This window comes from Falco cherrug, chromosome Z, assembly GCF_023634085.1.
Source record: "Falco cherrug isolate bFalChe1 chromosome Z, bFalChe1.pri, whole genome shotgun sequence".
Taxonomy (NCBI): Eukaryota; Metazoa; Chordata; class Aves; order Falconiformes; family Falconidae; genus Falco; species Falco cherrug.
This window is the reverse complement of record NC_073720.1, coordinates 77,809,962-77,879,437: the sequence shown is the minus strand read 5'-3', so window position 1 is coordinate 77,879,437 and position 69,476 is coordinate 77,809,962. Positions and strand designations below refer to the sequence as shown.

The 69,476-nt window shown below is 43.3% G+C and overlaps 1 protein-coding gene across 1 annotated transcript; it reads right to left on the bottom strand.

Moving 5' to 3' along the window:
- Window positions 1–17,887: 17,887 nt before the first annotated feature.
- ELL2 (elongation factor for RNA polymerase II 2) lies at window positions 17,888–54,594 on the bottom strand. The gene is made up of 12 exons (XM_055698314.1): window positions 54,466–54,594; window positions 46,735–46,782; window positions 34,808–34,929; window positions 32,625–32,788; window positions 30,629–30,888; window positions 27,756–27,880; window positions 27,518–27,617; window positions 25,124–25,685; window positions 22,756–22,825; window positions 19,223–19,394; window positions 18,167–18,211; window positions 17,888–18,028 (listed from the first exon to the last, which is right to left on the bottom strand). The coding sequence occupies exons 1-12, from the start codon at window positions 54,592–54,594 to the stop codon at window positions 17,888–17,890; spliced, it is 1,938 nt and encodes a 645-aa protein (XP_055554289.1).
- Window positions 54,595–69,476: the final 14,882 nt, after the last annotated feature.

The window sequence follows — 69,476 nt, the reverse complement described above, 5'->3', positions numbered from 1 at the left end:
GCTATTTTTTTCACACAGTAGTTTCAAAATTTGTGTGAAGCCAGCTCCATGTTTGCTCAACAGAACAAATGATCCTCACATTTGTTTTACACATGTAAAAAACCCTTCACCTTTCTTGTGTTTGCTCACTGGGAAAACGCCAGTGTTTTTATGTGGCCGCGCTGGGCACACCCGTTAAAAAATTAACCTTTTGTGTCTCTACATGGATTTTGGTGCAGGGGTGCGGGGAACCACTTCGGTCGGGCATCTCCCCCTTGGCCTGGCTTCTTTGGTTAGTGATTTCCTGTCCTCTGTTCCCGGTCTGTGTTTGCTTGTGGAGTAGGTTTCCTGTCTTTCTGTTTCCCTAAGTGTAATAATGTTCACTGGGTGATGGAGTATTTGTTTAATTGAAAAATATTGCAGCTGAGAGGTGCTTGGAGTCATTTATCGCACTGGACTGCTGGAGGGCTGGAATTCTGTATATTTCCTCTTGCTTTGGTAATTCTATAGAAATGTCAAAGCAATTTCCGCGTGACAATGCTGCTGCTAAGCAGTGTGTTGGGAGCGTGTGTGAGCCTCTGTTGCTACATTATCTTGCAGGCTTTTTGCATCCACAGTTTTTCCTTTCACTCCTGTGATACACATCAGACATGAATTCAGACAGGCTGTTACAGTGTAAAAGAAGAACTGGGACCACAAGAGTTATAATAGGTAAACTAAACCGAGCACAGTGAGAGGAAGGAAATTGTTGTGAGAAAAATAAACAACACATATACCAAACTAGTATTTCTTTTGACTTCTGTGCAAATAAATCTTTGTATTTATGTGTATTTCTGAGGGCAGCAATAATTGTACATAATACTGTTACAAAGTGTACATTTCTGAGAATTATTGTAAAACTTTTTTTTTTTTTTTTTTTCTGTTATGAGAAGCTGTGTTGCCCTGGTGTTAACACAGACATCATTCTGCAGAGAAACAAGGTGTCACAGGCCTCTGAACCTTTGCTTTGGAGCATAGAAGAGTTATTTGCAAATCAGTATACAGAGCTGGGAGATAGAAGTTAAATATAATCCTTACTTTCAAATGCACTCTCACTTACGTTACCCAAGTAGAGAAGACTTGAAAATCCTCACAGAGCAGACCTGAAACGTTTACAAGATCACCTTCAGTGTTTGTAAATTGATCTGGTGTTGGGGCATCCTATTGATGTACCCCCAAATCTGTGCTTATCTTTTCAACTGGAAAAAAAGTGGATACAAATTAGTAGGAAAAAGGTTTGCATGTGTCAGATCTGACTGTCTGGGCTTTGAATAATGCTTGCTTCCAAACTTCATCCCACTGGTGCTAGCCTGTTAAAAGCAGACCCAGTTTTACCAAGGACTTGCTTTCCGGCTAATACTAGGCATCGCACCACCAGCTGCATGCATCTCAGCAAGTGCTGGCTTGCTCAAATGTTTCCAAAGGACCTCCTTTCTGCAGTCGGGTCCCTTTGCGGCGTGAGGAAAGGCCAAATCCAGACCCGAGGTAGTGCAGTGTGGTGCCTGCTGCAGAAGAGGGTGCAGGCAGACAGCAGAAGCAGCCCTGCCCAGGGCAGGTAAGGAGCAGCAGCCCAGCAGCTGCTGTGAAGTACCTCCCATTGGATGATAGAGCTGGATGTTTGCTCTGCATGGTGGCTGTGGGATGTGCATTTCCCAGGCAGGTGTCCAGGTAATACTGCTGTCACTGGTGCTGGGGCAGGGACATCAATGAGTAGGTGCTTACAGAATATGCAAGGAATTTGCAAACTGCTTTAAAAGCTTTTGAAACAAGAAAGCAGTTGGGGATTTTTTTCCTCCCCCCTATTGAATTTTTAGGCAGGCTCCACTCTTGTCAGGTACATCCATGAATCCCAGGCAGTGCCAAGGATGTGTTAGAAAGCCTCCCAGCCTCAGGCTCTGCTGGCAGTGTAATGCCACCATGCTTTTGTTGCCAGCCTGACCAAATTTCTAAAAAAGAGGTGGAAGTAAAACCCAGCATCAAATAACTGGATATGAAATACCATTTCCCTTACTGCATTTATTGGGTCGGGGGGAGTTGTTGGTCCTTAATTACTGAATGACCTGCAGAATGATTTAAGAGAGTCCACCTCCTGGATGCTAAAGCATCCAAGCAGAAGGCGGTGATGCAGAGGGGCACTTGCAGCTGTTTCAGGTGCCTTGTTGGGATGTAAAACAGGACATTTGCCTGTGAAGTGACTACTCCCTCTTTCTGAAAGGGAATGGGGAGGCTGAGTAACATCCTTGAAAACTCAGTGGGTATAGATGCCAATTTCCTCATAACATACTCATGTCCTCAGACAGTTTGAGCTTTTGCAGGATTTTAATGTACTGCCCTGTCTACAGTGAGAAAACTGTAGCCATGTCCTGAGGTTACTGCTCCCAGACCATTCTGATGGGTGGCCAGGCAAAGAAGAGCCCAGTGTCTTGTGGTTCAGCACCCCTCAGGTATCATTGGCTCCCAGCTATGCTGAATCTGTGCTTGCCCCTTGCTTTGGTCATTCCCTCTGTTTTCCACTGCTGTGTATCTTGAAGGAAGCGCAGAGCTCAGTGGGGCATCAGGAAAATAGCTGAGACTAGCAAAATCTGCCTGATGTGTCAGAGAAATCCCATTGCATTGCTGCTGTGTGGCTCACAACAGGCTGTCTGTATGCATAAGAGGTGGGTTTTTTTGTTTGGTGTTTTGTTTTTGTTTTTGTTTTTTTAAATTTAGTCTGGGTAATGACCTGTGCCTGAGACTTTATTAGTGGTAAGAGAAGGAAGCAAACCAGGGTTTTGGGGAAGGTGCCCACGGAGAGGCAACCTGCCATTGCGCAACAGGGACTTGCACCCACTCCTGCTGCAAAGCCTTCATTAGTCAGAGCCCAGCTCAGCCCTTCCTGCCTCCATCGGCTTGTTTTGGCCCTTGGAAGCAAAAATTCCCCAAACTGGCTTCAGAGGTGGAGTTTCCTAAAAGTAAGCAAAACTGAAGACTTCAGGTTGCTTTCATTCTCCTGTTGATGTTAGCGTGTGATGTTTGTGCAAGGCACTCCAGCATCCTCACAAATGCATCCTGCTCCCCTTGGTCCCTGCCAGGTTCCTTTGCCCCAGCACACGATGGGTGTGCAGTCCTCCGGAATGCCTGAAGAGAGTTGCAGAGCCTGCAGAGAAGCAGTTGGTCCACCTGTGGTCACACCTAGGAAACATTTTCTGCTGTGGTCAGATGCAGTTCTGCTTTTTGACCTTCGAGCAACACAGAGGCTTTTGGTTGTCTCTGCTTTCAGGCACAATAATCCTTCCCAGAGCTGAGGCAAAGGGTGGCCTTGAAAGCTGTTTTAAAGTGATAAAGCATAGTCAAAAGGAAATAAGAAGCCATGCTATATCTGTTCTAGAGAGACGATGTTCACACTGAGGATTTAATTCAGCTCCTTTTTTTTAGTATTATAGATATTTTTTTAATTACAGCTGATTTAGTGTTACTGAGAAAATTACTTATTTTTAAGTATTTCTGAATGAAAAGGGAAGTTGTGCCTTGCCAAGGTCATAAGCACTTTGTACGTACAGAAATTAGAAGCAATTCAGAGTGTGCTGTTGCTTAAAGCCTGGAATTTCTGTAGAAAGAGATGGTGTGTCACTCAACACCGCAGTGATAAACATCTTTAACGTGGAGAAAATTAAGGGGTACAAGCAGTGGCTGTGTCTACCTTTCACTTTTAGCTGGAATCAGCAGGAAGAAATATGCTTGGCACAGTATGTGGCCAAGGTTGGAAGGGTTTAATTACATTTCTCTTTGCTTCTTTATCATGACGTGTCTCCATGACCTGTCACGATAGAGGATATCCCTCCAGCAGCCCATGTGCAGCACTTCAGGTTGGCCTCAACTTTGTATAGCAGATGTTTATGTAAATAGTGAGATCTAGATGTCAAACTCGATCTGCAATTACTCTTGAACAACAGGGTACCTGCCGATGCACAAGAGATAGTGCAAGCAGTAACCCAGCAATTAATTACCGATGGGCTTTCCAAACTCCCATGCTCTCTCCCATGATGTTTCCCGGTTTGCAGGCGTCCTGGGGCCGGGCACTGCTGGCAGTTGTCACAGCTTGCATTGACATTTACTTCCTCAATTCCTGCTGGGAATCCTCAATCATGAAGAAAGCAAGCTGCAGTGCAAGACAATTTCAATGATTTCAGACTTCCTTTTGGCTGGGAAGCTGAGCCACTGCTCCTGCTAGAGCTGTGACACTGACATCCCACCAGCATCCTTGCTTTTCCCAGTCCTCTGTGCTTCTGTATCTCGCTGCCTTGGGGTCATGCCCCCATGCTGTATGCAACCGGCCAGGCACAGTCTCAGCACAGCTAGCAGTGGCATGGCATCGCTGCCTGAAGCCTTCGGTGCCAGCAGCTACTACGGACCTGGCAGGTGCAGTGACTCAGCAGGCAACACAGTTCCCTCTGAGTCAGTCCCCAAACTGTGATTTAGTTCTGGAGTATTAGGAAGCTGGAAGAATGAGGCACAGCTCAGAGATCCTGCCTTGCTCTTTGTGAGAGGCAAAAGCAGTAAATTCCTGGTTTATTTCTGATTCTCAGAATAAACTTCTGCCTAAAATTGCCATGGAAATTCTGCAGGAATCTTTAAAGTTACTTTTCCTACAAGTTTATACTCTGCTACATGTGCCCAATATGATTTTTTCTGGACACACAAAATCAGGGCTGAGGTCTGAGGCAAAGAGAAGCTAAGGGTTGAGCACTATGTATTTTGTAAAAGCTGAAGGAAAAGAACACCAAGCTGCAGCATTAATTTAAGGTACAGCATGGCAGACGGCTCAGAAAGGAGAGCACACTGCCTCTGAAGTTCCACTTTTATGCTACATAATCCAGTGGCTACTCTGAGGTTTATACCCTGGGTGCCATGAGAGGGGATATACTCCTTATCAAAGTTTGCTTCCTATTTCAAGCCATGCCAAGCCGCCGAGAAGCAAAAGTTGTTTTGATTTTAACCATGCAGTATTTCTGCAAGGCTCATTATCTATAAAGAAAAAAGGCAAAGCTGTTGCTCTTGGGAGTGTACAGAGTACCTTGGTCATTTGATATTTTTTCTCAGGCAGTGTGCATGCTGTAAGTATACAAAGAGCACAACATGAGGGCAAAAGTGCTTGTGTGAATTCTATTAGCACTGCATCATTAGGGCTGAAGTACCCCAGGTGAGGGTGGCATGTGATGCTGCAGCAATCTGAAGTGTTTCTGTTACCAACAGCATAGCTGTCTGATGTGTCCATGCATAAACAAGAAAGGTTTTTGATCAGAAGAACCAAGCACAATTAATAAATTAGGTGGTTCAGATCTTCCCTGCTGTCCACGATAGAGCTACACCATGTCATAAAGTGCTGTAGGTCATGATGCAGCTAAGGCAGGGCAAGGCATGACAGCCCAGGAATGGTCCTTTTTCTGCCCACCCCTCTCCAGCCATCCCCATGTGGTGGGCTGACCTCCTTCCATGTTGTGCACCACAATATGTGGATTTTTTTCCCCCAAGATTTTCTAAGGCCCAAGATTTACATGCAAGAAAGCTGTAGTTGCTATTCCTGAGGAGACAGCAATTTAATTCTCTATACACACAGTTGCCTTGTCAGTTCCAGCATTTACAACAGGACCTTTGATGTAAAGGGCTTTTATGTAGCCCAGCTGCCGTTAAACTGGATGTCAATGGGCAACTGCAGATCTGTGTGTTATGGGTGCAAGCAGCCATTCAGTTTTGAAACCTGAGCACAGGGAGTTCAGGGAGATACAGTGAGATGCAGCCTGACCTCTACTCAACAAACCATGCTGTGCTTCTCCAGAAGAGTCTGACCTATTTTCTTTTTATATTACGGCTTTTTGATAAGCTCTGGCAGACCTTTTTTGCAGGCACTGGGTCAGTGATTCAAACATTGTTGGTCTTAGAGGAAAGTTTCTATGGGTAAGATGTTAGGCATCTTTTACAGAAACATTGAGATCCTGATGCTCTGGATCCAACACTGTTTTGAACTGGAGATATTTTGCCCCAGCTATGGAAAAAGGCAGGCCCAGCCTCACTAAATAGCTGCAGACTCCTGCTCTCTCTGCCCAAAGCAATCAGGGGCTGTGCAAAAGTAACTGCCCCCTAAGAAATAACAGAGTATTGTCCAGAAAAAAGGTGCAGGCTGATAAGCATCACTCCCAGTACACGTGCATGCTATTACTGTGCCAGACACAACAGGAGTAAGGGTGAGGGCACTGACTTGGCTATGCAATGTAATGAGGTGTTTTTCTAAGACTTGGAAAACATGCCAAATTTTGCAGTGCAGATGTTCTCACACACATTGGTGCTTTGGGGGTCCGGCAGAGATCAAAGCTGATTTTGTAACACTCCTGGCTCAGCTGCAGACTGAACCTCCTGCAAGGTCTTTCCACAAAACTGATCTCGCCAGAAGATCTTCGGGTAGGAACAGGCTGAACTTTGGGACACCTGGGGAAAATTGAGCCTTCTGATAATCAACGCTCAACTAATTCCTGATGAAGAGCAATGATAAATGCTGTTACAGCAGCTTGCCACCCTGCCCTGGAAAAACATGCAAGCCTGCACATGGCTACCCTGAAAAACTCACAAAAAGGCTGGATTCTAGCGGGGAGTGTGTCAGTTCTTTGTGGAGACATTCAGGCAAACAAGCTACACTAGTGTCACTCATGGAAAGCAGGGGGATTACTGCTGTGCATCTTTCTTGAACTCTTCTTGTGACTATCTTAATTTCATTGCTCCAGTTTCCTTTTTCCTCTGGTATTTTTGCTTCTTGCTATGCACTTCTCAAAGCAAAGTGAATTGGACATCTAGTTGAATGGTACAATGAGCGGGGGGGGTGGGTGTTACAGGAGAGAAGGGACCCTTGCAGTGGCATAAGCCCCTTGATAGAGCTTGTCTCCTCTGCACCCTCCTGCATGCTGTACGTGGATGCCTAGGTGTTCAGTGGTGTGCCACCAAAAGTGCCTCCTGGTAATATTTTTTTAAATTGTTCTTATTAGCCTTCCATAGCTGAAGCAGGAAAGGAATGCTGTCAGCCACTTCTGACATAGGAAGTAATCTGAGTTGAAGAAAGTGAGGTTTGTGAGTATCAGAATTAATGAAATCTGACTTCCCACTGATTTGTCTCGTTGTGGCTGGTTATCATTGGAGCACCTAAGGCGTATGAAAGCTCCAGTTAAATTTTTCCTGTGGCTAAGGGAAATTATATGGATTTTTCCTCCCAGGTTTTCCCTCTCAAAAGTAGTGGGGAAGTCAGCCCACAGGTGACAGAGGCTCTGTGATTGTCTCTGGTGATCTGTAGGAAGAAAATAATTTCTGAAATGGTTGCCTACAACAGGGGAGGGTGTCCCCATATAAGCAATCACTCTTGTAGGGAAAGCATCGGCCTGAAAACAAGGGGAAGAAAAGAGATCTGGAAGAGTCTTCCTGCATAAAGGTGCTTGGAAGGTCTATGGATTATTGCCCCTTCTCCCCCTCTCAAAAAACAGCAGAAGAAAGGGAGATACCACTGTAAATGTTGTTAAAATATGTTAACTTTTTACAAAAATTAAAGCATTAAAACCACTCAAAAGGCACAGTTACAGTGCAGGATCAGCTCTGGGCGGGGGGACACAGAAGGTGCTGCAGGCACGTATTCAGGGAGGTGGGCATCAGTTTGCATGAAAGAGGGGCCCCTTGCATGCAGCAGTGTTGGAGCCATTCTGGGACAGCCTGGAATGAAGAGATGACAAAGCTGGTCTTTGGAAAGGGTTTTTACTGCTCATCAGCTTGCACACCACTCTTGCAGGGGCAAAGATACTGGGGAGAGGTGAGATTATTACTCTGCTTCTAGTCGAGGCATTGGCCTCTGCTGTGTTGGTGTTTGTTTTGCATCAATGAACCTCCATGGTGGTCGATATTCGCTTATCAAACGCTTCCACTTTCTGTTATTTCAGAGTGATCCCTTCCTTCCCTTGGTTATGCACTCACACAAGGTCCCTGCTCTAATACAGCTAAAACTTCATTGATAACTCTTTGCTCTTCACACTGTGGCAGGGATTGACAGAACTAATCAAGAAGTCCTATCAGAAAAAAGCCTGAAAGATATGGAGAGGTTCTTTTTAGGAAGCAAACCCATTTTGGATTTTCCATAACTAGTTGGGGGTTGAGGGGAATTAAATTTAAATAAAATCACTTCCCTACTGAGTTCTGACTCTTTACCCCATTTGCTTTCCATGGAATGTAAACATTTGTGACTCTTGCAGTTGTTCATGAGGCTATTTCTCATAGCAATGTCCTGTATACGACCAGGAGGGAATTACAGCAGTGGCCACTATTGGAAAAGGTGTGAATATAACCTGCTCAAGTACTTCACTGAACTGCCAAATTCATGAGGATGGCAGAAAAAACTAATGTCTGCATTTGCTTAGAAAAACTTAACACCAAGACAGATGCTGGGTGTCAGGTGCAACCTGAAGCCCCTCTGAGAGTATAATAACAATGTAGATTATAATAATAATAATAAATAATAATAATAATAATAATAGAAAACCCAAATAGACTTTCTTCAGCCTACAGGCACAAAGATCCGTGTCTGGAGAAGGGGACCACTACAGTGCAAAGTCACCACTTCTAGCTGGTATTTGCAGCTCAGCCAGGTAGGGTCAGGTCTTAGCATCCTCCATGACAGGCCCCGTGTGACGATAGGCTTTTAGCTTTTATTAGCTAATTTAGTTAACATGTATTTTTATGTTGGGACATGATTGTTCCAGCTATCCCTTAATTCTAACCATGTGCATTTCCACAAGGCAAACAGCCTTGAGAAATTTCAGAAGGCTGATCAAAAAGGGCAGGCAGTTTTGGTTTGCTTTTCCTTCCTGAGCGTTTTATCTCAAAATTCCACAATAGCAGAAACACTCAGAAACTGAGGTCTGCTGTCTTGTCAGTCAAACACGGTGGGTGAGAACATGGCTCTGTGTGCTTCATCGTCACCATAGCTTTTAACTCAAGCCCTCAGCTAAATCTCTTAATTAGTGTGGTCACAAAGAAATCACAAGTTGCTGGTGGCAGCAAAGGACAATCAACATAGGCCCTCTCTGAATTATATAATTATATAAAATTTTAGTATTTTTTATGGGAATCATTATCCTGCTATTTTAACATTTCTCTTAGCAACATCTGGACTAAAACAAAAGGCAAGGACATGGTATTTCTTTTTTTTTTTTTTTTTTTTAATGTTGCTAGCATAATTTGTGGATTTGCAATGGGACTAGGATGGAAGGAAAAAAGAGGGGGAAATACCACTAACCAGCAAAAAAGCTAGTAACAAAAATATGGACTGTAAATGTACCTTGGGTGACAGGTCGCTGTTGTAGGAAGGGGTTGAGCAGAGCATCAGAACAGAGGTACAGTGTAGATTCTGTTATTCATAGCAAAAGTTGGTTATTTAAAATGTGAACTGGTACAATGAGATGTGAGTGAAAACTGCTTTTCAGGAACAGTAATTGGCAGAAACTGGAGATAAAATGAAAGGCACTGCCAATATCCCGCTCATAGGTAGCTAGTGCATGGAAATCTCCAGCCCTGGGTAATGTCTGTGCCGACAGGCTGGGCGAGGGGACCGAGCGCCCCCCGGTCGGTGTGCGGGTGGCACCGGGCTGGGGGCAGTGCTGCCCTGCGGGGGGCAGGGGGCTCTGCAGGGGGGGCTGGGCAGGCCGGGCCCAGGGGCCGAGGCCCCCGGTAGGAGGCCCGAGGAGGCCGAGTGCCGGGCCCTGCCCCTGGGTCACAGCAGCCCCAGGCAGCGCTGCAGGCCTGGGCCAGGGGGCTGGGAAGGGCCGGGGGAAAAGGGCCTGGGGGGGCTGGGCAGCAGCCGGCTGGGCGTGAGCCCCCGGCGTGCCCAGGTGGCCAAGGCGGCCAGCAGCGCCCCGGCCGGTGTCAGCAGCAGCGTGGCCAGCAGGGCCAGGCAGTGCCCGTCCCCCTGCGCGGGGCACTGGTGCGGCCGCCCCTCGGGCCCTGGGCTCAGGGCTGGGCCCCTCGCTGCAGGAGGGACGCGGAGGGGCTGGAGCGTGTCCAGGGACGGGCAGGGGGCTGGGGCAGGGGCTGGGGCACCAGGCCTGGGGGGGCGGCTGGGGGGCTGGGGGGGGCAGCCTGGGCAGGAGGGGGCTCAGGGGGGGCCTGGTCGCTCCCTACAGCTGCCTGGCAGGGGCTGCGGGCAGCGGGGGTCGGGCGCTGCTCCCAGATAGCTAGAAGAAGGGGATAACCCATCCTCCGTCCTCCAGCAGCCCACAGCTGGAATCATCTGTGGTGCAAAACAGAACTGAGCATCACAGCTCACAGTGCTGGTGGTGATGCTGTTCCTGTGAGCAGGAGGGTCCCTACCTGCTGCTGTGGGTGACCAGCAGCCTCACAGCCGACCACTGCTGTAACAGCTCTTGCTCCCCTTGCCAGGGAGGTGGGACTGAGCACAGCTGCTGAAGAAGGTCAGCAAAGAGAAGCACTCTGGAGTTCCTCGAATAACATGCTGGCCTCTTCTCTGGAGTTCCTCGAATAACATGCTGGCCTCTTACTTGTTCCAGGTTGGTTTTGGAGCCACAGGCAGGTTGCAGGACCCTCCTCAGCTTTACCATGGGGTTGCTGTCTGGTCGTGTGTGTTGCACACACAGCTGGCAGTAAAACAGTGGGGTTTTGGGCAGGTTGATAAAACACAGCCTCTGCCAGCTCTAGTTCTGCTCTGACTGCCTCAGCTTACTGCTCAAAAAATAATTACCATGTCATGGAAACAGCTAGATGTCAAGACACTGACAAGAAGTTTTATATAGGAAAAAGAAGATAGCAGCACATTTGCCAATAAAAAGATAACATGTTCTTTAGAAATTTCTCGTGTGTGAACTGGAACTTCTCTGTCTTTCACAGATGATGGTGCTGTTGTGGTCCAGGCTTGTCCAGCTATTTGTTGATGTTAACAGAGCAAGGCCAGACCTTTAAAAGAATTTCCGTAGCTGTTGATTGTGCACTTACTGCCCATAGCAACCCCCCAAGACTTTATTCTGAGCAAAGAACAGTGAGAACTTCATGCGTTCATCTTCATCTTGGAGCTCCCAGGTAAATTTCCAGATCACATGAAAAATCTTTTTAGGTTACGGAACATTCAGCTTTCTCCCTGCCAGCCACAGAAGTCAGAATCAGGGCTGCCTTTCCTCCAGCCTCATCTACCTCCACAGGGACTCAGCCAGCAGCCTGCAGAAGATGGATGGAGGGATGCCTGTGTTAGGTTCAGCCATCATTTTTAGCTCTGCTGGTCGGGTGTCTTGCAGACCACAGCTCCACTGCTCCCCCTCCCTGTTGAAGGCTCTGTCCATCTCCAAGCATCCTTGTGAGTACACAGCTTCAGCTTTGAGTAGAGAAGAAAAGCATCAAAACTCACTTGCACGTAACGCACTTCCTCAGCCTGTGCAGAGATAGAGACGTGCAATCCTGCAAGCTATCTGCTGTGCTGGTCTGACAAAGATGATTGAAAATGCTCCACCTCAGACAAGCAGTTACTCTCTGTAGAAAGCTGCATGCCATGCTTGGTCCCAGCCCTGGCTGATGCTCTGGGTGCACCCAGCTCTCAGCGTTCCAGGTGCTCAGCAGGGATGGGGTGAGATAAATAGACCCTCTCCACTCTCCTTGGGTAGCTGTGCTTAGACAAGCAGCTGGGAGCAGAGCAGAACTGGGGAAAGCGAAGGGTCTCAGTACTGGAGGATGGTTTTTTTTCCCTCTCCATCACTAAGCCTGAACCTCCTCCTTCTTTCTGAATATGACAGCCATATGGACACACTGTGAACAGCTTTGAGACCCAACAAAATCCATGCTTTCAAAATAGCCATTTTTCTAGTAATAACATGGAATACTAAACACACACAGTAAAAAACTCTACAAGGACATTTCTTCACTGGAAAGCCAAAAATACTGACCTGGAGAGGAGGAATAACTGCAAGCCTTTTAAAAAGAAAGCCTGAACCAGAACTCAGCCCGTCACCCCAGACAACCCACTGTACTTGGGTCAAATGTCACTGCCTTGGGGGTTTGTCTTCCCTGTCTTGCAGTCAGAGGCTTATGGAACAGATCAGGACTGGTTGATCTGTCTGCCTTCGTGCTGACACCACTTTCTGCAGCATTTTCTAAAAGAGACTGCAGTCTTCTAGATAAGACTGCTAAGGACAACAACTACTCTTTTACTTGCTGGCCACTAGTGGAGCTTTGCTTGCTGCTGCTGCTGTAGTGAAATGGGCACAAACTACCACCAGGTAACCCTTGATGGCTGAATACCATGTCACAACAACAGAAACAAGGTGCCAGCTGTTGTCACTGTGATCTGCAGCAAACCTAATGCCAATCCACTGCGCTTTCTAACCATCCATCCACCCATCCATCCATCCATCCACCCATCCATCCACCCATCCATCCATCCACCCACCCATCCATCCATCCATCCACCCATCCATCCACCCATCCATCCACCCATCCATCCACCCATCCATCCATCCACCCATCCATCCATCCATCCATCCATCCATCCATCCATCCATCCATCCATCCATCCCTTCCCACAGTAAATTGCATGCAGTTGCTCTCATTGTACATGACCTGCTCATTTGCTCATAGTAGTAACTTAGCTGTGGCCATAGCCACACTCCTGTTGGAGTTACAAAATTCTTTAAAGTTTGCAAAAACAGAAGGATGAGGCCACGTATCATGCAGTCACAGGTCACCCAAAAGGATGTTCAGCATCCATTCCAGAGGCCAGACCTGAAGGACTGTGGGAATTTTAATGGTACAAAAATAAAGGAGACACGTGAGTTATTGATAAGAGAAACATAAAATTGTAGAAGCCTTCTGGTGATGCCAGCGGGGCTGCCAGCCTGCCATCACCGCCAGGGACACCATGCCCTGCCCCAGTCCCAAGGATCTCCAGCAGCCTCCTGGCCTTCAGGGATGTTCCTGGTTTGTTCCCCTGCTACTACCATGCATCAGCAGAGTCTGAGAGTTTGAAAAGTTAAGTCATTATAAAGATCCCACTAAACTCTTGATCACAGTTGTATCTTGCAGCATGATTCCCAGAGAATAATTTCACATTTACTTAACATCATATTTTCAACCAGGCTTTAGAGGAAGTACTCATGGAAATGCCTTTGGCACTGTAGGAGCTGATGCAAGCCCACCCATGCATCTCATTGGAAGCGCCCAGCTGGCCATCAAGTCAGTGAAAAACCAGAGGCAGGGATCTCTGCTCCAGAATATATGACCAGCACGGAGCTGGGCGGCCAGACACGGCCAAGGTACAACACTCATAGTGCTCCCAGCCCTCTGTTTTCTGCTGGGATGCTAATCTTTCTGCATACAGTTTGTCTAAATGAAAACAGGAATATTTCTGTATCAGTTCAATATCAAACTTTTGCATATAGCTTTCAGGAAAATGTAAACTTGCTCCAGGATTAGGGCTCAAATAGAAAACTGTATACAGGAGTACCTGGAGTTCAGAATCTGGAAGAGTTAGGTACAAGCCATTCTGAGCCTACTGAGATTATAGAATTATTTTTAACAGGGATGCACAGCAGCTTTCCACCCTTCAGGTGACTCTGAACGTGCTGGATTCATGACTTCTTCACTGAAAAATTTGGAAGAGTTTTCTGGTTTAGGGTTTGAAAGAGTGGTGATTTTTGTTTTCCCTGTTTGGGGGGTGGGTGGGTGGGTGGGTGTTGTTTTCTTTCTGGTTTGTGTTTTGGGGATCTGGATTGAAACGACAGCCAGAAATCACACAGGCATATTAAGTGTGTGGGAACCACATATCCTAAGGGCAGTTTACAGGCATGGTGAAACATGAAGCAGAGTAAGGATATCTGCTTGTTAAACCTTCATCCATCCACCAGTTTCATATTTATAACTAACAATTAACTGCTGAGAGTGATGCAACCATCTCAAACCAACACTCAGTGAGCAACAGATCAGTGATTTCTGTTGAAGAGAAAGCCCTGAAGATTCAGACAACAGCCTGACCCGAGGTCGCACTGCTTGCTTCCTTCCCTGCATGGTGCCGTTCGTGTTGGCAGAGGAAAAAAAAACCCTGGCCTGCAAATTTCCCAGATGCTTGAATTTGATGGATATAGAAGTGTTTTGCCAGGTCTATGTCCTGTGCTTTGTGGTGCAAGAAGCACAGACAGGAGCCTGAAAGTTGGAAAAGAGAGGAAAAATAAGAAATGCCATTTTAGCATGTGAACATTTTTCTTTTAGGTTAGAAATTGGTCCCAGCATCAGACAATAAGGAACAGGGCTCATCTGCCAGCGTAGGAAAGGGAAGTGGAAGAGACAGGATATTAAACTTGAGGCCCAAAGAAAGAAAGCAGTAAGAAACAGAGGACAAACCTGCAGGAAAACACCTACACACATTTGCTCTCGGCTCTAACCGAAGCCACACACTCACTCAAACGGGCCAGAGCCCATCATCTCCTGTTCACCAGCAGTATTGCAATGCACATCTTTTTCATTTCTCTATATATACTTGGCAGCAGCACCCCCGCAGGCTTCATAAGCTAGTGGCAGGATGCACGGCCCCTCACCGCATCAGCAGGATTTTCCCTGCAGCCCCACGGTAAAGGCAGCATTTATGTCACTGCTTGGTTGCGGAGATGCAGAAGGACACCCTCAGCCCCAGACAAGGAAAGACCAAAGTCTCAGGATTGCAAACTTAACATTTTATTGATCTTAAATTTATGTAGAACAGAAAGGCAACAATGGCCTAAGTGTTCATTAAGAAAATGCCTTAGGACGTTTCACATACAGTCTTAATACAGTTTGAAAAGAAACAATTTTAAAAAGATGTAAAATACTCTCAAAGTCAGAAAGGGGGATCCACAGCCCCATTTTAATCTTTCATGTTCACAAATATTGTCTTTTCTCAATCTGTTCCATATCCTTCCCCAAAAGGAGGTTATGGAACTGCTGGCCATGTCCGTCCCCCATCAGCTACAGAAACAAATGATAGTCAATTTATGAAAAGAACTATACTTCAAAGGAGCCATAGGTCTTCGCATGAATCAACATTTATGCATCTAGAAAGACTGGTTGTCACATTACTATTTAAAAAAAGGCTAACAAGTGAGCAGAGTTACAATTATCAACACTGTAAGCCAATTTCTGTTTAAAATCTGTTGAAGAAAAGCTACATCAAAACTTCTCTACATGTTCTACAAAACACTTCCAAAAGATTTGAAGATTACTGTTGGTTTTTTTGTTGTGTTTTGTTTTTGTTTTTGTTTTTAATATAACTGACAAGGTGAACTGAAAACTTAAAAGCAGGCAAGTCAGCTGTTTCAAGCGACAGTTTAGAGAATATCTACAATTACAAAAAAATAATTTACTTAGGCTGCAGTTTTTCTCCCTCAAATATCCCCAAGTTTTTCCAGCCAACTGGGAAGGGCTATCACCTCCCTTTCAATCAAGTGCTTTTATTTTTATAAACTGTAGTGACATTCACAATTTCCACGAAGGAGACATGCAGTTGCCCCTTCTCTACATCAATCATTTGCTTCAGATCTGTAGTAGTATAACCCCAGCCCAAATGCCACCACAGGCAATGTTTGTTTCTCTGAGTGAGCAGGCCAGTTCTACAGGAAAGGCAAACACACTGTCAGAGGCCTTACTCCAGCTTCAGCATTTGCTGAACAGGAATGTCAATGCCAAGGAAACAAGAGAAGTGTAGATTTACTGCACAATTTTGCAATACACAGGCTTTCAGGTATACTTGCAAGGCTTCAGAAATGCTCAAGGCAAATGGGCAAAACTTTCAATTAAGGCCTTTACAGTAGCTTGCCAGGTCTGATGATGATATGCAGTTCTGGACCTCTAAACTAACATCCAGCTGCAACACATACACAGCCTGTAAGCCAGATGATGCATGCAAATACAGGCCAATGGTAAAAGGTGTAAAGGTAAAAAAGAAAAGTCAATTAACTGCACTGAGTCTCAGTTATTGCAACACATTGAGACAGCTGTAGCAGCACTGTGTGTCCCATGATGGCAGTTGATGTCAGATCCAGGCACAGAGTTCAGATAAAGAGCACAGAACTGCCAAAATGGGTCCCAATAATGGGGAACTTCACACCGTTTTAATCTGAACAGCCACTTTATTTCTGGGTTGAAGGCTAACAACCCAGCGCAGCTGCATCCAGACCTGCAACGATTTGAATGCCCCCATGCTGACACCTGGGCACTACTGTGGGTGTACGCTCAGCACTGAATTCCAGCATTCAACCCAGATGAATGCAGAACGGGAAGCAAGAAACCTTCTCTTCATATTGCTGTTTGAAATGTGGAGTTGAAAACTACTGTGCTAATTTGAGAGACCCAAAGCCAACCTGGTCTCAAGGAGGTAACACAAGTATTGGACATGTAACAGAAAGGGAGGCACCTTGCTTGTCGTTCCATCATCATGAATGTGATGTCTTTGAACCAAGAAATTTAAGGCAAATACTCCATTGCTCCCGTTTACCTGAATGCATGTTTTCTGGCAATTGCACATTTTCTGGTTTACAGTGATACACAACATTTTTTGGATGCTGGATATAAAATGTATTAGCAATGCTACCAAAATTTTGGCAAAACCTCCAGATTTGTAAACATAATGCTTCCCTTTTCAATTGGCAGCATTTTGAAAAGAGAAACACATTAAGACACACAAAGGTTTTCCTCAGTTTTGACCAAATAACCTGTGTTTTCACATGATAAAGTAAGCAGTGGTTTACATCAAAATAAACCTAAAAACTGCATGAAATGGAAGTTTGTGCTGTTTGATGATCACAGTATTTTAAAGTTAAATACATCTGTTCTTTGTTATATTCCTGGTATCCAGGACAAAAATCTTTAAATATATATCTTTCATGTAGGCAGTAGCTTCTTTGCATATCTCTCTTCAAAAAATACTTTGTAGTAGTATATAAATAGGTAACCTACATGTTTAATTTTATAATCTTGCCCCAAAACTGTATTTTATTTTAATAATCTCCCCAATATTATTAAAGCTGACAAACTATTGAAATGAAATGCTCTCATCTTCCACAATAGAAGGAGCATTTTTATAGGAAAAACCTATAGCAACACTGATCAGTTGTTTTAACCTAAGCGCCTACGTAAAGTAGCAGCTTTTTTTGTGTGTTTCTTTTATTTTCCCCATCACACATGCTCACACCCACACATTCTTACACACACACAGTAAACGCACACACTTCCAGACACTGGTAGGCCACACAGTGCTTCCCAGGTGCAAAGTGGGAAGCAGTGTAGCTGATAATTTAATGCATTAAATACACACAAACAAACACCTTAAGGCAACCACTGCAATGGATGGTTGAAGTTGCAGTGGTGAGTTTCTGTTGTAACAAAATGGGCTGTATACAGCACATACATATACATGCCTCTTTAACCCTCCAAAAAAAATTTTTTTTTTAACTTTGTGCAAATTTCTGAAGTTTCTACCATTTAAGGCAAAGAGTTTGCATTAACAAGGAAGGGCAGAAAACAGGCTTATACCTACCCAAACACATTTCAGTTTAAGACAATATTTTCTTAAAGTGTCACAATTTCATAGTAAAGGCACTGGGTCCCCAGCATCTACTGACAGAATTACTTCAATGGACAAACGTAACTCTTGAAGAAAAGGGACCAGAAAAAGCAGCTTCAAATATGAAAAAAAAACCAACAAACAAACAAACAATAAAACACCACCAACACCACAAGTAGTTAACTTAAGTCTACTAATACTGAAATTTATGTAATGCAGAGGTTTGATACTAACTTGGAGAATCTTTGAGCAACTAAGTTTTAAATAAACAGGCTTCATTCAACTGTGCTGGCCAAATAAGGCGTAGTGCCACGTCTCTGCCTGCTGTCTGTCGAATTCCACTACCATTCTCTTGATGTGAGACAGCTTCTTGTGGAGGTACTCACATCTGTGTTTCTCTTCATAGTAGCTGGGATAAGACTGTAAAGATGAGGTAAAATGAAAATCTGGGCATGAAAACATTTCTGCAGAGTTTAGTATTTCATCTTCTTTGCTTAAAAATAGCCTTGAGCCAGTCTTGGTGACTGCTACCTTCCACAAATCTGGTGTTACACATACCTCTTTTACCTTTTGATACTCTTCTAAGACTTCCTCACAAAAGACCTTCAAGGAAAAAAAAGTACATGAAGACAATATGAGGAACATTTCACCACTGTCAGAAAATGCAAATTTATGTAAAATGCTAAAAATATACTCAGTTTTCCTCTAGATATTTCGCTATCCATGAGCCACCACTCTCCTGGCACTGCAAAAATAAACCCTCAACTCCCCATATCACGCAAAATCTGCAATTAAACCTCTAAACAGACAACAAAGGGAGCATGTGTTTGAAGATTCCCTTTGAGCAGTCACTTAAGCTGCTGTGCATTCACAGACAGCTCAAATAGGTAGAGTTTCAGGGCTGAACAACTTTTTGCAGGGTTTCCTCAAACTTCAAAAATCAGAGCTAGCCCACGCAGGGCCCGAGCATGGTCTGGGTCTGAGCAGGGTCTACAAGACTTCCCTTTGTCTGATCGAGCAGTACCAGGGATTTTAAAATACTCCCTCTGCTCACAAACACATCTGCAATCTGGCCAAAAATGCAATAAAAGCCAACCCAAAATCCTCAGCGTGCACAGAGAATTAAAGAACCCTAATACCAAATATCTGAAATTTGTATGTCCAACACAGAGAAGTCCAGGTTGGAAAACCAGAATATCAGGTGTTTAACTCTCTTTGTGAAAACTGTAGCTAGGATCAGCCACCTGGGAGATGAGTAAGTTGTGGCAGTAGGTTTAGTTAAGTGTATAAAATCATGGGAAACAGAGGAGCAGGAAAGCTTTGGTATTATGGACGCTGGTTTCCATGTGCTTCCAATCCTCTCCCTACTCTGTGTAACAGCAACCACCTTGGAAGGATGCTAAGGCAGTCAGCAAAGTCTGAGCCACTCTGGTAATTCCAGCTACGTGACCTATTACTCAGTCTCAGACATTGAACCTGACAAGTCTTTTAAAATGATATTAATCTAATTTAATAGATTAATATACTGAAGAGTCTGCCCTGCTGAAAATGTGGGCTTTTGGAAGGGCTAAGAGAGCGATGAAACACAATCTTCACAGTTTTATCCTTCTTTACCTCATATTCTTTGGACCCTGGAGAAAGACTCTTCCGCAGTTCATCAAGCTGCGTGAATCTCTTGATGACACTGTCTATTCGAGCATGCAAAGTCCTGTATTCATCAAACTCCGCATTGAAGTCATCCTCGTAACTCTGGCGTTGATTGTATGAGCCTATAGCTGTGTATTTTCTAATGGAAAAATAAGTACATGTGAAATTTTACATCACGGTCAGTGAATATCAAGTGTAGATACCCAAGCATTAAGTCAGTTAACTATGCGACTGACTGCTTCCACAGATAAGCACATGTGCTCCAAGAGAACACATTTATGTAATTACAGAAATCTACCGTACTTTTATGACAGTTGCCAATATTGTACTTTTTAGAGTTTTTATTCAGAAGCTGGCAAAGAAAAATATATGTGGCATACTTAGAAAACATTAGCAATCATACAAATATAGAAGGACCAATAAACACATCAGCTTCACTGAGGGAGAGAAACTGCTAGATTATAAACTCCATGAAAGGACAGGTCAGTTAAGTAACATTTACTTTTGAAAATTCATTTTCATTATATTTTTATAAGTGACTCCAATTATGGAGTTGGATGCAGCTAGGTTTTTGGCTACATTAGTGCCTAACAGCAAAGCCTAGTTAAGGATAAAATTAATTATTTTCATGAAAACCAGTTCCATTGCTGTCCACTCAACTAAGGCATTTGCAAAACAGCAACAGAAACAAACTGCAGACAAGTTGGGAACAAAAGAAAAAAAAAATCTCATCACCTCACCTCCTAAGGAGGGCAAATCCCATGACTGATGTGATTGAAACTTGCTTCATTCCCCTCTCCCTCAGGTCAACATGAGTGAATTTAACAAGCTCATTAGACAAATCCAGCACAAAGTGGCAATGTGAGTAACAGATACCACTTTGCACCGCCATCACACCAATACTTCTGGTTCCCCTAGCCAGAAGACCTGGTTCTCTTTGGATAACACAGGCACCTCCACACAGGGACAAATCCTTCAAACGACCCTTAGGTTGATTTTCATAAGCAATAAAAAATTAACAAGTTGAAAGTCTGTACCAATGCAGACAACGTTTTTTGTCAGTGATGTGTCCCAGGTCAGATGAACCTGATTAGAGCACTAGAGGGTTTTTAAAGGAAAACTGCAGGTGCCCTTCAACATTTTGGGAGGTACCTGTAAAGTGACAGGCGGACTACCGGCTACAGCCCACAGCAAGAGTCCTAGCATAGGGCAAGAGCCCAGCAAAGCACTTGCAATCGAAGTGTGTGGAGAGGGAAGAAATGAGTAGAAATGGAAAGAAACAGGAATCCATTTTTGTTTTCTTCTAAGCAAAGTTTAAGCAAAAAGAAAGCTTGAGTTCCTTTACTCTCATAATCTTTATATTAAGATGGAAAGTACCTTCACTCATGAATTATGCAGCATTTGAAAGACAGGAAGAGAAGCTGGAATAAACTACCAAAGTCCTTTAAACTGGATCAAATTGCAAGTCAGCTGCTCTCAGGTTTCAATCTTTCTGTAGTGATCAGGCAGATGTCTGAAACAGCTCGACCTCATTTTTTTCCAGGACACTACAGCCAGCTGATTATCTCTGAGATTGCTCCAGATGTTGCCCCTTTCACAGGGATTCTTCATTAAAGCTTTTAATCCCAATCAGAACTAAACCAACTTCATGAAAACTTGCATGAAGGCTTTTTTCTTTTCGTTTCTTTTTTTTTTTTTTTTTAAGCTTGTAGCAATGGCTATTGACATGCAACTTTAATAGTAGATTACCAAAACCCACATACCTTACTCCTCAGTGTCACCGCCCTCAGCTGATTGAGAAGCGGACAGCAAAGAGCTGAATCTGCTCATTTTCACCCAGCAGAGGCTGGGAATTAAACACAGGTTTGAGTTCTTAGCTAATGCACGAAGGACTAGACTGCTTCCCTGCAGGACCAGACTAACTCTCAGTCTTTTCACAAAGCATCACTCACAGCATTAAATATGACGCAGGGTGCTACCACCCCATCTGCTCTAATGCAGATGGAAGATGCACCCAGGCGCTATGGGGAGGTCTGACCACCCTTGCTGACCTTACTCCTTGGGCAGAAGCTGGGGAACCTGGCAATGTGTAGCATTTTAACAGATAGACACGCTTCTCCCTCCACTCCTTCACTGCAAATACAACGAGGGGACTCAACAACGCTGCTTCTGCAGCTGGTGCCACACAACTGCACTGCCCGCAAGCGTCAGGCTCATCCTGGCTTTACCTATCATGGTGCTCGTTTCAGCTCTGAGCACTGAAGGCCCATCAAAACCTTCTCAATCTCATACTTCCAGCAAAGGAAAGAGGTGAGATTGCTCCCCACTGTGCCTATCCTCCCACGAGAAGAGCATTTTACTAGAAATTCAGGTTGCACTGACCAAGTTATTCCAGTTATTCTACTGCAGCCTCTTTCAACATTCACATTTTCAAAAAAGCCCACTGATAAAACAGTGAGGGAAAAGCCCAGACACTGGGCATTTGCGGAAGCTATTTCTCTTTTTACAACAGTAATGAAAACTCTTCCTGGTAGAAAAGTTTAAATATTCTAAAAAAGGATTTAGGCAACCAAATGATTCTGTTATTAGAGCTATTTAATTTTAAAGTTCTTTAATACTTGATATAGATTAAAAACTTTTTTATATAGAAGGAAAATTTTATCTTTTGGGAATTTTAATCTAATGTGTGCCAGCTTGTTAAGGAGTTAAAATTAAACTCACCAGGAAGCCCTTCTGTAATTCCATAGGCTGCAAAATGCCAGTCATTGTAGATATGTAACATTTGATGTGCAAGTCAAATAATGCATTTTTGTCTTGCTTTGTAGTCAAAATTAAGCAGCTAAAATTTAAAATCTGAATTTGAGATTTTTCTGTTTGCTCTAGCTCTTCAGTCTGCAATTCTATGGTGTAATTGGACAATTTTCCTGTAACTTCAAGTTAGTCAGTGGCCATTCTACACCAAAGTTTTAGAAATAACTTTGATAGTTAACTCCTGTTAGCTCATATAAAGGCTTTGTAATGCTGGACTTCAGTGTCTGCCATCTTCCCTCCCCAGCTTTCCAGCTTAGAAACACTAAGCAGTGAAAACACAGGAAAGATGTTCAAATTTACATATTCAGTATTTTGCATTCAGCTTTCCTCCTGTATTGCCTGACCTCTACAAAGAAAACAGCACAGGTTCGTTGTTTTTTTTAATTGTGTTCTTATAGAAGAATGTAATCAAGCATTTCAAATCTTCTTCTACAGTATATCAAAAATTCTTTTTACACTTCTTTTCCCCTGCAATAATTAAGGGACAATCTCAGTGTTTAAAACTCACCAGTACTTGAATAAGGCAGCTGAGTGACTTAAAGAAACTTGTCATTATTCTAAAATTACATGTCATTCTTCTAAATTTACATTTTGGTAAATTTTTGATTTTGCAGCTAAATGAGAGTTTTTATATGTGATTTTTCAACTACTTCCATCAGTGGCAAGAGAGTTTTCATCATTTTACTCACAGGATGTAGTCTGGTTGTTCAGATGTTGAGGAAGGAGATTCTACAGAGGCAGTGCAAGTTTCTTTAAGTCCTACAGAAAAACAGAATTTTGATACTTGTGATAAAACAGATTTTTAATATAGCTGAACAATACTAACCTGACAGGCTTGAAAACATAATCCTTTAGAGTTTTATTCTCACAGTAAATTACTCTGAATAAGCACTGTAAGTTAATAATAGGGCTCACATGACCTTCTCCACAGTAGGCAGTCCCGGGGTTTAGAAAGAGGGCACGGCTACTTTATTCTACAGGTTCTGTGCTACCACAGTATTCATCCAAGGTCAGTTTTTCTTATTTGAAGACGTGATGTGGCATCTGCACAGCAATTCAAATTATGCAGCAACAAATGTAGCTGCACAAAAGACAACAGCTTGACACAGAGGTAGACAGATATGTATCTATTCCAACATGCGAGTTCCAGTGAGAAATAGAGTAGAAAGCTTAAGTTCTTTTCATGCCATGTTTTTTATTCCTCCTTCCTTGCCAATTACAGATATCCAAAGTTAGATTTAACTTCAGCACTCTTCGAAGTGGGAAAGTCAATACTATTGTATATGGGTTACTGGCACTCAGGCTTCAATAACCTGCAACAAAGACTTGCTCCTCATTAACATGGCAATACTGGGTTTGAAAGTTATTTGCACTTGTAAATTGCTCTTTAGCTCTTTTAAATGGCATTTAGAAAGCACAGTATGCTTAATCTCTAATCCCTGTTTTTAAAGGAATATTTCAGGAGCCTCCTATCTTTCTGATAAATAAGAACATTAGCTGCTGTAAGAAAAAGTTAGCTGGGACAAGGAGGAACACTCAAGTGTCCTGGTAATCTCTGCTTTTCATTTGGGGTTTTGCGGCGAGCTTAAAAAACACACAATCCTTTATATTCACTATTAACTTACATGGCCACTGTGTAAACACAGTATTTCTGCTAACACTCAACATTCTTGCCAATCTCTAAGCTATCTCAGCTTTAAGCCATGGGGGGAGAAAAGAGCTATCATGTGATGTTCTACTCAATTTTTCTGCTTTTAATATTACGATTATTACATGGCACAGCAGAGTATAAAGAGAAGTGCAGAAGTGGGAACAAAATTTGAGAAAAAAGCAAACAGTAATACTAATAGTCACAGTATGTAAAACCAACTTATGTGAACAGTTTTCCTGCAAGCATTTGATTTTCGAAAATTCAAGTTCATTCTGGCTTGGACCATTTGAAACCTTCAGGGTAAGCACTAACTTGAAACGCTGTACAGATTTTTTCCTTCCCTAGCTGTTCAAAATTTTGTTACCAGCTTCTGGAGAAAGACGGGTCAGATGTTTACGAATTCAAAGCAATCCCAAACCATGCAGGCACTTGAGGTATGTCCAGGCTAATGTGGAAAGACCATCTCAAAGCACACCATCAGTTCAAAGAGGCACCTTGCATACTCTAAAGATGCCTCCCAAGCTGTGACAGCAGAGAGCTAAACCTGACTTCTAATCTGCGAGTCAAACCACTGAAATTAGTTAACACGCAGATTTAACACAGGAGCTGAACTCTGCCCTATTTTGTGTGTGTGTGCATGTTAAGAAATCAAGTACTCTTTGTGCACTTCTGTTAAGCTTTTCAATGCCATTTTAAGCGTGTACCATTTCTACATCTTTTGAAGTAATAAATTCTGCAGCTAAGATGGAGAGGAGCCCACAGCCCAGTTCAAATCAGAACTCTAGTAAACCACATCAGTTTATGTAGGTTTTAGACTCTGAGAGTTTGATGAACCTTGTGTTGTGATACACAATGAAATACATTTACATCTGTGTGTTTAAGTAAACTAGTATGCTATAAATATGCATCACAGGTTTTTATTTTCAGCATACAGACTTTACAATTGGCTGATGGGAAAAAGTGGATTAAGCTTCAGTAAACTGTCAGTTTACTGGAAATCAAGCTAAACAAAAAAAAATCCATTCCTTGTGTTGTTCTAGCACCTAGCTCTTCCTCTTCACCAGTTTCTGCCCAACAGCGATCCATTTAATGTTTCTAATTATTTTTGTACTACACAGTGAGAATTCTTTAAAATGAACCTAAATTTAGATGAAGTTCCAGGAGGACAGCTTCTGGGTTTTGTTGTGGTTTTTGTTGTTTGGGGTTTTTTTTCCTTCTTTTTTTCAAACTAACATTTACAAGGTAATGCAATGGCAAAAACAAAAAAATGATTCTTCATGACCATAAAGTAGGGATAATGGCAAAGCACTTAACATACAGCAAATGAAAAAACAGACCATTTTCTTGGCGGTCCCTTTTCACCAGGATTACCCATACAGCAGTTAGGAAAAGCAGTGTGTTAATACCATCACCTGAATCCAGATCGGAGGATTTTTTCCAGTTGCTAGTTTCTTCTTCACTAGCGTTTTTCTTCTCCTCACTTGCCCTAACATCCTGCGTATTGCTTTTGTTCTTCTCATGCTCTTTCACATTACAGGACTTTTTGTGCAACACCACAGGCTTCTTGCCGGCAGACACAGGAGGCTTCACCTGCACGGCGGGAGCCACTGGGGTTCCACAAGGAGTCAGAGAGGTATGTTTTTCCTGCTGCACTTCACAGGCGATACTTCCATTTTGACTGAAGGTGGCCACCGGCAGCTTTTGTGACCCCTGCCCCTTAGGGGTGCTGGGGGATTTGTACAAGGCAACTTGAGGAGTGCTGGAAATGAGGCATGTGGAAGGTAGCAACGCAGAAGAGGGAGTCAAGATGGTTGTGGTGGTGGTGGTGGACAGCAGAGGGGCAGTGGTGGCTTTTGCACTGAGGGCTGGCAGGTGGCTGCTGAGCAAGGGGTACATTCGATTGCTCTGATGAGCTATCCTCTGCTTTTTGCCCATGTGACGGACAGAAATGGGACTCGAATGCCGTTTCTGTAATAATTAAAAAAACACCAACAAACCAACCAAAAAAACAAGATCAGAATTAAGTTTTGCTGCCGTTCTGCAAAAGGAGCATTTCTTAACAGGCAATTGTTGAAAACACACCTTCCCTAACAAGAGCTGTCAAACAAAGAAGTACTACAGCTAAATACATGGTGTATTACATCCCAGGTTTCTAATCTTATGACTTTGCAAGTTGCTCTTCAAATCTACAGCTAAAAGTCTTTGGGAGAAAGATGCTCTCTACAGCAGCTCTACTACCAAAGGCGTCACCGAAATGAGGTCAGGTGGTTATTGCTCAGGTACCAATCCCTGTTTGGAAACACCAGGTCAAGAGCCAGCCTTTGCTGTCACACAGCCACACAGCTGACTACAGCAGCCCCAAGAAGCATACGGCAGTGAGCTTACCAGGGTGTGTGAAGTGCAAAGCTGATAAGAACAGGTAAAGCCCCTGGTTCCCCTAAGCTGTCATCCCAGCTGTTCTCCAGGTGCAACGCTGGCTCACATCACCTTGCCTAGCAAACATATGCTGCTCAGGTTGATGTATAAGCGACAGCTTGGACCAGGAGTGCCAGACACAGCTCTGTGCCACCCTGCTGAAATAAATCCAGACTCCGTGTGTACAGAGGCAAGCGCACAGAGGTCGCTGGGACCTGTAGCATTTCATGCTCTGACTGGAAGAAAATCAGGGGGGAAAAAACAGAGGTGTGCCCTCCCTCCTCCATTTAAATGTGGTTATCTCGGTGATAAAGGACTTTCTGTACCTCCCAGTTTACCCCTGTACACTGTGTGCACTGAAGTGTGCAGTTTTAGTCATAGAAGGTATCAAATTTCTCCTTAAAGTGATGCCTTTTAAGCAAAATCTTCCAAACTTCTTCTAAAAGTGTTTGCATATTGATATGCTATCAATACAATCCTCTTGTATTGATAGGAAAACAGGACACGTGCATTTTAAGTCTGAAAAGGCTGTGGGGAGGCAGATGTACCTGCTGATTCAGATCTGCCTTTTCATACCTGGGCTACCCTAAATCAAAACAGGTGCTTAAATGATGCCTATATGGAAAAATAATTAAAAACATATTCCTCCAAGTGGATCACCACTGTAATTTGTCTTTATTTTAGACCTTCCTAAGCTTTAAACAGTAGCACAAGGATGTTTGTGCATATTTTGTGTATTATTAACTACCATACCACAAAAACCTTGAACACATACAGCCATGTAACAAAAACATACATGTCTTGTCTTTAGAAGACCTTCAGGCACATCAAGATAAACAAGTTATGTGGCAATACAAAACAGTTTTAAGTATTTAACCATAGTACAGGGTTGTGTAACAGTAACGGTAACCAAGAAGTTCAGCAGGTGAGTTGAAACTCTACAAGGCTTCTGCAAGGTCAACATGCGATGCATGGTCAGTTGTGATTTAGGCCAAGGTGTTGGCTGTTCAAACATGACAAGGCTCATCTTTGTCAGAGACCTAGGTGTGTTTACAAAATACTGTGTAGAGAGCAATTGTTTATTTTCCCAAATATTTTAATAAACATTCTGAAATACAGAATGATAAATATAGCGGCCCTTAAGCTACGTGACTGTAAGGGTTTTGACATTTTGTCAAATCTCTCTGACAGTGCAAACCTCCCTCTATAAAAAAATAAACCAATTAGAAATAAAAGTTTCAGTTTTTCATGTGTTAAAAAGTCTGTTAGTGCTTCACAACTTTATATAGTGTTCTATAAAGTGTGATGAATCTTTATATAAAGTGTGCTAAATCTTAATACATTGTAAATAATGTTAAACACACACACACCCCCCAAAAACATACCTGAGTAGTTGATTTATCATTGTTCTTAGAAGTTGCAGCAGAGACCGAATCGCTGCTGGTAGTGGTGGCAGTGGCGGCACTCTGAGGTGGATTTAACTTCCTGTAAGGATGACCCAACATCAGGTTACAAGCAGAAATGTCTATGTCATAGTTATTTCATTATAGGGAAGACAGACATTCATCTCCCAGAGAAAGTTTTTTAGAAGGCTATTTTCCTTCCCCTGGAAACTGAGCTTACTTTGAAAGTATTAACTCCAATGACTGTCTTTCTTCTTCAGTGTATCCAGGCCAATCTTTCTGAATGTCTTTAAATAAGTAATCCCTCAGAACGTAGCAGTTATCCTTTGGATTCAAGCTGGCTACCTACAGGCAGACATTTAAGAAAATAAACACTCATTATACCTAAATGCGAACTACAGAAATAAGACTGGTACTGCAAAGCTAAATCAAAGCTGAAAAGGCAATCATACACCAGTTTTCCAGGTTTGTCAGATGTGAAGATCAAAAGTGGCTCTCACGTAATGAGCACCAATTTAAAAAAAATGCGACCCATTTGAGAGGTAGGAATTTGGATGTAAGAAAATCCCACACTGCTGCTGTATGAAACATACTCCATGAAAACCTCTCTCCTCACCATATTGTCTTTAATACAGCCAATACTACGCCAAAACTTTACATTAAGAGGCCTAGTTGTTTATTTATGTTTCTTTTTTTAACAACTGAAGAATGCTATCCTCCACATACACATTCAGATTTGTTCAACTGCAGGAGGAAACCTGCTGTTCTTTCGTTTTACACAGCTATACTGGGATGGCAGAGCAGACTATCCATGGAACAATGCATTTTTTCCATCATCCAATTAATGACCACAGTATGTCATCATTTGGCTTGAGAAAGAAAAGCAATTCTGTTTAAAAGCCACACAAAAGCTTTCTACTGCACAGTGTTTTGCGATAACCCAACTAGCCCTGAACTACTTCAAGTACAAAGATTAATTATTTAATCTATGCCATTAGTTTTAAGCCATATCAATGTTTTGCCAATTGGGGAAAAAAAGTAACTCTACTCACATCTAGCAAGTTACTTTTTGAAAACAAGGTTTAGTGCTAAAACATTTAAGGAGTGCTAAAAATTAAGGAGAAGCACTCTTAATTTTGCAGACACAGGATTCGTTACAGCAAAGTATTGTCGCGAGAAGGCTGCGTGCATGCCTTGCTGTACACTTTTGAAAATAAAATGGGTTTATATCTTCCTCATAATCAAAAAGTTAAAATGAGTTAGTAAAACCCTGAGACTGCTGACCACTAAAGTGGTGGTTTAGACTTCATCACTTGACACCTGTTCAGAGTTTCAGAGAAAACCTCAAAGAAAAGCTCTCCATTAATACAAAATGCCGAATAACTCGCCTTTTCACAGCTTTGCCTATTTTTTCCTCCAAAACATGAAAAGTGATAAATACTAATTCATGTCTGTCTGTGTGTCTGTCTGTTCCCAGCTTAAAACTAACAAACAAACCAACCCAAAGTAACCAAGATACCCTGAAACAGTAATTCACTCATTAAAAAGAGAACGAAGGCTAGATTCTAAGAGAAGCAAATCTGTGTGTATTAGATCTTACCAAGTTCTGGCTGCTGCTTTTAGATCTGTACAAAAAAACACACACACAGCTTCCCCCCCCACCCTCCCCCCCCCCCCCCCCCCCCCCCCAAAAAAAAAAAAAGCCCCAAACCCCCTAAAACCCCTTATTACGAAGCTGGAAAAAAGAGTCAGCAAGGCTTTTCAGGGTTTAGTGCTGCTAACACAACCATTTCTGAGTGCAAACCAACAGCCTGGGGTAGTCTACTCCACATAAAGGGAACAGACTCCAAGAAAGTGTCCTTAAACATTGCCAAGAGAAACAGGACACAAAGTTTTTGCACCTTTTACCCTCTTGAGAACTGATCTTTTGGAATTTTATAATTGACTTAATAAATTGACTGCTTCAATCTGTATGTAAGAACACGGATCTCGTTCAATTGTGTATGTCTTCAGGGTAAAAAAACCACTATTGCACCGTGTAAACAAAGCAACAACACTTGACATATTCAAGGAATGAGTTTTTAAAATTCAGTGTAGGATCAAAGCTGCATAAATGTAGAATTTTACTCACTTTAATAGGTTCTAAAACACTTCTTTCCCTTGATAAATGAGAAATATTCCTTCTTTATATATTAATTCATGCACAATTCAGCCACAGTCTACTGATACAGCAAATATTTAAAAAGTAAGGGAGAAGCCACTGCCATCTTATACATCAAAAAGCCTTTTCTGAACGGTTGTTGTAGAAAATTACTAAGTGATGCTCTCAAACACACAGCTTAAAACTTTCACCTGTACCACATTATAGGCTTACCAATACCACATTATAAGCTTACCAATAATTTTGATGGATGTGATAAAGAAATACAAGTGGAACTTAACGGAGCACTGGAAAAGTCACTGAATATAAAAAAAGGTTTAAAGTAAGATAAAGACAAAATCCACATGACACCAAAGAAAGGCTATGCTCAAAATTGGACCACCACCACCTATTTCATTTATGATTTGGCTGTAACACCCTTCCCTGCATCACAATTCTAACAGTTCCCAAGAGAAGCCAAGTACCTTTACAGGTCACCAGCTACACTCAATTGAAATTCTAACCTATGCAATTACCAAACTTCTCTCCTCATAAACTTGTCACAAGAAATACTAAATACTATGACAAACTACTTCACAGAATTGAGAGTACATGTGGTCAGTTTCTCTCAATTGAGCAGCTGAACAGTCCAAGTAAGAGCGAGGAAAAACTAAGACATCAGGACAAACAGAGCTAGAAATAGTTAATTATTGCCTGCCATTCTAGCAAAACAAAACCACTCCACAAAATTTTTTTAATTTGCCCTTCCCCTCATCATGCTGACTTGCAGTCTGGGGCATCTGTGTAAAGGTTACTGAAAAACTTAAAAACAGGGACCATTACCCAAGTTGTTTATTATTTTCTAATTTAAACACTGGAGTAACACAGCTCGAAACTACAATTAAAAGAACAGCAGGAGGGAAAAACTGCTGGCACAAACTCTGTGACCTCACCTGCTTGAGGATAATTCCAAGGGAATTCCTGTCCTTTTGGTTGACACCATCTCGCTGCAAGCGAGCAAGTAGCTCTGGTTTCTTGTAATTCTTCAGTGCCAGTAAGTGAACCACCCTGTCCTTGTATGGTCTGTGGGAAACACTACTGTGTTTTTGAGACCTCCGTGATGTTTTGCCGCAGTTTGTGGATGTCACTTTATTCCGCACTAGCACAGGACTTGAACCACACCGTATTAGTTTTTTGATCGGTACTCTTCTGCCTAAAGTAAGGGTTAAGAACAAAAAAAAAAAGAAAGAAAAAAACAGGGTGACATGGGAGGTTAGGAGAAGACAAGAAAGTTGATTTAAAAGAATTTACGAAACTAGATAAACTCTAAAAACTAATTAGATAGCATTTCAAGATCTATAAGAATACAGGTAGTAAAGATACATCAAGATAGACATTAACAAATATCCAATATTAAAAAATGCTAGTAAATGAGGGATACTAGTAAGAAGACTTTATTGATTATTTATATAGATGGTGCTGTTATTATTTTTCCAGTTTATAAGCTCAAGCACTGATACCGAAAATCTGGCATTTTTTTAGAAGTGCACTCTAAAGTGTGATGCAAAAGTCTTCCATATCATTAAAAGATTCCCCACTGATGTCTAGGGAGACCAAGTCTAAACCTTTACCTGCATCACTGCTTAAAGAAACTACCAACACTTGGTGTTAATCACTTGACTTACCATAAGTTACCCCACATTTTAAGCTGAAATGTTCCCCACTTAATTAATAAGCCCAGGTTTGTCAGAAACAATACACCAAGAATTCAACAGTTCTTGGGAGCCAGGCCAGAGAAGTTTTAAAACACAGCCTGCACAGCACTTTGGATCATACTCTACAAAAAATACACAACCCATCTTTCTCAGCTGGAGGAACAATGCAAGTGTTTGCCAGTGATGCGTTCAGAATTTTACAGTAATTCCACCCAACCTGAATCTCAGTTTTCCAGTGTTTTTAAACTGGAAACTTTTGTTTTCAACTCCCTTGTTTTTAAACTCCTCTGTATTTTTAGTCAGCATTTGCTGTTGGACAGAAAAAAAAAAAAATCAGAATACTACAGAACATTATTCTAGTAAATACTGTTAGCAGTCCAACAGAGGATGTGACAGAAACCAGGCATTTTTCTGAAATCAACAGCTCATGTTTGGTACATGAGGGAGCCTTAATGAGTACTGATGACACAATCTGGAGCTTGCTCTCTTCTATCAAAAACACAGAGACTGAGCTGTGCTTACGTACTGCTTGTCCTCCGGAATAGCAAAAATTTGTTTCCATCTTGCAGTGGAGGCCAAATCTTTCCCACCTCAACTGCTCCCCCAGAGTCTGTCCTTCTGGTTTCCAAGAACAAATCCAATCATGCAAACACACACAAATTTTTTTTACAACAGTATGAACTTGCCAGTCTATTAAACACATTACAAACTTTCTGACAAGGTAAATTCAATGTAGATACACACCCCTCCTCCACAGATGATACTGTAAGCACTTAAATCAGCACTAGCAAGTGTGAAAAGCAAAGTCTTTCACATTAAGCTATGAATTTGCATATAAGACCTTCTCAATGTTAAATTTTTTAGATTACAAATTAAGGTTAATAGTTTAGCACAGTATTCAGGGACTCAAAACTGCTGTTACACAAACAAAGCATTAGCTAGTAAACCAGAGAATTTAGGTGCGTGGGGTGGTAAAACCCCTTAGCTCAATGGCCAAAATTTCAACCAGTCAAGCAATATGGAACAAGGAAGGACTGGCAGGTTTCTGGGAGTGAAAAAGAATGTCTGAACGCAGCAACAGGAGACTGCAAACCTGTCACATGAGAGGCAAGCTACGTACAACCAAGACCTTACCCAAGGTAACAACCACTTTACCCAAGAATATGCTGAAAAGACAAACTACTGCATTTAAAAATCTTACAGACATCTAGTAGAAAATGAAATACAACCATACCTAGAAATGGTCCACCAGCTTTAATGACCTTTAGATTTCTATTGCATGACTCCTCTTCTACCTGGGTCAAGCGTGCTTTAGTCGTCTGACAGGAATCACTAGTTGCACGTACGGTGATTTTATTCTGTATAACTCCCAGGCTAGTGAGTTTTGAGTCTCCAGAACTATAAAAACATTGAAAAAGGTTAAGCCCAAGCACTAGTTCAGGTTTATAAATATGGTTGTATCAGGAACTTTAAAACCTGTCTTTATAGGTGAAGAAAAACATTTTCAGGTTCTGACAGCTAGCTAGGGCACACATATATTTCAAATTGTCTCTACACGTCCAAATTGCATCAGTTTTGCCAGCAGTGCACCCCAACTAACAGCGGCTTTGTTTAAGCTGTCCTATCATCACCCTTAACAAGTACCCTGCATGGCACCCGCCATGGCAACAGCTCCACCAAAGAAAGGACACTGGCTCCAGCTAACCCGAAATGCCTTAAGTGCTCTAAAACTCCCCATCAATGCTCCAAGAAGGGTCAAGAATCCCACATTCCCAATTTATTGCATTGTTTCCGAAGTCAAAGCTGGACCAAGCCACTGACCAAATACTGCAAGATGATACAGCTACAGTTTTGCCCATAGCCTAGAGCTACATATTGATTCCTTTCCGAAATCACCACATTTACAACAGGACAAAAAGGTCCTTACTGCCATCTAAAGCACAGCTTTTACCCATTGCCCATTTTCTTGAACATCACTGCCTTTATGTGTTTTGTCACCATGAGAAGAGCCAAGGACTGACCGAAACACTGTTATCCCATCCTCTGGCTAGGCATTTTCAAAATCCGAGCCAGTTTTGAAGACAGACCTGCCTTAAGCACAAAATTACAGGTAGAGGCTCTGAGGAGGTCCTTTCTGGTGTTGTTTTTTGTTTTTGTTTATTTTTTTAATTAACTGTCTGTAACATGTCACAAATTTTGCATTAACTTTGCCAGTTAATTAATTTAGCACAAACAAAGCTGGCTAGCTAGTCTGGATTAGATTTTGAAGAAGGTTGGTAAAATCACATTAAAACTACCTAGGCATGTTATTTGGAATTATTCACAGTTAAAGCTGCATAAATTTAATCTTACTTTAAAAATACTGTTTAATTCAACTGAAGGTGCTCCTTACCGAATAGAAGAGTTCTTAGAGGTGCTTGGGAGAGACAAGTCAGGAGCGGAGGCAGAACCTCTTACCCCAGCTTGCACTCCTGTCGCTTGCTTTCTGCCAGCCATGGCAGCTGCCCGGCCCCTTTCAGACATATTTTAGTAATAATAAAAAAAAAAAAAAAAAAGGCCAAACAAAACCAAGAAAACCCCAAAGCCACACTGCCTCAGGCTCCCCCAGGAGGGAGAAAGAGGAGGATGATGAGAGATCTCCTGTTAGGCAAAAAGCTATTATATTAGCAGTTTTCTTATTGCTCCAAAAACCCGCTATCTAGACACATCTCTGTTTTTAAATTGAGAGCAGCAGCTCTCCTGTAACCTAGAACCTGAGCAGCGCCTTTTGGAGACGTCTGTTGGTGTGCCTGCCGACTACCAGCTTCCCATATCAACACACAAGCTCTGCCTGTGACGTCATAGTAACGGCGCAGTTACCCAGCACCACGGTTACTATGCAGAAGGAAGAGTCTAGAACCTGAAGCAAACAATGCAAAACACAGAACCTTCCCAACTTCCGCAGACATTAACACTGTCCACTGACTTAAAGGACCAGAACAAGGTGCTGCTGTATTACTTCTGGGTTCTGAAACAGCACAGTCATGCAATTATGAATAAGGTCACTGATTTATGTGGCTCTTGAAGTAAGACAAATCCATCATGACCAGCATGCTTGCATGCTGCAAGCCATAATCATATTTACATATTGTTGCAGAATGGATGTGGTCTAGCTCAGGTGATGCTGAGCTCAGAATGCTTTTAAAAATAGCACCAAGAGGTAAGAAAGTACTCAAAAGGTTACTCTTTAAAGAGCAAAACCCAAAAGAATTCTATGTAAAAGTCAGTATTTACAATTAGCAAGAAACCACACTGTTGCTAGAAATTTTCTACTGCAACTCATCACTAGGAGCACGCTTCTGTTACAAGTTTTTGCTATATGCTCAAAGCCACAGACTCTAAAATTTGCCGTTAAAGAAAATGTCAAGCAAAACTTACCTTGAGTTCATTTGCTGGACACAGTCTAAGCTTCCCTGAGGATTATCTTTGCCAACATTTGACGAGCTGAAGCTAAATGTCTTCACTTCATTTGAGGAATCAACTTTGGGAATTTTAACATGCTAAAAGGAAAGAAAAAGTTTACATAAAAACTTCAATCTACATTCTTTTGCTTGCAATTAACTAGGTCCAAGATGTTAAATGAGAAACTATTTTCACAAGTTTTGATATGATTTTAGTCATATCACAAAAAAAGGCTCCTTTGGCACAATTCTCCTGCTGAAAGCAGCTCTGGCTACATGTCTGCCACAGCAGTACCTGCACTGGAAAAGCTACAGTCCCTCAGCCTCCAATTCAGCAAAGCATTCAAGTAGCAAGTAATCTCGTCCCATTTGGCGGAATCAGCATAATGTGCTTGACTTTAAATGCAAGCACCTGAGTACAATAAAAAGGACCAAAGCCCATCTAACAAAACAGATGATAGCATTTCACACAGACCACAGCGGACACTGCCCCAAATTTTGTCATTTATTTGGTCCTAATGAAGCACATACAGGAGTCGGCTCCAAGAAGGAAAAAAACAGCAACCCCTAAATTACAAGAGTAAAACTTCCTAAACTGTAAAAGATTAATTTCAACTCCAGCAGGCACTAAAAGCCTTCATCTTTTACTCAGCTCTAGATGTGACTATTTGCATAAATGTGAAATGTAAATAGTTACATCTGACTAAACTTACAAAAAACAAAACTTGATTTCCTTGGCCGAACTAATAGTTTAGTACAGAACGTGCTGCATTCTGCTAGAGCTTAAAAATGTAAATATGAGAAATCATTCCAATGTGTATTGGCACAAGGACATATTTCAGTGTGCTGCTACACAAAACAATACTGAAGCACAACAAAACTACTGCCAGCCAACTACTTTATTCCGAAGGTGAAACTAGCTTGCAGTAAATCTAAAAAGCTATTCTTCTGAGATTTGCTTGAATTTTTAATGGAGTATTAAACACAACTGACAAAGATATGTAAAAGCAATATCCAACTGCCTCTTAGAAATCTTTCTCTCAATATTTCGCTTGTGAGATTGGCCAGTCTTCATAAATCCCAATGTCATTTGCACAAAGTGATACTACAACGCCATTGCATTACGATTTATATTTTAATCATCAGTACCTGGCAGAGCTTCCCAGCAGCTTGGGACAGTGGCTTGTCTGTCTGAAGGAGAAAGACAAGTCATCTTAACACCATATTCTTTTACTTACTTTAAGCCACTAGTATGCTTAAAAGAGCAATCTGTGCATTTTGTATAAGAATGGAAATAAATTGTTTAAGTTACCAAACACGTGAACTTGGATTATATACTCACCTTTTAATTATTATGAAGGTTACTACAGAGAAGCCATCAACCTACGAAGACCATAGGGGCCCAAATGACACTAAAATTCATCTACACTCTGTAACAAATTAAGTACCACTGACTGAATGTTTCAGCATACTGATTTTACTGTAAATACAGCAGGTGTGTATGTATTTGACAATTTGAATTCAACTCACTGTAGAAGAGGTAATGCTTTTCAGTCTGACAGACTTTTTGGAAAGCCAACAAATATACACTATGATCAATCTAAGGCTGGCTCTCAAGAAATAACAGCAGAGCAGAGGGAAGCAGGTGACTGTTGCTTCATTCTCTAGGCTTATTTTGAGAAAGTCTTCATTTTCCATTAATCAGTCTACAGAATGTACGTGCATAAAGTCACCTTACACATCAGGAATTTCTATAACCTAATATTTATAATTCAAATTCTGGTAGAATTGCTGTGGTTATTAAACCATGGAGTGGCTCGATGCATTTTCACACAGTAACATGAAGGCAGAAGCTGGCGTCAGAGCACATTTAAAAATATGTTTGTTGCTGTTCCACTCTCATCAACAAGGTCCCATTTACCACAAATACTAAAAAAGACACTGATGAAAGTATGGGGAAAGACAAGACTGCCTCCACAGGCAAATGCCTGTGAAGTTTAATATCAACAATGATTTCCAAGGATCAGTCTCAAATGGAAAAAACAAAAATGTTTTACAGCTCCATTCCTCCACCCAACAAACTTGGCAAGAAAGAGACCTGAGGTCTAGAAATGTACTTGCATTCTCAAATTTTTTAATGGAAATTTTCAGGTACATTTTTCACACACTTCAGAAGAACTAGATGACTGTTCCTTGGGTATTCATTAATTTAGATTAAGAGAATGCAGGAATGGTGGGGGAATATTGCTCTGCTAGTCAAAAGTGGCAGTGCAACTAACCTGAGGATAGAATTTAACTCTTTCATCCCTGGTTCCAAAGTTTTATTATGCAATTTGTAATGCAGCAGACAAAAGCCTTTGATTTTTGTCAACTTTTTTGGGGAACCCATTCAGAGTATCCACACAACCAAAAGCTGTGTCCCTCAAACAAGCAAATGTACTTGTCTGTAGTAATTCAGATAATCCAGTCTAAAAAACTTGGGACAAGGTCCAACGGAAAAAAACAAGTCTTTTAAAGTTGTATCAAATGTAATTAAATCAGATAAGCCCATTTCCCATATTATGGATCAAAACTGAAAGCCTAAACACTTATGAAATGGAATGGAGTACAATTATTGAATCTGTGGGTTAATACGAAGCTGTCAGGGACAAAATGCATGAGGATGGAGTAAAATTCACAGCAGCCTTGAAAAACTGGAATGGAGTCTGGAAACAGGTGTATAATACCCTTTGACAGAGGCTTTGCAAGGTACCTTATCTGAAGTAAACCAAACATGGGGCAGCAGGTGTACAGAAAATTACCTGCGGATTACAGTCAAATGTCCCACCAACACAAGCGTACCATATCATGCTTTTGCAGTACTGGCATGCACCAAGGTGACTACAGCAACAAGAAAGAGCAGGTTAAACACCAGGATGATGATGCAAGACTTGCAACTGGGAGCTGCCACTCTTGATCCACTTGCCAGCTCACCAGAGGTTTCTACCACGTTTGCCCCCTCCCACTACTGCTCCAGAGAAGGACAATGCTTCAGCAGCCTGCCATGCAGTGCAAACCCCACCCTGGTGCACTGTCCTCTACCAAATGCCACCCACCAGCTTCGGCCTGAAGAGATTTCAAGGCTTCCCCCCTGCTTCTTTGCAAAAATGATCTCATCCCTTGATAAATCAAGTAAACATCTTGCAGGCGCACACTTGTATAGCACAGGGTTTTTGCTAGGCAATACGCAGTGTAGAAACTGTTTCTCAGATATTAATACATTTCCAGTAACCTAGAGAAAGCAGTACTTCATCTGGATAAACGTGCTGACAATACCTACGTTTGCAAAAGGCTACTGTCACCCCCAACCCTTAAGAACAAGTTTTACTGCTGTTGACATATCTGCCATTTCTTTCTTTACCTTGAAAGAAAAAATAACACTTTGAAGTAGTTTACAGACTCGGAAACTTCTGAAAATAAGCCTTCTGTTTCGAATAAACAGTCCTGGTTTTACACTGTATACTTATATTGCACAGTTCTGAAAAGCTCAATAGGCAGTTCAAGAATTTTTGACTTAATTAATCAACGGAATTAAGATACTGCATTCAGTTTGAGACAAGCATAGTGACAAAAAGTTTGGTTTTCCTATTTGAGTGATACTTGGAGAAGGTCGAGGGAGCCCTTACTAAGAATACACATTGCAACTACATTAATCCATAATAGAAAATAAACTTCTGCTTGCATCAGAAAGTAGCACTGTGAGGCCACTGTGAGCATGTTCATTTCGGACAAGCTGCTTTTGATCTGTATTCAACCTTCTAAACATAAAGAGCATCCTGGCTGGTACATAGCATGTAATACACTGACAAGAAATTTGTTATATTCTTTTACAGCAAAAAGGGGGATTTCTCAACAGCAAACTGACCATCGTTTGTAGCTGATACACATGGTTCTTCCAGAAACAGCAAGATCCTTGCCATAATCCTTTGTTAGATCTACCAGATCCTTACCAGCAGCCAACCAAATCAGGCAATGAGAGGAGATGAGAGCGCCCTGAAGAGAAGCTCCACGTTTGCACATCTTACCTGAAGAGCTGCCCCAGTCGTGTTCAGACAAGGGAAGATGCCACCTTGAAAATGGATGTATATGAACACAACACCTTTCACAACAACCTTTCCCCCTGTTCTAGGCACCATCCTTATACAATGAACCCTGCAGCCTTCCCCTAACACTGCCTGACTTCAAACACCTTAACTAAGGGGTCTGAGTTGGCAAGTCCACTGCCTATATACTTCCCAGAAGAGGTACTAGCATAGAAAGGCAAGGCATCATTTTTCTTTTCACATGCCCAAGCACATTTATCCTTGCACATGCTTCCTTCCCCACTTAAGCAAGAAGGCTGTCACATGAAAGACTCTCCCTGAAGCCAGAAGATGCATCCATGCAAGCAGCTGCACTACGCCTTGCGCCAGCTCCCCTGTACATCCTACCCAACACGCACAGCCCTCACTGCTCTTCCCACTGCTTGGCAGCCTTCAGGCAAGTGACCCAGTTTCAGCTAACACCCAGGTCAGCCCTTAATACCCCTCTTAGCCACTAGCTTCTAGCTAAGCCCACAACTGATAAACACCTGAAGAATATCACCAGTCTGTTTCATATGATAACCCAATTAGTTTGCGATGGATGAGGATTTACAAAGCAGTAAACTACATCCATTCATGCTTAAAAGCCTTAGCATCCCTGGGATGCTATCAGTACCACCAGCAGGTGTTTCTCCTGCATGGCCAGGAAACAATCAGAACAATGCAGGCACTGAAGTGTGGAAAAAAAGACACAAGCCAAGATGCACCTAAGGCACAGACAGGTAAACACTCTGTTTTCCCCGCCAGGTTTGACCACATTTTCTGCTCTGTAGTGACCAGCTGTTTGTTTCAATCCCTTCCCTTCTGCATTCCCTCTCTGCTTTACTTCACAGCTGCCTTCTCACACCACTTTACCATCTGTGCCATCATCCTTCTTCTTTCCTTTTTTTTAAAAAAAATATATTTAAAAAAAACCTCTATCTTTGATGAATCCACTGATTAATACTTTGTCAAAGGTGACATGAAAAAGGTAGTGTCAGAAGCCACTTCAGGAGAGTTATTTTCCAGTTCTGGAAATTGAGTAATTGCTTGTTTAGGCTACAGAATTTGCGTTATTTTAACAGAAGCATGCAGGAATTCTTGCCATTAATGTCAAAAGCTTCCCCCTAATGGAGATGCAGAAAACCTATATTCTAGATCCACTCTGAAAAGACAGGAGTGGCTGATCATCCTTAATTGACAGCAGCTGCAGGAAATTTGCTCCTACTGCCTCTGCTCTAAGGGTCCATAAAGAAAATAACTTTGTCTATGTTTGCATACAATTCAAAGAAAAATTTAATCAACCCTCAGAATCTTCCCTCACTGGCACATTTTTTGCCTGAATTATGTAGTGGATGATGGGATAACAGATGTCCTGCTTTCAAGCATCCAAATCTCCAGTACTGAGGTGACTTTAGGACACAAATATTAGCAGAGACTTTAACAACGCTAGTGTTGGTTTCATGTGATATGGCGTGCTCTTAAAACACAGCGAAGCCAACCTAACAGGCAGCTGCCACCAAGAAGTCTGGCTCCATGAGCATGCTCCTACTGCTTTCCCCAGGCCAGCCAGGGCATTTGACTGTGTCAGTCCCACAGGGGTGCAGAGAGCTATCCTTGCAGAAAACTACATAAGAAATTTTAAAAAAAGTTTTCTTCTAGGCCATCTTCATGAACATCACTGCTGCAGCAAATGCACAGTGACAGCATTCACAGCAGGGTCCTCCTTTCCTAGAGCATCACTACCTGAAACATGAACCGACAACCGCTTTGTTGCAGTTAGATTGAGCACCAGAGGGCAGAGAGTGTTGGTAAGTATAGCAGTGCACAGGACAGTAAGGACACCAAATCTGTTTATCTATAGGTAAACACAGTGAAATTTGTAAAGATGCCAGCTTGTATATGCTAAAGGAAATCTCAGGAAGGAAGGACTGAGTTGGTACAGGGTCCTCTTCAATTAAAAATAACAAGTCTTAGCACAGGATATAGAAAACAAAAGTGGAAGAACAGATGTTCTGTAGAGATTGAGTCTTCTAATTTTTATGCTTTTGAAATTTGAGACTTTAGGATAAAATTGTAAAGTTTTCTTATGCAAGCTGCCTGGAAACAAAAGAATGCAGAGAAGACTTCAAATCTTCTCAAATGAAAACAAGCTTCTACTTTTAACTGAAAAGAAGGAAAAAAAAAAAGGAAGAAAAAAACCTTCAAGACTTAAAACAAACTCAGATGAACTCTGGCAAGCTCCAGTCAAGCATGTGTGCAACCTGGGGAGAGCCAGGAGGTGAGGGTACCAACAGAAGTGTGCTTTGTGGCACAAAGGGGTACCCTGTTCCTGCCTCCTGCCTTTCACTCCTTTACTGGAGGAGGTCCCCCAGCAAAGCCCACAGCTGCAGACCCTTACGCATGCACCAGCACACTGGACCAACACATACACAGAGCAGGGTTCTGTGCTTTGACCTGGTCCCACTGTTGCTACTGCCCCAGCTGGAGCACTTCAGGACAAGTATGAAGTCCTCTTGACCCTCTGCAGCCTACTTCAAAATCACAGAATCACAGAATGGTTTGCACTGGGGGGGGGGGATGAAAAACTCCACCCAGTCCCACCCCCCTCCCCCCAGCCCAGGCTGCTCCCAGCCCCGTCCAGCCTGGCCTTGAGCCCTGCCAGGGATGGGGCACCCACAGCTGCTCTGGGCAGCCTGGGCCAGTGCCTCGCCGCCCTCACAGGGAGAATTTCTTCCTAATTTTAATTTAAATTCTACACCCTCAAACTGGCTTGCCATTTCTTACTAAAGCACTTAGTAATAGAGAATACATACTAGAACAACTCAGACTCTTGACTTTAATCCCTTCCTCTCGGTGACTGATTTCCGGATCTATCATTACCCTCTCTCACTCTGACATATCATCCTCACTGCCTCTCCAACGCAGAAGTAGTTCTCATAATTCTCTCCTGAAGCTCTTGTGTGGACTCACTGCAATTTTTCTGGCTTGTAGTTTTTGCCACTTCTATCCTCCTCTTTTCCATCATTCTCACTGATACTGTGTGCTGTTAAGAATACCCCTCAATTCAGGCTTGACGTATTTCGCTCTCCAAGTCCGAGTCACTTAATCTCTTCTCTTTCTAAACACATCTACCCACTCCTCTTGTTCTTCCACTGTACAGCATCACATCATCAGGCTAATATGAGCACTGGTTTCTTAGGTGCCTGCTCAGCAGCTGTGTTAAACCCTCTTTCTCCTTTGCCTCTTCTCAGAATCATTTCAATCTTGCCATCGCACAAGTGGTTTTCCCCCACAGCCTTTCCTTTAAGGATAAGATTTGGCTGCTCCCAAGCCTGAGCTGGAATCTGCTTCCAGCCCTATATGGGCAGCCATGCCAGCACCCAGCTCACGCCACAAGCCTCTAAAACAGGACTAAAGGATTTTTTAAAAATAAAATTTGCAGGGCCCTCCAAGTCAGGCTCCGACTACTTTTTTGAGAGACATTTCCAATTAATCCATTTCTAAGCTGAAGTTTGTTCACAGTTTCTTTGGAGCAATGCCAAAAGGCAAACCCCTGCTACTGGCGAAAGGCACTCTTCTGCTCAGCCCGGACACTCTGCCATGTTTCATCTAACTTCCACTTTTACAAATCCCCAAAGGAACGATTTTTGCCATAGCATCATTTGGATCTTTGCTGCAGTGTCTTCTGCCCAGTTAAGCTTGCTCCTGACCCTAAACCTTGCTCCTCTGCGTTACAGCAGAAGGGTCCAGCCTGCACCTTCAAGGAGACAAAAGTGCTCCAGAAACTTATTTGACCAATTTGAAACTCTGAAAAACTGCTCTTAAACATGAGAAAAATCTCAGTGCTGATTTCTTGTGTGTTCATTTCAATAAGTGACAATCTTTTTGCAAAATGCTGTTTCCTTCAAGTACTAAACGTCCTCCTCCTCTGTTAAATCCACACTACAGGACATAAACGGCCAATATGCCTTTCAAAAAGGAAATAAAGATGCCTTTTTACAGAAAAAATGTGACTACACATGGCTGCCTTGCAAAAAGAAATATTTTGCTACATAAAAAACCACTGCAATTGTATATGTTTTACCTATTATGCTGACCTGTAGACAACTGGACAACCTTCAGGGGAAGGACTTTCTTTTAGTTTCAGTTCTTCTGCCTCTCTCCTTCCTATTTTTCTGCTGGCCTTTTTTCCCAAGAAATTAACATTTGCTCCCCCAAATCCATGCAGTTCGCCTTTATGCATCAGTTTACCAGTGTGAACCCACGTGCTGGCCACCCTGGTGGTTTCATTGCCAACCAGCAGGAATCTGTCACCACCCTGCTGCAGAAAAGCGGGGGCTGCAACAGCTATCGCTGACACCCATGCTGCTGCACCCTCCTCCAGGGCAGGGACCAAAGGTTTGCAACAACTGTCCCTAAACTGGAGCTGGAGGATTCAGCAGGCTGCTGAATTTCCCTAACTGGGCGACTGGTTTTGTACACTCACTGTTGGAAGGAGAGATCGCGGCGGCTGCCCCACAGCAGCCTGGATACCTGTACATCGCAGGAGCAGATCGAGGATGTTACCAGCTGTGAGTATGGTACATGCTTCACAAAGCTTGTCTCTATATCAGAAATGTATTTGCAATCTGCAGGACATGGCAAAGTTAAAAATACAGGTCACAAGCCATAGCAGGGAAAGTGCAGTTGTTTGAAGTATCACTGCAGAAGTACACTGGAGTATAAGTAGCCTTTTTTTTTCTTTTTCTTTTCTGTACGTATATGCCTACTGCATGACAATTCAATTGCTAATATTCAGGTTCCTCAGGGCTATTGTATCTAGCAACACAGCTGCTATGTTCTGCAGGATGCCTAGATGTACTCCAAAATGTTTAATTTCAAGGTATTTCTTAAAAATTAATCTGTATCACCGTAACGGTCCGTTTCTTGCAGTCCCTCGGTATCCTCCAGCTATCCTGGCTATCTGCAGACATTACTGTGCATACAGTTTGGGAGTAAGATGTTCCAGGAGGAAAAGTTCTCCTTCTCAGGGTCTGACTTGTGCTCTGGTGCAAATGTTTTTTTCAACAATCACTGATATTTTATAAATACACAAATCACGGAGTTCTTAGCCATGTTTTGTGCAAACTGTTCCAGCACGGTTTCAGTGGTTCTTGTACTGAAGACCATCTAAAGGATAACTATGCAGCACGCAGAGATAATTTATTATCATACCAAATGCAAACCATCTTACCACCACATTCGATTTGCTATTGTGCCCTCCCGAGACCATCTATATACTTCCAACACTTTTCAGATCTCTTCAGAACAGCATTACTGTACAACAGAAATAAATTTGGCTTGCCTTTTTTTTTTTTTTTTTTTTTGTGCAAAGTGACTGTTGAGCCCCTTTGACACCAATCTCGGCTTCTTGTTAAACACACACATGAAATAAAAGCTCCTCCCTTGCCTCTGCTAGTGTAAGGCTCTTTTCTCAATTCCCACATCTAACGCAAAACTCTAGACCACTCCAAGCCAGAAAACTGGAAAGCTACCTCTATTTCTCCACTCCAGCTCTTCCCAACATCCACAGACGACTGCGACTAGAATGTGTAGGGATGGAATATCTTTTTTTTTTTTATAAAAAAAAAAAAAAAAGCAGCCTTCCCCCCCCCCCCCCCCGCTACTGTTTTATCCTCACCTGGGAGTTAGATAGCTGCCTGAATTGCAGAGGAAGTACTCTCAGGAGACAAATAAAATCACTATTTGTTTTCAGCAGCATTTAAGGAAATGTCTTGCAGTCAGAGGTAACCTGCAAAGCCTTGGCACTGACAAACACACCTTGAAAGCTCTTCACTCTGGAAAGCACCAAATGGAAACCAGTCCAGAAGAGGAAGGAAGGCCTTTCAAAGGGCCAGGTCAGTCCTCCACCATGCAGTTTGTGTACTATGGGAATACTCAGAACATGGTGCACAATATACAGAAATAACAAGTTAACCATTTCCCTCCTGCTCTATGTACAGTAGTACGTGCCCTGTTTTAATTTAACATCTATGTTAATGACCTTAAATTCCTCTCCCTATTGCAGAGACTTGGGATATAGGAACCTCCTGCAATAAATTCCTTGGTTTGCATTTCCTTAATTATGGACAGACTGGGAAAGTACCGTAAGAGGTTATTGCTTCTGCAGCAAGCAGCAAAGTCCCTGCAGATGTTTCCATCTTATAGAGCATGGGAACAGATTTTACTGTTGAGTTTCATCGTGAAAAAGCACAGACCTGAATTAACTGTTTAACAAAAACAAGGGCGACACCATTGTGAGTTAACATTTGGCTCTTCAGCAGTCTTGCGCCCCCCAGATTGTGACACCTTTTGATAAAATCCCGACTTTTTAAATCAGAAAAAGAAGGTCTCTCCCAGCCTAGTAACACCTCAAGCCTCATACACCACTGCTTTAAAGCTGCTACTAGAGACACGGGGGAAAGCAGCACATGAATTTTTGCAGAGAGAGGGTTCAGAGTAGATAAAGTATGCTGGTAATTATTCTTTCACAGCATACTACTTGCAGAACTTCACATTAACAGCTAGGTTAATTACTTATACTCCCAGAGCTTATTTTGGAGTGGGCTCCGGATCCATCCCTTGCAGTGCTCGCACACCTGCTCCCATGGCTGGTGGGTCAGGAAGCTGGCCAGAAGGGCTGCACAGGCCATTTTACTGGACCACTTCCCAGCCAAATTGGCAAGTATGACTTCCCTCTTGATGGCAGCAGGGATTCAAACTTATCTGTGCTCCCAGCCACTCTTTTCTCGTACAGCTATTTTGGCTGACTCTCTTAGCTAAGATGGTTATTCATTCTAGCAAGGAAATCCTTTTGCCCCTATAGTTGAAATATTTGCCAGTATAGTTTAAACTATGAATAAGCTATAAGGAGAAAGGTTTTTCTAACAAGTGCAGTGTTAAAGAGACTTTTGTCTACACACGTAGCTTTGTTATAGATATGACTCTCCCAGCATCTGAGCACCCTTCAGCCAAACTGGATGCTGGACCAGGGCTGTAGTTTCACACCTGTGGGCAGGAGTACCTCCTCACAGATTTACCTATCCTTCTCTCATCCGTTCCTGGCCATCTCTACACAATCACCATGCAGCTGCATGGAAAACTGGATCAGTTAATGGATCTGAATTAAGCACAAAAGGCACAATCCATACCTTAGCATTTAAAAATGAGTCTTTAGCCATCTTTTAAAATCCAAATATTAAACCCAAAATCATTTGATTTATAGAGACCCCACAGCCTGTATCAAATTTTACCTTCAGCTTTAGTTCTGCAGTTTGCACTCCTGATTGCTCAACAGGACCTGTGGCCTTTAGGAAGCCACATTTCCTTGTATTTTCCTTCAATAGGCTTGAAATATTCTGTTTTATTAGAGTTTCAGAAAAGGGTCAAGAACCATCAGTAGTCTGTGGTATACAAAACCCTGCCCCACCAGAACTGCAGTCCTACCTCATACCTCGAAACCAACCACCTGAAGTCCATTTTAAAATATTAAATCTGTACCGCTCAGTTGATGACTTACAAGTTATTCCCACAGCTTTCACATTTAAGCTAAATGATGACAAAAGATAACAAAGCATACCTAAAGCATGACTCTCTTCAACTTTCAGCTACAGCTCTTAAGTAAATATAGACCAAAACATATCCAGCATTAAGCAGATCTTAAGAACATCTGTAGGATTTTTTTTAATAGGATTTTTTTTTTTAAAGAAGTGGTTAATCTACACTGCATTTATTTTCCTATATAAGACTACAAAATACTCACTCCTTGAGATCCTTGGAAACAAACTGAAGGTTGAGAAGAAGTACGGTCCTACAAAAGAAAGAAAATAAGTATAAGTAAAATGACAAACCTCCACACTTGTGCAGAAGTTTTTTGGCTGCAGAAAGAGAAGGTGATGTGCCCACAGCAAGTCGGAGGGCTCCTCCCAGTTGTACCATGGTGCAGACCCATCAGGTCAGGGCTCCTCGCAGCACCTGCGATTTCTTCTCTTCTAGGTGAGAAGCCCAAGAGCCTGTGTTTTATCCTGGCCAGCAAGGACACTGGGGGACCATGGGAGTCTGAGAAAATGCCACAGAGTGCACAGTATCTGCTGGCACTGAAAGGAAAAACAACCCCTTCTCTGCCCAAAGTATCACTGAAACATGGGAGTCCCAAGCAGTGTGCTTCCCCACCTGCCCCCTTGTCTCAGTTACGGATTGGGGTTGGCTTTGTTTCTGGAGACACAACTCAGGAACGAATTAAGTGATTAACACAGGCAACCAGCCTACTTGAAAGGTCTTGGTAACAACGGCTTTCCTCATTAGGACAATGCTCAGGCCTCCATCGCTTCCCACTCTCTCAGATGACTGCTCTCTGCCTGGCCCCCCATGCACGCACCAGTCCTGCCAGTGGAAACCAGGCTTCCCACCACGGCACCAGTGTGTGCTCCCCGCAGCGCCGACAGCCCTGCTGACCTCAGGAAGGCAGGGGATAACACCTCTCTTCTTCTTCTACACTCTTAAGCTAATTAACCTCAGCTACTAAGTGTCTTACTGGTGAAAAAGAGATTCAGTACAATCAAACTGGCCCTAAAAAACTTCAGATCTCACCCAAACAATCCTCACCTCTTCAGCTACTTACCTGCCATGGGAAGCATGGCTGAAAATAATGAAAGCCACCTGCACCCTCTCTCTATAATTGCACAGCACCAAGTGCAGCCTGTTCCTGACCTGCAAGGCTGGAAGTGACCTGCACTGCTGCTGTGCTGACACCACAGCCCATGAAGACATAAAAAGTAAAAATCAAGGAGCTTGCCAGTTGGAAACTACTTTTCTCTCTCACAAGCTGGCTCCTGGTCACATCTGCTCCTTGGCACAGCCCAAACAGCAACACCACCAGTGCCAGCAGGAGCTCACTGATAAGAATATCCCATTTTAGCAGCAATGCTGACTTTGCTCAGCTTTACTGAATCCTGAAATTATGCTGCTGGACACAAAAACGTAGGGCAGCTATGCTGACTAGCTCAATTTGCGCGGCTTTGTCCACAGAGTGTTACAGGGAGTTTGCCAACCCTCTGCAAACACTTACACTAAACAAGCTGCACCAAAAGATTAAATCCTAATGAATACAGACTTTATTCCAGCAAAAGAAGTGCTTATGGATTAACATTTAGGTGCTATTCAGGACTCAGCATCACTGGAAAGGTGAGCTAGATCCAGCCCCTGTTGTCCCCTCCCTCCAGCCACAGGTTCCTCCTCCTTGCCTTGCACTTGCCTCGCCCTTTTGCAGTAATACCTCTCACTCGTCCAGCAGAAAACTGCCCCCGCTGGGCTGCGCGACAAGTTGATGGCGCTCACACGGGTGCCAGCAAGCGCTGGAGCCTGCAGAGAGGGGGCAGCAGGAGCGCACAACGAAGTGGAGCCTCACCGGTGCTCCATGTCACCTGCGAGCATCACCCAATGCTGCAAAACCCCAGAGCGGGGCTCAGGCAGAAATAATACCACTGGAGAGCTGCAGTCCCCACACGAGTTGGCAGTGGGGTCTTCAAAAATCCCTATGCATGACTTGCAGTGATTGGAGGCTTACACGCTATCTCAAGCTATGCAGCAGCTGATAACACAGACAACCTTAAGCCCTGAAGCGGCTTGCTGCAAATTTGTCTGCTCCGCAATACCTCCTGACTTAAAGCCAGGAAGTTTTAGAAGTGAGCAGAATTTGACCTGTCTGCTTAACTAGCACATACAAGTAAACTCCCTTTACAAATGCCATGGGTTACACGTGCAAAGTCTGGCACACAGTTACAAGTCCTAAACATTGTCTGAGGTTTTCCAGAACAAAGTTTAATGTTCCACACAGAAATGAACATATGAAGGCACTTCACAAAACACTGAGGCAGACAGGTGATGCAGCGGTTGCATAGGACCACACAGCAGCCATCACCTTCTTACAGCAGCTCACAGAATTTGACACAAGCTGGTTTTTGACCTGGAGAAACTGTGCTGGTGTAACCAGCTGTCTCCCCTGCTTCAGTGTGAGAAAATGCCTTTTAAAAAAATAATCTGAATTTAGCAGGGCATCAGGCAGAAAGGTCTCACCTACCCGCTGGCAGGTAAGCAGAAAACAGCTCTCTTCCCTTGCATCCCTCACAAACCAGGACTGTACAGGGGACTCAAAACGTGGGGGCCCAAGAGCTTTACACAGCACCAAAGCGACCCTCTCCATCACTCAGCACCCTCCCAGATGGTGCCTGGCTCTCGACTAGCTTTTCTGGCTAGTGATGCACACCGAACAAACAAGTTCCAAGGACTGGAAACAGCAACTCCAGGATCTCTCAGCCTGTAATTGCAACTGCCCATTCCAAGTTTCATGTTATACAGAGCTTATTTTCCCCCTGCATGTTACTTTACCTAAGGTGAAAACCATATGCCACCTTTTTTGCCACTGATCCAGATTGGCAAGGTCTTTCTGGAGCTCCTCAGTATCACTTTCTGATCACCTGAAAAATCCAAGTATCACCTCCAAGCTGTGACATCTCAGTACCTTCTCCAAGCCACACCTGAAACTTTAGGTGAAACTGGCTCCAGAACTGACTCAACCGGGGAAATCAGAGGTGGGCTCACTTCCACCACTGCTAAGCCAGACCCCTTTCTGCACATCATTCCTCTCACCTAACATGTCAGCTGACACCTTTTCCCAATCCACTCTCACCAGTTTGGCCAGGTGAGCCCAACACTTCTGAAACACTGCGAACTTGAAAACCCTGTGATCCCACACCTGGGGCATAAACTCCAGAGTCCCACCCAGTTAGCCCAAGGAAGTGATCATGGAAAAAACTGTTAGGCCCCTTAACAGCTGGAGCAACATCCACATTGGAGGGCTAAGGAGTAGCAATAATCAGGTATCAACTCAGCTGAAAACCAAGTTACAAACAGCTCCAGGCACACTTCACTTAAGTAACTACTCTTTATTTGCCTCTGAAGATTTTATTTAAGATAACAAATGTTCTCCTACACAAGACTGGTTAAAAAAAAAAAACACATTACAAGAGGAGCTGCGACAGTCAGGTCTTGAATCTCAAATTGTGGAGGGCAAGAACTCAAGACCTAGCCAGCTTTCTTATCCAAATCCACTATTTTGCTTAATAGTCTTTGGGCAGGGACTGCATCTGCTCACAAGACTCAAGATCTGCACGCACACACCGCACACGGCAAATAACTTCAATATTTGTAAGGCATCACTCTTGCATATAAAGCTAACTATATACTGCTTTTCAGGCATGCTGACTCCGAGTGAGCAGAAGATGCCTTCATATCAGCACATTAGACACTGTGATGTATAATAAAACTTTTCATATGCTTCGATAATTTTTAAAGAGCTATGTATTACATAGGAGGAGGCGAGAACAAGGTACTGGTGCTCCCTGGCAATGCCATCCTAAGGATTTTCCTGCTCCCCTCCTCCTCTTTTCAGCCTCGGCGTTTACAGCCACCCTCTGAGCCCAAAAAAGTTATCTGTCAGTTTGGAGCACTGTTGTGTCAACGAGCGCAACTTAAGCTGAGGAACTCCTCACAAGCAGAAGAAAAAATAGGGAAGAAAGACTACCTGCACTGAAAAAGTCCACTGAATTACTACAGACAGTGTTATCACTGCCACAGAGGATCCCTCCTTACGTAAACACTGCAGTGAGCACATCGGTCACATCAGGCCTGCCAACAGCTGCAAGGACCAAGGAGCCAAAGCAGCCAGCAAGGCTGCACTTAATGAAGTTCAGATCACCAGCTCTGACCTCCAAATGCATAGTATATTGAAACAACCATGCTGTGGGGTGGCACAGTCATTCTGATACATGGATATGGATATGTAATGGGAATTTAGCCTGCTTTGGTGGCTCTTGATTAGTTTTGATTCATCTCCTTAGGTGGCTCCTAATCCTCCCAATTAGTTTTGAAGTTTTGTTTTGTTGGTGTGTTTTTTTGTTGTGTAGGTTTTTGGGGTTTTTTTTAATACACCATGTCTTCATACAATCTAGACAGTATTAAGTGAGCAGGAAAACCCAAAACACTGTAAAAAACTTAGCACACGGCTGTGCAACTTGGTTATTGTATAAACCCTAGAGACACAGCGCTCATCATTACACAGAGAGTGCTTCACAAATACCAGTGCATTTATCCTCTATTCACCATAAGCAGGCATTACGACCATCTAACAAGCAGTAAAAGAGAGACAGGATTATGATCTGTGGTACCTGCCAGTTTTGGGGGTCAACTGCGAAAAGTCAAAAGTTCTGATCTTCACTGAGACTCACTGGCACTTGATATTCTCACCTGTAGCTCCTGGTTCCCTCCACTTTACCCACAACCAGTGCGCAGCAGCAGCAGTTTGCATGAGGGATGCTGCCAAAGGGAGCACTCGATCGCCTGGTGCCAAAATCAGACTGCCAGCACCAGCAGCAGCACCAGGTGACCAGAAGCAGCGTGCAGAGGCAGACGGGAACGTGACTCCCTGGCGCACCTCATCAGTTCACCCCATCTCCTGGAGCCACAGCTCTGATGTTGCAGCCCTGGAGCTCAACAGGTGCAGCCTTGGGAGAGGGAAATTGCTTGGAGATGCTGGCTCCGAAGGCAGGATTGCCTCTCGTAGGGAAGCTGACCAATAGATTTACTTAGCTGTATTGGATAACAAAGTTGTACTCTTGTCACATGGCCACCAGCTGCTAAACAGCTCACGTGTCTGAAAAAGCAAGGTCAAGCTCCTTTCTCTACCCATTTCCTCCAGCACTTGTGTGTCTCTTCCGGACCCTCATTCAGCTTGCTAACCTAGAAGATGATGTTCCCCAAAAAATAGTTAAATGGGTATTTTGCTCCAGTGGAAAGAAGTGGAATAGGACTTTCCCCTTTCAGGAGTCAGGAAACCTCAAACCTGTCCAAGCCATCTCAAAATCCCACTCTGGACTTTCACAGCTCAGTTGTGTCTCTGCTGATCACCTGTGCAGGGTGCAGGTGAAGCACTATGATCAGGCCATCATATTTGCTATGACAGAATTTAGCTGCCCTAAGTTTTTCCTGCAGTCTGGTGTCTTGTTAGCCATGACCCCCTGACATCTGAAACAGGATACACATCTTAGTCACTTCATACCAGACCTCTGACTTGTCCAGGGCAGTCCTGTGCCCTAGAGGAGGTTGGAATTCCGCAGGAAGGTAATGCAGTTGACTGCTCACTCATTCTCTCTCCCAGTCTTCTCCATCACTCCCAGTTAACTCCAGTCTGCTCTTCTGTTTCCCTAGGGCTTATCTTCCCATCTTCTCCAGCCAAGTCTCACATCATGAACTTCCCAGCTGCCCATCATCAATCACCCCACCACAGGTGCCAAAGCCCATACTTGTATACCTTAATCAAAATTAATAGTGCCACAGATGATGCTCTGGGATCTTGAAGCATGCTGGTCACTATGGTTGAAGGAAATCTAGTCAAGAATGTCCTGTCACCTGAATGTGGTCAACCCCAGACCAAGATGATGGAGCACGTAAAATGAGCAGGAGATCAGGGTTTGTTCTCACCTACACTAAGCTGCAGAGATCAGGTCTGCCAAAGAGATAAAATTTCTATCCTGTGTTTCTGAAGGTGGAGGTGAAGTTAGATGTTTTCAATGTAAGAATTTAATTGCCTCTCAAGTTTTAACTGACACACAAGCCAAGAAAATTCTTAGCAGAGTTAACAACAAGAAGCAAGCACTTAGTTTTTTATGCAGACTGTTTAAATTTGAGCCTTAAGTGATTAAGTATACAGACCCTGATTACATGCTCCCTAGGTTCTACAGGTTATGGGGTAAGCAGGTCATCAGAGGGTTATCCTGACACACACTTTTTGCGATATTACTTGTGTTACACAGATAAGATCACCCAGCACAGAACAGAGGCAGCAGTGGAGCTGTATGTTACCTTCCTTGCATTCCCTTCACTGCGTCCACCATTATCACTAATTGCTGATTTTAAGTCTTCATTGCAAATTTTTCAGTTGCACCATCAGAACTGAAATGGGTCTGCAAGGTAGCTGAACATTAAGGTAGTGAGAGGGAAGGTATCACCAGATACGGACCATCAATCCTGTCCTCCTCCGGCATCTGGCACCACACAAACACGGTGAGCTAGCAGATCACACCCAGACCTACCTAAAATGGAGACAACAGAAAGAGACAATTTCTTCTCCTTCCTCCCCCTGATGCCAACGTTCTCGTCAACTATTAATAAAACAAACCAAAAAAGCATCTGCAATGAGGTGACTGAGGATCACATCCTGAATAGTTCTGCGGGAGGTTTTTCTGTCAGTGCAAAAGTTAGCAATGTGTGATTTGGTTGAAGAGTTTAAAAGACGACCCTTTCTAAACCCAGAAATTCCAGAAGCTAGAGTAAGAAAGCTCGAAGTTTTTATGTCCCATTATTCTTCCACTTGTCGCTGCTCAAATGGCACATTCAAACTCCAGCAGGGCGAGATTACGGAAAGCAGACCTGCAGGAAGAATCACAGCGTCATTGACCGTCAGGGAGATGAAGAAATAGTCAAATAGGGAAAAGAATTTTAGTTGTTTTCTTTTATCATAATGACCACCAATAGCTCTTTATTTAGTTTGCAATATCCTGATGATTAGGCATGTATTGCTCATTTTTCATGCAAAATTACATTAACTTGGAAATTTATCCTGGTTTGGAAAGAGAAAAACACAGGGCAATAATTAAGTTGTTTCATAAATCAGAAATAATTAAACCTCTTCCGAGACACATATACCTGCAAGTAAAGAAAATACTTTTACTACAGGCAGCACAATTTCCAACTCGTCAAGTGCTGAAAGGCGCAGAAGTGTTGGGACGTCAAACCGCAGCCTCGCGTGTGGCACCTGCTCTCCGCTGCCACCGGCGGAGCGCGAGGGATGCGCTCCGGTCCCGGGCGCGCCGGTCGCACCTGCACCCCGCTGCCGGCGGGAGAGCATCCCCTCCCGGGAGCACGGAGCTCGCCTGTCCTAGTGACTTCCAGGCTCTCTGCGCGGACGCCGGCACCACGAGCAAACGCCAAATCGCCCGAGTCACTTCCAAAGGACGGCACCTGGCGCACGCGGCTCCAAGGCGGGGCAGCCCAACGGGCACCCGTCCCCGCCGTGGGGATGCTGCACCCGCCGGGACAGCCCCGCGGCGCGGGGACGCGGGCTCGGGTCCGTCAGGTATAACGACAAAGCAGCTGATGCTCGCCGGGCGGCACGCCAAAGGGCTGCGGAAAGTTTACCAAGTGTCACGCAGCGCGGAGAAGGTGCGACGACCTCCAACTTCCACCGGGCGCTCCGCACCCGTTCCCCGCCGGCGGCGGCTGCGCCCCGGGGCGCCCACGGAGCACGACGCGCGGGGATCGGTCCCCACGGCACCTGCCCGCCGCCACCGCCGGCGGGAGGCAGGAGCGCCGGGATGCGCACCGAGCACGGGCGGCGTAACGACGCGAACCCGCGGGGCTCGACAGCCGCCGCGCTCACCTTGCCACCCGGGCAGCTCTCCAGCGCTCGCTGGGCCGTCTCGGTCAGCTTGACGTGCGGCACCTTGACATTCGGTCTCCCCGTCCCGCAGGACACGCCGTGCCTCGCCCCGTCCCTCAGTCCCGCCATCTTACACGCCCCTCAACTGCCGCCGCCGCCGGCCGCTCCGGCCACTCGCGCGCTACAGCCATGCCCGCGCAGCCGCGCCGCGCCCATTGGCCGGGCCGGGCGGAGCCCCCCGCTGAGGGGCGGGGCGGGGCGGGGCCGCGGGGCCGCCGCGCGCTGCGCGCCAGTCTCGGTAAACGGCCGTTGGGCCGGGCCGCGCCGGGCCGTCGTCTTAGCGCAGAGAGCGGGGTGAGGGCCCGGCTGGCCGCGTCCCGCCGAGGCTGCGCCTCCCGCCGGGCCTGAGGGGGAGCACGGGGAGCGCCGCCGCGCCCTGTGCCGGGAGGAGCCGGCCTCGGGCGGGGAAAGTGAGGCGGCGCAGGTGCGGACACCGGGAGGCACGGTGCCCTGCGCGCTCCGGACGCGTCACCGTGCCCCGGGCGGTGCTGGTCCCGCAGGCCGGTTGGCCGGTTCACCTGCCGCACCGCCACCGCTAAGTAGTGTTTTTTTAAAAAACAAAAAAGGAGGGCGCTGGCCGTTGGAGCTGCGGAAGCAGCGGTGCAGCGCGAACCAGGGCTCACCGGGTGCTGCCGCAGACAGCTGCCCGCCTTCGCTGCCTCACCGGTGGCGGAGCAGCTGCAACGCCGGGCGCGGCCGCGGCGCGCTGCCCCTGGCACGGCTGGCCCGGCGCCGGGCGCTCAGCCCGCAAGGGTGCTGCGGGGCCGCGGCTGTGCGGGAACTGTCCGAGGAGCCCCCGGGCCTTCCGGCACCCCACGGCTCCCTAAAAAGAGGCGAGCCGACAGCATCCAGGGGCTCCCGTGTGCTCCGCGCTGACGTGCAAGGGTGATCAGTTTTGCGCTGGCCAAAATTACAGGCTGATAGTTCTGCTGACTGCAGGTTGCCATTTAAGTTACTTACATGCGTGCGAAATACTTTATAGGCAGCTTAAAATCGTTGTGCTTTCATTTTCCCCATACCCAATCTTACTCCTGGCTCCACAATTCATCTCAGTCAGCCAGCACACAAAAAACCCCCGTGACCCAAAACCTTGTCCATTCTTTACAGAGTGAAGGTTTAAAAGCAAACTAGTTAAAATGCATTGACTGTTATCTTCCAAAGCACATTCTTAATGTCACAAATTAAAATCTTGTCTTTACCTTCAAGAGCATGTCCGTATCTGCCCTGATCTGGTCTTCTGACTGCCATGCTGAGATTGTAATTTGCTGTTTTGGTTTTCTTCTCCACCAATATTGTTCTTTTCTTCCACTAGTAGTTGCTCTTTGTTCTGTACTGCCCTGGACCAAAACAACTTTCTGATATATGTATATACACATATATATATACACACACACCCCTATATGCATGTATATGTATATATACACACATATATACATGCATATACAAATAGATATACACACACATACCCTCATAGAAACCCCTTTCTTCAGGTCATTTCTTACCTGTTTGGCTTCACCTTTTTATGGTTGTTATTTCCTGGCCAAACTAAGTAAACAAAATGCGTAATAATAAGAGAACTAAATGGTAATCTCTTGACCATATAATGCATAATTCTATCTATATTGTATCATTTCGTGTTTAGGGAAGGCTTAATTAAGTCCTATAACTGTAATAGGTGTGTCTATGCAGTGTTCTGTTGCAATCAAGGTTGCCTGTATAAGTTTCTTTGCAAGACTGGTTCTCTGGAATGTGAATCTTTCTTAACACAACTACTTTATTATATAAATAATAACATCTCAGGGACCAATAGGGTATGGAGAGTAGACATCAGTGATTTCTTCAAAATGTCCTGAAGTTCTCACCAGGTCATAATATGTACAGCAAAGTCGTAACACAGAGTCTGTACAAAAACAAAGTAGAAGGCAAAATGTTTGTGTGAGCACCTTGAAGAGAGCTCATGGTATTAGTGAGGCAGTACCTTCATTCTCATCCTCCTCTGAGCTTGCAGTTCCTGTAATATGTTCTGCCATTGCTCAGCCCTTTAGAGAGTTTTCTGCTTTTTGCTTTCCTTCTGTTTGGTTGGTTGGGTTTTTTTTGTTTGGGGTGTGTGTGTGAGGTGTATAATAATTTTCTCTGTATTTCTAGATACCAGGTGAATTAAAAACTGAGAATAGAACTGTCTGCTTCAGCTCCTGACTTTGAGACTTTCCCATCCATTTCCCCTACATTAAGCTCCCAAACATCACTGCAGGAAGAAGGCAGCAGATCTTCTTCCCCCTGCCAACAGCCCCAGGAAAAGCAGAGAGAACCTCAGCTGTAAGACACACAGCCAGGAGCTTTAGTAAAGCAAGCCAAAGCTTTACAGTGGAAAAAATAAACACCTTTCAGCAACTGCAGAAACAAAGCTTAATTTATGCTCATTTTGCCTGCTTGCAGATTTTCTTTCTGCTGTTAGTTTTCATGTGTTACAATATGGAGAATGTAAATAATCTTTGGTAGGAAATGAAACATTTCTGGTTATTCAGTTAATTTAGGATCTAGTCCAGCTCCTGTTATCAGGATCGAAGTGAACAAGGATACAATACGAGACTCGCAAAAAAATAATGGACAGCTTACCAGGTTGATAATGGTGCCGCAGCTCACTCCTTGGTTTCACAAAATGAGTTCACAGGCCCTGCTCCTGAAAACAGCCCCCAGAAGAAAACCCTGCGTGCATTCCACAGGAGTCAGAAGCCTTGCATTCCCCACACTGCAGTATTTTTTGCTCTTTAGGGCTTGCCTGTGTAGGGAAGAACCTGTGGTCTTGCCAATGTATGGAGTTGAACCTTTTTAATTAAAGGTGTGATTGCATGCTGAGCTACTTAAACCAGTGCAGCTTTGTAAGTGGACACCTTTGGGCTAATGAGAGAGGCTTCTTTCACAGTAAATCGTTTTAAGCTTATCTTGCAGAAGTGAATTAAGAAATGTTGACACAACCTGCTTTGGTGGCAAGTAACAAGTGATATAATTTCTTCCACCAGCGCAGGTAGATATGGAAGAAGGCTTTTTTTCTTTCTCTTCCTTGTTTTAAATGCAAATTCCATGCATGGATGAGCTTTAACATTTGTGCAGTTTCTAGATCTTCTGATGATTAGATTTTTTTTCATACAGATTCTGCAATTGTCAAGGTGAGAAATATAATTTCATCTTAAAATGCTGAAACTATTGCTTCTTCCTGACAGCGGCTTTCTATAGGCAGAGGCTAGTACATGTATGTGAAGTTTGGGAGGTATTTTTGTTACTGTTTGAACTGGAGAGTGTGTGAAGGAGAGGAGCTGACTATACTGGTAGTTTTGTATGCTGTTTCCTCTTCCATAGTCTGCCGTAGAAGAGCTGCTTGGAGAAAGGAGCTGTAAAATAAGAAGCTTGGTAGCTGGGCAACAGTGTTATTCATCCCTTGCCTAGTGAGGTGTGACAGAGCAGCCTATGTGCCGAAAGGAGTCAGGGTTGCATATGGAAAAAAACTGATGTGATTCAGAGGTGCACCATTATGCTTATAGAAAACACAACAACCGAAGGGAAGTGACAGATAAAAGCAGACCATTTTCTTTCCTTCTACTGCTTTGCCTACATTTCATTCCATACTGAAATGAGCACAAATGCTTTGCGGTTTCTTAGTGCTGTAGTGCAGTTACATGCATGCACACATGCACAAAATTGGAGAACACTCATTACCAATGTTTTTAAGGTATATGGTGCGTTAGCTTGCACGCTACTGTGACACATGGTTTAGCTGACCAGTAGTAGGAATTGGGCTGTTGCTCCTGTGATGCTGTTGCTGAAAATCAGCAGTGCTTTGCTCTCTGTTCAGGAAGGGAGGAAGGAGATAGCGATGCTTTGGAAACCCTTCCATTTCTGACAAGGGTTCCTCCGGACCCCTGTGTGGATGAGCAGACGGTGGCTCAGCACACCTGAAGTGCCACTGTGGAGCACTAGGCAGGGCAGGCTGCTTGGAGCCTGAGGAAGGCAACTAACTGCAAAGGACTTTCACAACTACAAGTTTTTGACATGAACTTCCTCTTGCTAATGTCACTGGTAGGACATCCCCATGCTCCTGTTCAGTAAGACTGGGTCTCCCAGGTGGTTGCCATGACCCAGCTTGTGGGTTTTGGGGGTTTTCTTTGTTTATGCTTGGTAACTGATGTTACTATAACCAGAGTTTAGATGGCTTCAGTCCTGCACACTCCTGCTGTAAAATTGAACCTACTGAAACACGTGGCTCACTTGGATAAACAGGACTCCTCAAGGTCTTAACATCTAGCACTTCCTCTAACAATTGTACTTAAAAACACATAAAGTAGCCAGCATTTGGGGAAAAACATCCAATTACTGCTGCGAAGCAGCCGTTCACGTTATTTGTTCTTTCTTTAATGCGTAGTGAGCTCTTTGTAGTTTATGGGGCAATGGAGGCTACAGTGGCACTTGATGCTGCTGGAAGAGAGGTGAATGTTTTAGGCCCATTTTGTGGTCTGCCAAGAAAAATCACCATTTCCTCATTATGAAGGCTAAAAATATACTTCCAGAGATAGTGGGAACAAAATCTTTAAGTGTACCTGAGAAATGGTTGTATTTAATTTTCAGTAGTCTTCAACAGTAAATTAGTTACAAGAACGTCAAAAGGTTGCTTTCAGATTCAGTGCAGTGTTGAGTTATTAATCTGCTTAACCACTTAAGTGGTTCTTTCCCTACATTCATAAAACATTAGTGTCAATTAGTGAAATACTGTCTGTCATACAGGCTATGTCAAATTACATGTTATATATGTATGTGTGTATAAAAACATGCATGTTTTTATAGCTGTATCCCTTACCCCTGTTCTACACAGGATCACTGTGTCAAAAAGTGAAACCTCATCCCTTCTCATGAACCCCACAACAGGTATCATATAGGGTCCAGTGCATAATTCCTGTGCAATCCTAGTCCTTTGTACAGCAGCCTTCTGCATCTGCCTAGTGCCAAGGTTGAGTTGGCAAATTTTTATTTTTTACTATTACTCACTGCCTGTGTGAGACTGAGAGGTGTACCATTTTCAAATTGCCCAAACAAATTATTTAGGTATATTATTGGTCTATATGAGGCACAGGAAAGATCAGGAAGTGTTTAGAAAGTAGAATTATTTTGTGTAACCTCTATGCAGTCTTAAGCTAATGGCTGTTTTCTGTTGGTCCTAAAGCTATGCTTTTGCCTGTGTGTATGTGTGCGCATATATATGTATGTATGTATATGTGTATGTATGTATGTATAATCATAGAATGGTTTGGGTTGAAAACAACCTTAAAGACCACCCAGTCCCACCCCCTTGCTATGGGCAGGGACACTTTCCACTACCTCAGGTCACTCCCAGCCCCGTCCAGCCTGGCCTTGAGCCCTGCCAGGGATGGGGCACCCACAGCTGCTCTGGGCAGCCTGGGCCAGCGCCTTGCCGCCCTCACAGTAAAAAAAAAAAAAAAAAAAAAAGTATTAAATATATATATATACACACACACATATACATACACACACATGTATGGTCTTTATTTTATATATGCATGTAAATATATATATGGTATTTATTTCTGTGGCATATGTATCAAAGCATAGGCAAGATTTCTGTTTTCAAAATGCTTGAAAATATAGAAGCATGTAAAAATGTTTTGTGATAACTTAAATCTACTAATCATCACTGTTACTTTTCCCCCTGAAATTCAGCAGAATTGTGAAACAGAGATATACCTGCACAATGTATGCTGTAGTTATTCTTGACTCCTGCAGTCTTCCCTGCCTGTAAACACAATCCTTTCTTTATCCTGCTTAAAGAAAAAAACATATTGTAGGCAAAGAACTAGTTGGATAGACACTGTCCATGTATTGGCAACATGCCATGCAGGCATGGAAGCACCCACCGCATACAGCACAGCATGCTGCCTTTGTTTTATCAGAAGTTGCATGGCTGTGATGTGTTTTAAATTCCCCTGGATAACATGAAGTTGCTAAGGTAACTGAGATTTGGATGAAGATGTAGGAGAACTAGTTAGTAATTTATTTGGCTGAAGGACATTATCCACTTCTGTAATCAATTATACAGAAATGTAATCATGTCATGACAGTCTGACATTTCTGAAGCAAATGCTGTACTTCTGTTAAGGCATAGCTTCAGATGCAAAAGGATGAATGTGTATGCTTCTCTGAAATTTTCTAGTGATTTTAAACCAAATTACTGCTTATTATGAGATAGAAGGGATGACGCTAGCATAATTATTCTGTATACAGCCAAGATAGGAAGAAACTATGATTTGACTTAATATCAATATTAAAAAAATTGACTTTGCAACTTTGTTGACTTTATGATTAATGTTTGAAGGAGGTGAATAGAGTGACAGAGTAGTACACAGAAAGGTCTGTAAGATTTTTTGTTGTTGTTGCTGCTCTGTTTTATATATGTTTGTGTGTTTTAGTCCATGACTCCAAAAGACCATTTCTGCTGATAGTTCAATATGCATGTAAGGGTTTGTGGGATGAAAGGTAAACCAAAGTCATGTATGTCTAAAGCAGAATCACTATCAAGTGCTTGCTCTCTGCTGTGAAAACTTAGTTTAATTAGTCCGGCGTTGGTAATTTTAACATGCTGTTTCCAAATCTCATTCATTTTCTTGGTCAGTCATCAAGGCATGAAATCTGTTTCCCTGGCTGGTTAAGGTGTTTTTACTGGGTAAAATGATGCACGGGCTTTTTTCATAGTCAACAAAATGGTCCAGAGCCATGGTGGATGCTTTGAATGGCAAATGCTTTGGATGGCAGATGCTTTGGGTGCCATCAGAGGGGTCCTCTGCTCTTCAGGCTGTTGTCTGAGTGTCTCGTCCCTGTGCAGGGCCCACGTGGGAGCCCCAGCCTCAGCTCCCAGTCCTGAAGCGGGCAGGCATTGTGGGGGGACCTGCCTGTGACATGAGGGGCTCTGCGCGCCACATCAGCACCTGAAACTGAAGCTGATAACAGGTGGTTTTCCCACACCTGAACTCTGCCTGCCTCACTCACTGTTGCAAAGGGTTAAAATGCAAAAACAAAAAGCACCATCTAAAGTCCCTCCAACATTGTGGGGCTTGTCTGGCTACCTGTCTCTTTCCTGCTCCCTTCCCTCTTTCCTTCTTTGAACAAAATCTGGCAGTAGGGACAGTTATTGATGTGTTTGCCCAAAATTAAGTTTTTTTAATGGTCCTGCCTGGACTGAGGTCATTTTCCTGTTTCTCAAAGAGAAGGAGGTTGGGTGTCCCTCCCTGCTTTCCAGGCGCGGTGCTGTTGGAGGAGCATCACTTCAGAGCAGCCAGTCATCTAGGAGGTGGCTCTCCCTCTGTGCAGCTGCAATAGGAAGAAGAGCTCATGTGCCACACTCTGTGGTTTAGAAACCTTGTGCATTTGCAATGAAAATTCATCTCATTTGGTACATTAATTGCTGTCGAAATAAATATAATTAAAACAAGCGTGTCCCAGTCCTAGAGGTTTACAGCAGTTCAGCTGAATTACTCCATGGCTCTGCGCAATACTACATCCACTGGACCAAAACCACTTTGCCTCCCTGGTGAAATACACTAAACCCAAACATTAAATCACTGTGATGATTTGAGGGAAATAAAATCTGGAAACAATGTAGGAAAGAGGTGTTTTCTTTCTGTAGGACAGCCAGCTGGGGAGTCCAGCAGCCAGCGCAGAGCCAGTGCCAGCACAGCGCGGTGTCTGCTGGCTGTGTGTCCGTATGGTGGTGCCAGCACCCTGGCACTTGCATGGGGAGGAAAAGTGAACAATACAAACTGCTGAATACAAGCTGGCCTGTGCTCTGAAATTACCTAGTGATTTTTAACTAAGTTATTGCTTAATATTAGATAGAAGGGATAGCGCTGGGACAGCATTGCTCCAGGCTGAGCAGTGAGACTACTACAAACATTCCTTTTTGTGTTTTCTTGGCTATACTTCTGCTTAACCCAGACCAAGTTTAAAGGGTCAGCTTGTCCACGAATGCACCAGTGTGACTACATGGGAGTGCAGAAGCACGGGCCATGCTACCTGCTGCAGATTTTCCCACTGAGTGGAAGAGAGCTCACCCTAAGAGTCTCTTCACATCCTCAGTCCTTCAAACAGCTCTGATCATCTTCCCAGCATCCCTGGATCCTGTCTAGTATTTCCAGACTTAAAAATAAGCATAAAATTAAATCAGAAGCTGTCTTGTTGATTCATGAAAAGCAGTAGAAAGAATGGACCTAAACTTTGGTTTCCATTCCCTTTAAAAGTGTGAGTAATAATCTGTAATATGCTTGGTTTCTCTCATGAATGAACTCTTGGTGATTATACTTTCTGTAAATAGCTAAGTACAAGGCAAATGTTCTTAGAAGAAAATAAACACAACTTTTGCTTTCTCTACTTGCTTTTGTCTTTAGAGATGAAAAGAGACTGTAATTGTGTACTTTTCCCAAAATGGGGAAAACAGGACTGAGAAAGCAAACTGTAAGAAGTAAAACTTTGTTACTCATGAGAACGACACCTGCTTTCCAAATTTTCCTCTTTATTTTGAGGTTATAAAACGATTAAAAGCTTTCAGATTTCATGAAATTTCTTTTTATGTCATTTTTTATCATACTTCATATCAGGTATCTTTTGTTTCATTGCTTGAGTAAAATATAGAGAATTATGAATGTGAAGGATTTTTTACTCTGCACTACTTTTGCATAGTTTGACAGACACCAGCCTTGATGTGCTTTCTTATGGAAGAGTTCAGCTGCTAAACTCCTTATTAAAGCATATGATTGAGCCCTTATTGTAGTTTTAGCCCTTATTGTAATTTTATTCTATAAATAGAAATACAGCCTCTTTCCAATATAATACATGTCTTATATGCCTCTGTTATGACAGAGAATCATTAAACCAATTAGAGCCATGTTTTTGCTGACTATAATTTCTTTGAGACTTGCAACCATAAATTTATATGTAACATAGTATGTAGCAAGATGTTTAGGGGGTTTTTTTACCTTCTTTATCACTGCACCATTCTTAAAAGTATAATTGTCCCGGATGTTTAGATACAGCTCTTGGAATAGGTACATGCATGCAGCACTGGCTTTCTTTACAAATAGCACTGTTAAATGCTGTAGTAATAAGATTTGTTTACCCTATTTGCTAGAAATAGTCACAGTCACCATTCAGACACCTTCAGCTCTGTCAAAATACCACAGTTACTGTAATTTTGACAATTAGCGTTGTGCATCCCACTTTGCTATTGTTTATACTATCAAGTAATTGTTAGCTAGTCACCCCTTCCAATTTTACATTGCACAGTTTAAAATGTTTTTTTCCTTTCTTGTATTTTAAACTTGGCCCCCCTCCCCCCCCCCCCCCCCTTTTTTGTTTGGTTTGGTTTGGGGTTTTTTTTTGTCTTTTAATTGCAAGCTTGGAGTTTTTTCTACTTCATTGAAGAGAAGTTTAAATTTAGATGTAGGCTGGAACTGCTGGAAGCAGCTTATTTATGTTCAGTTAGTTTTGTTTTACATTTGCTCTGTAAAGCTTATTCATTCATTCAGAACAGTTAAGTATGACTTGGAATGTTTGCCTTCCACATTAGTTTCCAGTCTTTAAATTTCTGTCATGCATTTGAAATGAAGACATGAGTTTTGGTGGAGAAATCAGGTACTCCATGTGATCCACTGCATTAGACAGTGGATTACACTATACTGTATAAATAAAAAATAAATTAATGTCCACACTCAAAAACAAGAAAGGAAGGGGAAAAGTGCCATATACCAGTATCGCTATTATTTGCTGTTGGCTGGAATTAATGATTCCACTTAAACTGTTGTGAAAGCTGCTGTTGACTGCATAGGAACAGATATCACCCTAGGGACCATAAGGACATTGCAAAAGAAAACAAAACCAGCTCATTTCACTGTGATCTTTTTTCCTGCCACCCCCTGACCCACTGAAAAAAATGCTTTTTGGCTCAGACTGAAGCAGAGGCAAAGGCAATTCAGTTTCATGGCAAAAAGAAACAAAATGCCAAATTTGGGACTAGGGGTTCAGTGATGTTCAGTGTGAGGGAAAACTGGCTTATGACTAGGAGCTGGTAGATGCTACAATAATACAAGTATATAATAGCAAAAAGATCGGGGCTTTGTTCCTGCTCCTGGCAGTAACTTGAAAGAAACATAATTTTTTGGCGCGTAATACTGATTTAGCTACCTTTGCAGTGTCTTGAATTCCTATAATGGAAGTTACTCTGTAAATGCAAAAATGCAACTACTATACAATGTCTCTCTTACTATGAAGCAAAACTGGAGAACAAGAAGTTAGGATTAACAGTATTCTTGTGCCTGGCAATAATTAATTTAGCCTTAATCCTGAAAACTTTTTCACACATGATTTATCTTTTCTGGGAGTAGTTTTCTTGCTGGAAAGCCACCAAATTGAAGACCGCACTGGGATTAATTAGTAATTATTTCTCCAGACAGTGTGAGATGATCATGAAGAAACGACCAGTCCTCAGAAGGGGAATTTCTCGCAATGATATTGTTCATGAGTGATGCGTGTTGCCCAGGTGGTGTGTATGCTGGGGCAGAAGGAGGGCTGTTTCACCAGGGAAGACTGAAATGTTCACAAGTGGCCTGAGGTTTTATTTTGCAAATAATTCCAAGAAAGAAAAATGCACAAGCCCTTTCCTGTTATAAGACATCCCTTTTAGGCCACTCCGCAGCTTACACTGCTGGATGTCATTGCTACAGCGCTGCAGGAACTAAAAAGCAGCTTCTTGGGGAGCTTCCAAAATGAATAGAGTAGAAAAATTAATAAGCGGCTGCCACTAAGTCATCCTGTCAGCTAGCGCTTCTTTAGTATCCTGAGGCAAATTCTCCATCAGACTATTAGACTGATACAGTCCCCAGAAGTCTGTTGGACCGCTTCCTTGGATATATCTATGTATAGAAATATCAAGCGTGCAGGCTCTCATTTAAAAGCCAACACACACACGCACGCACACATGCACACATATATGCTGTCTATTTCCTGGACAACCCAGAAATAAATCTCACAGCTTTGGTTGCATAGTAGGTCCCTGTGGCATCTCATTAGCATCTTTCTGAGTCACTTACTGTCATCAAAACCCTTAATGACTTTGCTCAGGATTTCATTAAGTTAGGAGCAAATCTAATTAGCTCCTTGGTGTTAACCAGAAGGGCTGTGTAGCTCTTTCTCTGGACCAAAGACTTCACTGACAAGATAAAATTAATGTCCTCACCTTTCAAGGGCACCTGGCATGCGGGGGATGCAAATGCTGCCAGGCACTGTTCTGAAGGGATCCTTGCAGGGAGCCCCAATTCCTAGCGGGATCCTCCCATCGCTCTCAATGCCTGTTCCAGGCACACATGGCCTGATTTCTCAGTCTGAAGCTTTTCTGTGTGGAGCAGAGTCTCCAGTCCCTTTAAGGGTCGCTCAGCCATCCCACCCATGTGAGCAGGCATGCAACAAATCTCCCAGCTCATTCCTCAGAGGAAGCAGGGGTTCAAACGCCAGAAAGGGTTCCTTTTTTAAAGTTTGGGGTGGTTTGGTGACATTTTCTTTTTCTTTCTGAGCAGCATTTTATTGCTCCTAGCACTACATAAGGCTCAGGGGGCACCTTCTCATTCTCTTTGACTACCTCACAGGAGCTGTAGGCAGCTGGGGGTTGGTCTCTTCTCCCAAGTAACAAGCAACAGGACAAGAGGAAATGGCCTCAAGTTGCTCCAGGGGAGGTTTAGGTTGGGTATTAGGAAAAAATTCTTCATGGAAAGGGTGGTCAGGCTTCAGCACAGGCTGCCTGGGGTGGTGATGGAGTCACCATCCATGGGGGAGTTTAAAAAAAATGCATAGATGTGCTTAGGGACAGGGTTTAGTGATGGACTTGGGAGTGCTGCGTTAACGGTTGGACTTACAAGTCTTTACCAACCTAAATGATTCTATAACCTTCTTATAATAAAAGTTTTCTTTCTGGATACTGTTCAGCTACTCCTAGAAAGGCTGCCATGGGGCCAGCCCTGCTAGGATGTGCAGCTGCCAGGATTTGTCCTGACCTGGACTGTTATGAAACAGTTTGGTGATGCCCACATTGTCAGAGAAAAGTCACCTGTTGTTGACTGAATGCTATGACCTCTTGCCAGCACCTGAGATTTGATTTTTGCATGGTGGTAGGATGCAACAACAGCTGCTGCAATGGCACAGGCATGCTTGCAATGATCCATGCCTAGCCGTGCATTTCTGCTGGGTGCACAGCAGATGCACAAACACTGTTGTGACTTTCCATGTGAGTCTGGGTGTTGCAGAGCATGGCGGTGTGAGCCAACGTTCATGTATTCTCTCAGGAGAGATGCATTTTTCCTGTCCTGACTCTGATGGTTGCTAGCATTGGCTCTGCCACCTGCCCAGCCAGAGCGATGGAGTATGTGAAGCTGCAAAGTACAACCTCATGTTAGTGATGCTGTATATGACAAGAACAGATATAGATATAGATATATAGATATATACACACACACACATATACAGACACCTAATTAACTTTTACCTGAAAAACGTGGAGGAAACATGAATTACTAGTCACCAGCTGTTCTCTAGCCACTTACATCTGGTGCCTCCAAGGGAAATGCAAACACATGTTCTCAGGGTTGGTTTAGACACATTGATCCTCCTCCACTCCTTTGAACAGCACATTGCTTGTGCCTCAGTAATGGTGTGTGTGACTGCGTGATTATCCAGATCAGTTCACCAACCCCACTGAAAACTTGCCTTTCCAAAAGTTCTAGTTTCCACCTCAGTCAGGAAGCTGAGCTGTGTCACTGTGACAGTAAATGATTGCTAATGCAATACCAGGCAAAAGAGCTGCAACTTACAGCTGGAGACTGAGCAGAAAAACGCATCCAGACCTTTTCTAAAAGTCCTTATTTGGTTTAGGTTGAGGTAGTGGACAAACCTCAGCCACAAGAAGAAGCAGGTAGAAATGATAACTACAACACTTAACATGAAAGTAGGTCTCAAGTAAATGAGATTGAGCTTTTGTACTTTCTCCCATGATGTCACTTCACTTTCTTTTCCTTGTGTTGCTACTCTATACAAAAAATGAGCTTCCAGACTTACAAAAGAGCTTTTGCAGAGCCCTCTGGATCTTTTTATATGAAAGAACTAAGGTGAATGTCTGTGGGAGAATAATAAGTCTAAGTTATAGAGTGGTGTGAGTAGACACACAAATTTTTGGGGAGTCACGGCAAGAGAATTGGTAGAGATAAAGTGTAAGTCCTACATTGCTTGTAGTGAGTGCCAAGTCTGGGTGCAATACGCTTGCCAAACCAGAGTGGTTTGTAAGCCAAAGTTTTTTCTGATGCTCTGGCAAGCTTGCATCTAGCTAATCACTGGCAATTGCATCAATAGGGACTAGGTTAAGAGAACACCTCAAAAATTACTATTGCTGCCCAGAAATATGTATTTGGCAGAGAGCTGGTAAGACACTTGTTATCTTTTCAGCTGATTACTTGTGCAAGACCCCCTGTAAAACATCTGGTGCAACCAGTTTTGGAGGTTGTATGAGATACTCTGGCAGGTGGCTTGCTGTAGTCAGAGTGACCATTGCTTTGGAATGGCATCCTTAAGGGTTTCCTAGGGTCTTTGCATAGGGTTGAGACCACAAGGTGCATAAGAGCCACTTTGGGAACAGCTCAGAAGGAGACAAAATTGGTTCCTACTCCATGGTGGGAAGGGACTGTGCTGGCTGTGCTCCTGGGTAAGCTGTTGATGCTGAAAGGAGCTTCCTCCCCGAGCTGGGGTGTGCTGTATCCAAGAGTCCCCAGTGATCTCGTGCCATGACACCATCTGAACTACTAATGAGCTCCATAAAGCTCAGAAACCTGCCAGTGCACCAAACTGTATATTTTTATGTATATATTATATAAAGTCTCTAGGTCAGCATCTAAGTTCCTAGACAAACTCCTCTGCACTTTTTCCAGAGAATACCAACCTGAATGCAGTTATGGTGACAATGAAGTCAGACTCTTGCTAGTCCACCACCATTTGATTAATTGCAATAGTTTCAGGTGTTTGCAGCTGTAGGCGATGTCTGTCTTTTGGCTTAGGCTTTGTAAGATTAATTGCAGTGAAATTCTGTCAGGAGAGGGCTGATGTGTCAGAGTAATTCAGCAAAACTTGGCAATATTTTTAATAAGGACAGTGTTCTTTCTCTAGAAAATTCAGTCACCTGGGTGCTCAGACACTCACAACTGCCAGCTAGGTATTAGCATTTTTAACAACCAAGTCCTTTTTGTGTTAGGAAGCCTTCCTTCCATTAGCTATAGAGAGCATTCTACACATTGTGATTGCATGATAATAATAAATATCAGTTTAAAAAGATGGCCATTGTTTGCAAGTACAGAAAATACATGATTATAAACCTTTCAGCTATAATGTCCTCATTTTGGGATCTGGTGCATAACCATAGCTGAGTGATGTCAAAATAGCTGTTGCTTGGAAATCTGCACTAGGTTCCATGTTCCTTTGTGGATGCTCCTCAGTGGAACTTACAATAGCTTTATTGCAATCAAATTCCTGCATGACAGTTTGTAGGCTGAGCCTTTGGCCGAGTATGAAAACATCTTGAGTGTTAGACCAAATCTGTCTTCTAATTTTGGCCTCGAGATTACAGGTCACTTTGACGGCAAATTATAAACCAGTTAATGATGTTCCAGTTAGTAGGCTGAAAGTTAAGGCATCAATTTCTTGATGTTTCAAATAAACTTGAATAACACATCAGGTAACAGAGGTGGAATTGGACAGTGCAACAAGTTGACAAGTGAGACACCTCTGAAAAAATGCACGTCTTAGGGAGTGTCATATCTCCTTACATGAGTTAGAGCACAGCTCCTCTGCTCATTTGCTCTGAGCAG

Bases quoted from the DNA above. Each gene is read 5' to 3' on its own strand.
- ELL2 (XM_055698314.1), bottom strand. From the start codon at position 54,594: ATGGCGGGACTGAGGGACGGGGCGAGGCACGGCGTGTCCTGCGGGACG. The intron at 46,783-54,465 runs GTGAGCGCGGCG...TTTCTTTTGTAG, and splicing joins AGAGCTGCCCGGGTGGCAAG to GACCGTACTTCTTCTCAACC. The intron at 19,395-22,755 runs GTGAGTAAAATG...TTTTTCCATTAG, and splicing joins GAACAACCAGACTACATCCT to AAAATACACAGCTATAGGCT.